This window comes from Monomorium pharaonis, unplaced genomic scaffold, assembly GCF_013373865.1.
Source record: "Monomorium pharaonis isolate MP-MQ-018 unplaced genomic scaffold, ASM1337386v2 scaffold_166, whole genome shotgun sequence".
NCBI classification, from domain to species: Eukaryota; Metazoa; Arthropoda; class Insecta; order Hymenoptera; family Formicidae; genus Monomorium; species Monomorium pharaonis.
This window is the reverse complement of record NW_023415435.1, coordinates 1-56486: the sequence shown is the minus strand read 5'-3', so window position 1 is coordinate 56486 and position 56486 is coordinate 1. Positions and strand designations below refer to the sequence as shown.

The 56486-nt window shown below is 34.5% G+C and overlaps 4 protein-coding genes and 1 pseudogene across 5 annotated transcripts; 3 read left to right on the top strand and 2 right to left on the bottom strand.

Moving 5' to 3' along the window:
• Window positions 1-797: 797 nt before the first annotated feature.
• Window positions 798-6388, top strand: LOC118648088 (annotated as a pseudogene).
• A 10738-nt stretch (window positions 6389-17126) lies between these two features.
• LOC118648087 lies at window positions 17127-18764 on the bottom strand. The gene has a single exon (XM_036294317.1). It carries the CDS (start codon window positions 18727-18729, stop codon window positions 18181-18183), a length of 549 nt encoding a protein of 182 aa, XP_036150210.1. The 5' UTR covers window positions 18730-18764; the 3' UTR covers window positions 17127-18180.
• A 188-nt stretch (window positions 18765-18952) lies between these two features.
• On the bottom strand, window positions 18953-46691 carry LOC118648085 (semaphorin-1A-like; the record flags this gene model as incomplete). The annotated part of the gene is made up of 10 exons (XM_036294313.1): window positions 18953-19295; window positions 20274-20417; window positions 22920-23204; window positions 24233-24331; window positions 24463-24545; window positions 25492-25840; window positions 28491-28632; window positions 35007-35095; window positions 36141-36245; window positions 46491-46691. Coding segments are annotated over 10 exons (1814 nt in total), but the record flags the coding sequence as incomplete, so codon positions are not given.
• On the top strand, window positions 29223-33342 carry LOC105831832. Of its 2 annotated transcripts, XM_036294314.1 has the most exons (3): window positions 29223-29798; window positions 30270-31419; window positions 33233-33342. In XM_036294314.1, exons 1-2 carry the CDS (start codon window positions 29672-29674, stop codon window positions 31412-31414), a joined length of 1272 nt encoding a protein of 423 aa, XP_036150207.1. In that variant the 5' UTR covers window positions 29223-29671; the 3' UTR covers window positions 31415-31419; window positions 33233-33342. The 2 variants fall into 2 exon arrangements, with proteins under 2 accessions (XP_036150207.1, XP_012527713.2); XM_012672259.3 differs by lacking the exon at window positions 33233-33342 and having other exon boundaries at window positions 29496-29798; window positions 30270-32205.
• LOC118648086 lies at window positions 33259-34362 on the top strand. Its single transcript, XM_036294315.1, has one exon. The coding sequence runs from the start codon at window positions 33296-33298 to the stop codon at window positions 34232-34234; it is 939 nt and encodes a 312-aa protein (XP_036150208.1). The 5' UTR covers window positions 33259-33295; the 3' UTR covers window positions 34235-34362.
• Window positions 46692-56486: the final 9795 nt, after the last annotated feature.

The following is a 56486-nucleotide window of genomic DNA, read 5'->3' as shown; positions in this document are numbered from 1 at the left end:
ATATATTCCTTTATTTTCTTCTTTCGTTCGCGAAATTCGATATCCACGTAGTAATGCAGAAGCTTTCTTCAAGTTCAGTTCCATTCGATCTATTAGCTTCTCCAGTTCTATTTTATTGGAATCTTCCCTTCGCCTTTCAAGTTTCACGCGTATTTCGAATTTAATTCGCGTCACCCGTTTTTTCTTTCTCGCCGTTTCTCCTCGGAACGTGACGGGCGGGAATCGAGTTCTCTTCAACTTCTTCCGCGAGACTTCGCGTGCGTGCGCGCGCGCGCCCCGGCCACTTTCATTTCATTGTGGGTTTCGTTTCGTTCGCTCGCTCGCGAATCTCGTGCGCGTCCGACCTAAAGCGCGGCGCCGCCGCGCAATCCGATCGCGCCTTCCGCCAAAGCCGGGCGGGATGTGGGGAGAGCGAGAGGGAAACGAAGAGAGAGAGAGAGAGAGAGAGAGACAGAACGAGAACGAGAGATGCTAATATCGTGGTGCTCGCGTCGCCCTCCTATTATTTCCGTTACTGCGCCCGATGATGCGCGGGGATAGCAGGTCGCCCATCCGTCGTCGCCGCCACCGCCGTCGACACGGTGGCGCGTCCTCCCCTCCCACCTCCTTCCCCTGTTCCCACCCAAAAACCTTGGTATTTAAAATGACACTCGCCGCACGTGTTACGCGCGACGAGGTACGGGCGCGCGCGGCTAGCAGCAGCAGCGGCGGCAGCGGTTAACGGCGGTTAACGGCCGAAAATGCAGAGCGTGCTCGAAGACAGGTCCGTGTTCGTTATCGGCGGGGGTCTCACCTCGCCGCACGGGGGATTAGCTCGCGCGCGTTTCACTTCCACACGTACACTCTCTCTTTCTCGTGGTTTCGTGAGTCGCCCGAATGCTGGCCCGGTCGCGTCAATCTGTTGCACTTGGCGCGGTCGAGGGTGCGTGCCGTGCCGGCGTGTCGGCCCCGCGCTCAAATCTTCCTTAACCCCTAGCCTATACCGTGGACCTTTGTGAATTGTTTAATTGCGCGTGATCGTTTAATTAGGAGGCAATTAGCGTGCGTGATTTGACAGTTGATGGAATGTATGGTTCCAATTGTATATGTGTGTGTGTTTCGGATATCGTTTCAGGCACGACCGTATCGCCAGGATGCCTCGGGTGAGGAGACAAGTGATCCTGGAGGATCCGGCCAGGCCGGTTACCCCGGACATGGTGGAGACGAAGCTGTGTGAGTAGCTCCCGCGGAGATGATAATCCATTGAGTCTCGCATATGCGTTATTTTGTCGCACTTGTCGTTAAGCGCACTCTCGAACTTAACTCACGTGGGTGATGTCTTTCTGCAGTGAAGGCCGAGTTCCTGGATGACGGTTCTCTAGACGAGATCCAACCTCCAAAAGTGGCGGAGGAGACGCCAAGCCCTCATCTGCAGGATCACCAGTATGGGCAGACGCCTTGTTATCAGATGACGAGGAAACCTGCGCAACCACCACCAAGAGCTGAGGTAAGATGACGATGTTAAAAATTGATCTCAAAGTAAAATTTCTATGGATCTTATGGTAATCTCAATGTATATTAGTGATATACACAAAGACATTAACCCTTTTAATGCTACAGACATGCAAACATGTAGCCTTAACAGTAAATCAAAGTAATAAAGGAAAAATTAAGTGTCGGGCAGATAGATTTTGTATATGCAAGATCCATTTGTTACAAGTATTCAAAGAGTTAAATCAACAGTATTGATTAGACACAATACATTTCAAGATTATATGGAAATTGTTTACATATGTGCAAGCACTTAAATTATTATAAATAAAATAACATGATACAGAAAAAGTTATAAGATTGTAAATATGTGGTAACATGATTTTAGTATTAATAAAAGAAAAATGTAAAAAAAGGAATGTAATGTTCATTATTTGCGATAAAATCTGAATCTCTAGTGTTTCATAGATTATTGTATGATTCATTGATAACATGTAAAACATAGTTTACATTAGATTGTTGTTTCTATTTTATACTTAATAGCCAAATGTCTTGATATTGACTAACCGAAGTTGCGACTTGGTTCTCTATCTTGGCAGATATCAGTTCAAGCGGTAAAAAGAAGACTGAACTTGGAGGTGGGGACAACTGGTCCCAGCCAGTCCGCCTTCAAAGCACCCCGGGGTAAACGTAGAAGATCCGGCTCGAATTCTCTAGCTGGTCACACACCTACCAAAAGTAAATGTTTTTTTCACTTTATGACTCTTTTCCCTGTTTTCCCCCCCCGTGTGTCATCCAAGAAGGGAATCGTTTGTTACATTGCAGGTAAAACTGTAGAGAGGACACGGTACGACACGTCTTTGAGCTTACTCACGAAGAAGTTCATTCACTTGGTCGAGAGTAGTCAGGACGGGCGTGGTGGACTTGAATATAGCGTCGGAGAAGCTGGAGGTACAAAAACGTCGTATATACGACATCACTAATGTTTTAGAGGGCATCGGTATCTTAGAGAAGAAAAGCAAAAACAATATCCAGTGGAAGTACGTTATCTGCTAATATATTACATATATCTTACAGTTTATATCGGTATAATTGGGAGATTACACTCGTGACCTTAATTGCTTGTTACAGGGGCGGTCAGTTACCGAACAATCGGAATGACATCGCCAATCTCAAAAGGGAGGTCGCGGATTTGGAGGCTAAAGAGAATACCCTGGATCAGTTGATTCACGGTGCCGCTAAGAACCTCCGTGAATTTACCAACGCAGACAGACAATACGCTTATGTGACGTATCATGATTTACGTTCAGTCTCAATGTACAAAGACCAAGTTATTATGGCTGTGAAAGCCCCGAGGGAATCCTCCCTCCATGTCCCACATCCGATCGATAACAACGGTCAACAAAAGGTAAAATATCAATAAAGTTTGCTATTATTTTATACATATTATTGCATTCAGATTTCTCTCTCATAAGACAAAAAGTATTATCTTGTATTCTCTGACGTTCAAGAAAGATATTTACTATTATATTATAGCGTTTTTATATTTCAATTGTATCGATATTTTTTTAGCTTCAAATGCACATGAAGTCGGAACATGGAGAGATAGATGTATTTCTGTGTCCTGATGAACCTACAGTCCAAACGTTACCCCTATGCCGGGTACGTGACAACGCAATCTGTGCCTCAATCAAAAGAATCCGATATATCTTGTTTGCCCTCCTGAATTGTTGGTTAATCGAGAAAGCGACGTGCGAATCGATCCAGTACCTACCGCTGACGAGAGTTCATAAATACTCGTTTGAGTACTCTATAATAACTGCAGTTACCAGTCTATCGAGCATGAAGGATGCCTTCTTATGCGAATCCGATGAGTATGGACCAATGGGCGGTGGCAAATTCCAACTCCAAACAGAGGACCAAATAGCCCAGGTAAGATTTGGAAGGAAATAATGCTTATTAGTTTAGTTGGCTTTCTGTCTCTTTCTCTCTCTCTCTCTCTCTCCTCTCTTCTCTTTCTCTTTCTCTCTCTTTTTTAAAAAGCTTTCTTCCATCTTATACTAATGCGGAAATAAAAATTAATTTTGAAAAAAAATTAGAAAAAAACATTTAATTTTCAAGTTTTTTATTAGATTTATAGATATCCCAGTTTGCTTTGTCCATATTTTTGCAAAGTAATTTGCAGAGTAATTTGCAGAGTATTATGTATTCTATATTGTTTACACGAGGAAACTGTTTGTTACTTTTTTAATTTTATAAATTATGTATTCTTTTCGTAAATTTATATTTTAAACTTTTCGATTCCTAAGCGGGGCAATCTGTTTACCCTCATAAATGAAGAGTACAAGAACAAGTTTTGATATTATAATTATAGTTTTAAAAATTCTATATTAATATAAAAAATTTTAATATGCTATTATCTCTAAAGAATTTTTTGGGGGTCAGCTGTTTGTCCCATTTTAGAATTTATATCTGGGAATTCAACATGGGAATCGAAAGTTTAAAAAAATGATGAACATTCTCACAGATTATGTAACTTTATGAATCATGTTATTAAACTGTAAATTGAAGTGCATGTTTGAATATGCTAGACTGATTAAATTATAACAAATTAAAATATAAAACAAATGTATTGGAAAAATAGAAAATTAGAAATTGTTTTTTGTAACATTTTTTTGTTATCGAATACATTAATCAATTTTTTTTTGTTAAACCTAATAAGTATTGTGTAAATATAACATTTTATTCTTTTTTATTTAAGATTTTTGTACTTATAAAATTAAATGTTGAAAGAGATATCAGTATTCAATTATGTGATAATACATTCTCTTATAATATCTGTGATATTAAGAATTCTATTTTCTTATTGCAATTACATTAAATTATGATGTCAAAAATAAGTAAAAATTTATTTTTTAATATTTTTCTTTGTACTATGCATACAAATAAATTAATATTATACGTATTATTCTATGTAATTTTAATAATACAAATTGATAAATATCAAAAAACTCTTCTTAATTTATTGATTAAAAAATAGGTGTAGTTTTTAATGAACTGTCATAACTTATCTACAAAAGAAATTTGGAACAAATAGCTTAAATTATATATATTCTTATTACGCACGATAATTGTGTAACAAGGGAATTTCTAATATATTTTATTGCAACATATAGTACAAGGAAAAATGTGATTTCCTCGTTCTTCGTATTTATAATTTCGTATTAAATACTTCTGTTCATATTTTAATGAATATACATCGTTGTACTGTATATTTTGTTGCATATTTTACATTCTCTTTTTATTTAATTCTTGTAGCTTACTTGCGCAAAATTTCTAATGCTTATTTAGTTAATGCTTTATCCTGTGTATATGTATAGTTGTATTCTTTTTTTAAAATAACACATGTTTAAACTTTTTTTTTGTTTTTATATTACTAAAAACAATCCGATTTATTCGACGGATCTTTTCATGTCAAAAGTTTTGCGAAACATGTTACGAAATAATTATCCTGTGCAATTGTTATATTATTGCATCATTTTTTTTTACTTAAAAAGAACGTGTGTTGCATGTTACAATTTAATAATCACTTGTGGACAAGTGGTTATTCAAAAGAAAGGTAGTGGAAGTTATATATTTCCATGTAATTCAGTAATATTTATACCTTTCTTTTGAATACTTCACTGCCTTTTCACCAATGGACGATGGCCGTACCCTGATGGAGCTCTGGCTGTGACTTGTGTGTTAAAATTATCAAAATCACATCACAGGCAGAGTTCTAGTTAGGTAACGGTTTCAAACAGCAAAGCTCGTGTCGTGCGAAGGTACGGTCATTCATTTATACTAACTATTGGCCACGATTATGTTTTACATGATGTTACCACATTAATATTGTTACGTGAAGTATGGAAGCGTGATTTTCTATAAAAAAATCTTTTGTTATAAATGTTTCTTAAAATTCTTGGAGGAAAACGTATACATAATTTGGAAATCAATGTGATCGACCCGAATTTTGCAGCATTTCTTTACTTAGATTCCACAAACAGCAATTTTCTTACGTAACTAAATGATATTATGGAAACAACCGCATTGTTACTTCGAAACTTATTTAATAGAAGCTTACAAGCATATTTGACAAGCTGCCTTTAATATGTAATTCTAGAAACTAACAATATGCATTAATTATCCCTTTAATGCTTTGTAACTGCAAACTTTTTAAACAAAATAAAGTGCTTGTGCGTTACAAGAAAATTTAAAATATATATTCTGCATTAGTTGACATTTATTTTTTAATATAATTAAGAATCCTATGATATATGATTTACTTAAATATTGAAGAATCTTTTGTATATATATTATCTTTATGTATATAAACGATAACAAATGTGTTGCAATATCAAATGCAGCATCATTTACATTACATTACAACTGTCGCAAAACAATTATTTAAGAATGTGTGTGTGTGTGTGTGTGTGTGGTGTGTGTGTGTGTGTGTGTGTGTGTGTGTGTGTGTATTCTTAAATAATTGTTGCGAGCGTTGTAACGTAAATGACGCTACATTTGATATTACAACACATTTGTTATTCATTTACTTTACCACTGTCATTACTATTCGTTATCGTTATTCTTACTTTGTTGCAGATTCTGAGTACTCTCGATTTTGGAGAACTATTAACTTTGGAGCCGCCTCTCTCCGAAAACGACTACTCGTTCTCGTTAGGCACCGAGGAGGGTCTTCGGATCTCTTCGATTTTAAATTCTAGGAATATCGCTTATATTGCACGAGCATTCGTGTCGTTTTGGGCTGCTCCTCAAATGAACGGAATCGTCTCGTCAGTTTTACAATGCGCCTTCGCGTTACGCAGTGGTGGATGGTTAGCAGTTTCGTTCCGCGCGTCGAGCTTCGTGAGAAATCGCGAGCATGCAAAAATCTTTTTCTTTATTTATTGTTTCTCATACATGTTTCCTCAAACACGCAATTTCTATCTGGAGTATTTTCCACACTTTTGTACTTACAAAAGTAAGTACAAAGGGAGTTAAAAGAAATGATAAACGTGAGATAATTGAGGCACGCTTAGGTGCAATTTCATAAATTTTATACTGCAGAAATCAAAGACAGATTATGCAAATTGCAGAATGCCTTATATTTTTTTTGTAGAATAATATTATACTTGTCAATTTATTATTGTTCGTCACAGATAAATTATAAGGAATGTTATTGATATTACCTGCATCAGAAAATTTAACCTTTTTTTTTGCACGCACGTTTTCATCTCGGAATATCTCGGGTTGTATTTTAAATTTTTTATTGTGGATCAGAAACTCTGAATGCGAAATAACTGAGAACCGCGAGACACAGGACAAACATATCACAATATTTTAAAATAGGTGTTTCCGGCTTGATATACGATTTGCGATGATCACGTTTGCGGAATGGATTGCAAAAAACAAAGAGGCAGGAGAGGGTTGAAAAGATAAAAGAATGTACGCGTTGTGTGTATTAGTGTGTTTGTGTATTTGTATGTGTGTGCGCCTGCGTATGTGTGTAAGGAAAGAAAAAGAGAAGGATTGAAAGGCGAAGGCGCTTTTTCGTGCAATCTGTAATAATATTGTAAATTGAACTAAGAGATAGAAGAAAAAGTGTATGTGGGAATTCAGAGAGAGGACAGACTGTACTCGTGTCGGACAACGATCTAATTGCTCTTCGTAGTTGTCCAATTGCAAAATGAATGAATGAGATGGTTGAAGTCATCGAATTCTTTCTGGTACGAAGTTTGTTTGACGGTGAGAGAAAGATGGAAAAAACGAGAATGTGAGGATCACTTTGCGTGCGCGTTGCGAAATGCGACTGTGTGCGTATATTATTGGGACTCGGATGATTTCCCACATTATATGCAACAGTAGAATCCTCCCCCTCGCGGACGATGTTATGTTTTTTAATGGATACATATTGCCTTGTTAATGAATCGTTCGACAGTATGGTAATCTTATTTCGCAGTACTTTTGTAACTCTGACCGGTCGAGAAATGGCAAATCAAGATAAATAAACGTCCGTTTTTCATTTTAAAAACATTATTTTATTCCTCGTTATTTATAGATGGGAAATGTGAAACACGATAAGTAGTCGTTTTACAAATTGTGTTTCTAGCCGATTTATAGGAGAAGTAAAAAACGCTGATTAGCTTTTTATTAGTGTCACGGGGACGCACGTCAGATAAAGTTAAAACATACATATATACAGAGTGGCGAAAAATGAGTGAAAGATCTTAAACTATATTGTCATATTTAAATGCGCGTTTAATCCCAATTCGCAACAATCATATCGTCTAAGATCCTGAGATTTAAGACACTATATTCTGGACTTGATCACGGGATTCTTTTTTAAAGAGATTTTCTTGCCGGTGTGAACATTTGAATATTGTCGAGTAAACGCAGTGCTGGAATTGTTTTATCGAGCGAGGTTTCATATTTAGAGACACTTCTTCTTGTTCCTCGAGATCTCAAGGATATAATGGAAAAATTTGCAAGTCCCTCAAAGGATGTACCCTAATGTACAACTTGGTGTACGTCCAAAGCCATAGTGCCTACACAAAATAATGATCATACCCTTCTGCAATTGTAAATACTTTACAAGAAATAATTATACAAATGTAAGCTCGCATCATAAATATACGTATGTATACATTATATACATCCCACACACATGCACATATATATGTATACTTATATATGAGCGTGTAAAGAATATAACAAATGAATAGACATTGCGAACATTTCGTTATATGTATGTAATTATATCGTAAAAGTACGAATTAGTTTTAATATTATTATTATTATTATTATTATTATTATTATTATTATTATTATCATTAATTATTGAAACGTATTAAAAATAAAACAAAATATTAGTTTATATTTCATTTAAATATGTATGTATATATACACATATATATGCGTACATGTACATGTACGCGTAGTGTGTATTTACATTTATAGCGAAGGGACGTTGTGCAGGATAACGAGATTGCTTGTTGCATTAAATGCATATTAAAACTCGAATTAAAAATTGAATGTTAAATATATTAACAGTAATGAATAATTTAATTTATTGTATGTAATATTTTCATGATCTGTGGTGCGATAATTCCATGGGATTTTATCTTTTTTAAGATTAAGGAGACATTAATTCGGATACAACAGTTTTTTATTGGATTAGATTTTTTCGAAATGTCTCAATAAAATCGGTATATTATTCGCGTTGTTACAAATGTTACGAAAAAAAGTACGTGCATATGGAAATGAGGAGACGGTTAATGATGTGACCTAATCAATATCGCAATTGCAGATTGTTACTTTGCACAATGTTTGCCGCGCTCCCGTTCGCGATGGCCGGGAGGAATTGTATTAATCCTGTTTTCATTTTCCATTTACACTAACCAACATCGAGCGCTTTTTTTATATGGTCACGAAAAGACGACGAGAGGTTGAATAGGAAAGTGGAGTATACGTGTGTTGAATATGAAAGTATGTGAGAGAGAAAGAGAAAAAAAGAGTGTGTGAACGCGTGAAAGGAAGATTTATTAGTTCGCCATCGTGAGTAGTGTAGATTTTGTGACAACGCGTTTTACGTATACGCGCTTCTTTCGATCAGTATATATTTGAGAGACTGTTCGAAATTGATGGCAAACACGATTAAACTGATCGATCGATCAGAGGAGAAATTTGGAAGCTGAAAAAGAAACAGAAGAACAAAAGAAGATATCGATGTATCATTACCACGAACGAACATTTTGTCACGTTTTAATGGGTCCAGCCCACTAAAAGAACACCGCAGAGAAGAAAGTTGCAAAATATAATCTTATGTAACATCGTATTGAGATGTGCATTATTATTCCATGTACAATCCCGTTGACTGGTTCACCCCATGCGGATATAATCGCACTCAATTTGTGATTTCATTTCCTTTACAAATCCATCTGGCCAGATATTCTTTCTCCAAACTTTCTGACTTTATCTTTGGTGAAAGGAATGAGAATGTGGTCAGATGAGTCTTTCCATCGTTCCTGTTCCTGTTAGCCAGTCTGCCCGCCTCCTTATTACTTGATATGCCTTCAAGATATCTCACAAGATGATGTCATTGCCCTTTCTATATTATTTATTTAGTACAACTAAACTATAATTCTAGGATTGGAAAGCAAGATTTAGATAGATCCGAGTATGTCTTAAATACGCGTGTAAGCTTTAAGCGTAACAATAGAATCGACTGTTACAAGATTTATTATATAAAAAAAGTTCTTGATAAATATAAAAGAAATTTTATGGAAAGTGTCCAACTAAGAAAATTTTCTCATTAAGTTTTTGTTTTAACAAAAAATTGATTAGATTTATTAGAAAAATTAAAAGAATGATTGATTGAATTAATTTAATTAATTTAAGTATTATAATGCGTAGTATAAAAAAGTATAGATTAAAAATGTTTAATATTTTTATATTATTTGTAGTGATAAATTATTTCCAGCCAGATTAATTCGTTTTTATTCTTGGGTTTCGCTTTTGATGAAATCTTATTCTCCTTTATTAAGCTGAAAACGTCAATTTATTACAATTATAATTCGTATTCAGTGTACAATTGAATAATTTCCAACTTCAACTCATTTTGATTTTGGACCACAAAGCTTCTATTATTGATTTATTATTGATTATTGATATTGGTACAAGTTTTTTTGTAACTTACAATAAGCGGAGTTTTTAATTCACTCCGATCCGCTAGTAAGTCCGCGCGGCGCGCACGCAATTGGCGCATTAGAAAATACAATCTGTAAAAAAAGGAAGGAAACGTGGGAAGGAAGATTGCATAGACTTTCCTTATTATGCTACGATAGGGAAAATAAGTAATAAAGATCTCATCCATGAAAAATATCGGAGTAATCGTTAAAATAACTTTGATCTCTTTAGTTACGTTGAAACGAAGCTTTCTTTAATCATAATCGTTCTCCCAAAAGACGAGTATTATTGTACAAAGTATACTAGAGTATTAGATATGCATAGTACGCAAGTTACGCCATTAATTTGCATACTACGCACGCATTTTTGGGGATAGGTACAATGTTAAATGTGTCATTATCTTGCGTACAGTGAAAACTTGATATACTATACGTTGTATGGTGGTGCCGTGTAATTATGACGATTTATATATGTAGAAATTACATACAATTATATTAGCGCGTTATTAGCTTTAGGAAGATGTGTGTATGTGTGTGAGGAGGAATTATATGTATATCTACAAAATTTTTTCAATCGGCCATAAAAATTATCCATTGTTGGATGACTCGCTTTTGTGCCTCATCTTTGAGACATTCGCAGACAATATTTTCACATATCATCAATTAACATTTCAGATAAAAATTATTTGATCAGAAGGAGGATTCAGGAAATGGTTCTCGGGGGATAACAACTTCAGAATATTGTCTTATCTAATATCACCATATATTCAAAATCATTATCGTCGTATCTTTCAAATTAAATAATTATTTGCTGTAATTATTGTTTGCTGTGACATTTAAATATCTAAAATATATTTTTACGACAAGGAATTAAAAAACGCTTATAGAATATCGATTTTAAAACAAGATTTCCCTAATTTAAGTAATTCGATAATATAGAATATAGATGAAACTTCTAAAAAAAGTTAAGTGATAATTTAAATTAATAAATTAAACAATTTTTATCAGTGTTTGTTTTGCGAATTTTTATCAAACTGAGAAATCAATTAAAAATTTAAAACACATTTATAAGACAATTTTCACTGATTTCTTTTTAATGTCATGTACAGTAAATTAAACGATATTTTCTTTTTATGACAGAATTTTTATATAAAAGATGTTGCTACCAAAAGTGCTTTATTCAATAATACAAATGAAAAAAATATATTCTCTAGGTAGAAAACCACTTTGCAATAATATTTTCTTTTTTTTGTAAAATTATTTCTCAGAAGAGAAAATGGGATATATAATACTTTTTTACTGTACATTTTCTGTCATTTTTATGATTATAATATTTCTATTTTTACTATTTGATATATATAAAAGTTTCGATTTTTCTCTCAGATAGTACAAATCTTATTGTGCTTTTTTAGTTTCCTTGTCCCACGTAAAAATTGTAAAACGTTAATAGAAATAAAATACAATATGAAATATAAATGTTAATCATAAATAATTATCTCGCTGGGGTATGGATTGCGCAATAATCGTGAGTATTAAACTCTAGTAAATTGTATCTAGTAAAATGTAATTTTATATTCATCCGTAAATTTTTAATACAAGAGACTTTAGTAATAACATATTTAATATTTGGAATTAAAAAATTGTAAAAAGAGAGAATAAGGAAGTTGAATTATATCTATCATATAATTCTCTAGAAATGCTTACACTCGTTGTTTACAAAGATCGAAAAATGACTCGAAAAATTACTATGCTATGCAGTTTTAGATCTTACGTGATTTTTCTTAATTAGATGAGACAGTCGATTTAAAGATAGATGATATTAATGCTGTTAGAATATTATTCGTCAATGCTTTTTATAAAAAAAATAAAGAAAAACAAGAGGGTAACGCATGCATGTTGCCTGAAACTGAATAACGTTTATCCGAAATAGTCTCTTTAAATTGATGATAAATAAATGTTACTTCGATCAGCGACAAAGGTGAATGTTACATGTCACCTTCGCTTAATGTAGCACGCTTTCATCTATTTTACCTAAGAGGATTAATTAGCATACAATATTATATACATAAAGAGACGCGCGTCGCGTTGGCACAACAAAGATGTGTGCCTGGACTGCCATCCAGCGTTCAGTAGCAATCGTTTTATGATTAACATGATCGTATTTGGATTTTTTGAACTTTCTTTCGTTGTGCTCTTTGCAACTGCCGCATGCTAATAAAAAAATGCATTTAATCTTGTTCAAAGAACACTCAACTGCATATTGAGATTTTTTCATGTTAATTTTATTATGTCTGAATTTCTATGTAAAAAAAAAACAGCAAATGTAGCATTACAAAACAAGAATTCAATAAAGTTTTGTAGTTTTAGCAAATAAAAATAAGTAAAAAATTTATGAGTTTTACATGTAAAAAAGTTTTCTTCACCTAAGTAAAATTGAACTTTAAATCAAATTGAAAGTCAAATTTATGGATTTCTAGTGTACGAACTCATTAAAATAGTCCGATAAAAAATTACTTTTCAAAATTTTGATAGTGCGAAATGTACGTTCGATTAATACGCTCTTTGTGTATTGCTCTGAGACGTGACGATTCCCGGTCTGTTAGGAGCAACGGTGATGTAGAATAAAATAATTTAAGTTTTAATCGTTTTTATTTTATTCCAGGTATGAATAAAAAGAGACATTAATTAATTATCTACACGTATCATCGGCTTTCTCCTCGCAGCTCCGCTCACTGCCAGGTCAGTATTTATTAAACGGTTGGCAGTCCCGGCCTTAATGGGATGTTGCGATTATATTATCTAATTAATGCGAGCGATACAGTCTACGGCTAACCGCGTCACGTAATTATATCGTCTTCGTTCGTGTCTCATATCGTTATGTTCGTCGCATTGTTCATCTTCCTCTCTCCTATATATATAATATTGGCAAATATATATATATATATACCAAATAATAGTCTAAAATTTATAGCCCGCCCGATTTTATATCGTATTCACTAACAACAACGTCGCTCTCTCGCATTTGGCGCAAGCTAGATGTATATATTGTGTGTGTGTGTGTGTCGCCTTTTGTTCTAAACTCTTCTAGCTGATGAAAATTCTGTACATTGACTCTCGACTTGGTTTCCGCTGGTCCAAACACGTTGCTTCCGGAAACACGTTTTTTTTTCTTGGCAGTTACATGAAGCAGTTGCTGCAATAATTCCATTCAGTTTTCGCACTGATAACCGTGCACTAACAGAAGCCAATTCCTTAAATTATGATACTTTTGTTAAAGTGAAGTGTCTTCGTATACATGAACAATTCATAGTTTTTTACAAATTATTCAAAATCTATATTTTTTAATCGAAGATAAAGCTTTGAAAATTTTTGCAGTCGTGTTGTATGTGTTGAAAATTTTTCACAACAATTTTAGTTGAATTAATCTTTAATCGTGTGAAGCATTGAGTATTTATGACCTGCTTAACAAATCATAATTAAGAAATGATAGGAGGAGGAACAAAATCGACAATTGAAATACAATCACAGACTATACTGCTCTACTCGAGATTCATACTTCTCTGTGCTGATATAAAAAGAAAAATCCCACATCTTTATTCTTATTCTTATGGTTTAATATTCTGAAATGTGATTAATACGTTCGTTATCGCGTTAAATTCGGAAAATTTTTTCAAAGCACTCAGTCTTACATGACTTCAAAACAATAAATGCTCAAAATAAATCTATTTATATATATTTAATTATATAATCAGTTAAGTTTATTATATAATTAAATCTAATTAAATATAATTTAAATTTCAGATCACGCTACACATTATTTGATAATAACGAGATAAACTTTATTTGTTTCAGTGGGAAGTAAAACTTATAGTTTATTACATAAATTGTAATTTGTCATATCGCACAAAATGTCTAATTTTGTATTGTGTGATGTGTGTAGTAAATATTATATCGGCCTTCAATCAAGAAAAGTGATATAGATTTCAATAAAAAAAAAAATTTTTTAACATAAAAATGACCCAAATTAAAGTAGAGGCAGTCTAGTTTTTAGGTCTAATATAATTAAATCAATATTATTTTTTGAGAATTTTAAAACAAGCACTTTATGATTAGCTCTAAATTAACTTATGTCTATTACTATTATAATTAATTAATTAATTAATGAATAACGCATTTTTTACAAAAATTTTATTTCTAATTTAGGTCACTTTTCTTGCAAAAGCGCGATATAATTAACATCTTAGATTATATGTGTTACTTACGCAGCATAATTTTTTACATCTCATTTAATAATAACGAGGTAAACTTTATTTATTATGATAGAAAATAAAATTATAAATTATCAAGTAAATTATGATTTGTCATATGTGATACTGATACCAAACATGTTAAACAATATGTTAAATTATTAATTACTCGATCATAATATTTTTCTGTTAAGTCATTGATGTATTCAATTCCATTATAAATTATGTCTTGATGATAATATGAGTCTACTTGTAGTTTCTCGCGCTTTATATTATAAAAAGATGGCTAACGCAAGTACGAGAAGCCTTGTTAAATGCTTCTAGTCTATTTTTAATTGAAAATTCATTCTCTCTTCGCTCTTATGACACAGGGCTAGCTTTAAAAGCACGATAAAATCAATTTTAAACATAGCGTTATTTATGTACATTGTTTGTATATGCAAATGTTATTCTAACAGTACATTTGTATACATATGTAAATTTATACGTCCTTCCCTTTTTCAAATTTAGAAATATTAATGTATAACAATTCTTTTCTACTGTCATATATCTTGTGTGTTAAGGTACCTAGTTCGGATGTTTCTATTACACAAACACCGTTACATTTTGTAAAAGGCTTTGCCAGCCGAGATCGGTCGAACGCGCGATGAACGGGGGCATGGCAAAAATTTATTTAAGGAAAGATAGACTTTTACAAAGTCAGCGCATAAATCTAATTAGCTGCCTCTCTTATTTAACACATATCGTTTTTTTCTCCAAATAATAGACTATAACACGTATAGTCTATGCGAATTAAAAACGAATATGTGTGTTTCATAAATGCACATGAATATATGTGCATGTGTGTATGTATGTATGTATGTATGTGTGTGTGTATATTATGTACTTATATGTATATGCAAGATGTTAAAAAGTTAGACCGATAAACCACCGGAATATAAACAATCTCAAAAGAAATTCTTGTTAACAATATTTTTTGTAAAAATTAAATATTATATATAATATAAAAAAATTGTTTTATTTACTTATTAAGTAATTTTGTAAAAAAAATTGACTGATATTTGGTAATAATAAATAGTAAATTAATTTTACTAATAATTAAATAATTTTATAATTTTAATTATAAAGATATATTAAAAATCATAAATTCTTATAGAATTTTACTAATAATTATTAGAAAATGTTCTTAACATCTCTCCGTGTTTCCAACGCTTCTGGTTTAAAATTTTAATATCTTGAGTATATATATGTTTTATATATACACACACATATTTATATATGTCTGTATATATGTACGTATGTATATATATATATATGTATATACGCAGCAATGAAAATGCAATATATAATATCAATGTATCACTGCTGCCCGCGTGACGAGTAGCATAACGAATGAATCCTCGATCTCGTTTAAAATGATCTCAACGATAAAAAACATGTTCTATATATTTACACGACTTCCTCCCCTTCTTGCTTACACAGCACGCAGTTACCGTTCATTACATGCGGCTATCTACATCGAGCCCTATCGTCGAACGCGAAAGCACTTGAACAACGTTTCGTTTTTACCCTGATGTTTTAAAACGCTCCAACGTTCACAATGAGACAATTGGTGAAAATCGATAAGGTGTCTTACTGTACTGTTCGCTCGAGGCGTGTTAGAATTTACGCGGCAGTGTTGGTTAACGAGCGATGAAAAAGTAGCACGTAAAAGGGCGGAAAGTACTTTTCAAACACGCACGAAATTGTATTAATTATTTTTATATTGTAGTATTTTAAATATAATTAAGAAATTAAATAAATGTTATTCAAACTAATACATTACTTTAGATAAATTGTTGCAAGAAAAAAATTAATCAAAATTAATATAAAATTATATTTATATTAAATATATTAAATAATTATTATTCAAGAAAAAAATATGATCGGTATGTAGATGGACCAAATGGTAGTTCACCCACAGACCGTTTTTACAATTTCGTGTGTTGAAAGTACACTTTTGGCCGCCTTTGATATTCTAAAAACTTTTCAAAACGCTCATCGTTAGAGGCACTCTGTCCGCGATTGAGCTGTCAAGTAAATGCGCACGTGTAATCATATCGTAATTGTTATTGTAACGCTAGCAGAACCAGTTTACGCCGTTATCTAATCTTGCATACATTCCGGTTCCTTCCGTCCACAAGTTTCTTCGAGGATCGCGTTGCCGCGTTAACGAGACGTAAAAAAATAAAAAATTTTTAAGTTACACGAATTAAATTTATACACGCCTAATAATACGTTCAGTTAACTAAAAATTAATTGTACACATGGCAGTGTATTGTACACAAGATTGGTGCTACTTTTCTCAAACAATACTCGGACATTCTATATGAATGTCCTCATAGTCAATTAATATTGCATCAACATAAAATATAAAATCGTGATTAATATTTTTATATTAAAAAAAAAAAATAATAATAATAAATTTAAAATTCAAATAATTTAATTAATTTCGCTAAAAATTAAAAACTACATTTAATTCACGATGTTTCATGAAGGGAATCCTTCCTTCGTCAATTCCTCAGCTAGCCCAAGTCTGCTAAGAAAAATGTTGCACGAATCTTCTATTTGTCGGTAAGTTACTGACCTAATCGTAAATAATTATTCTAATTTTCTTTCTTCTATTCTTCTTTCAATATTCTTTTTGTCGCATTTCAATATAACAATAACTTTTGCACTATTATAGATTTTTTTAACATGCATATTCTCCTCGAAGAAACTATATACTGTTGCCGCTATATGCCCGCGAGAGCTAAGTTATTGATAAACACGCTCTCGTCCGTATATCCCTCTCGCCATTACCAGTACTCACAGCACGGCAATAAGTGCACAACGATATTCAAATTAGTCTTACATAGATCTCTCTCTTTCCTGTTTTCTCTTCCTTTTTTTCTATACTTTGCTCCGTTCTACTGGATATCTTAAACAAAACGCATAAATGAGGCACTTGCCCGAATCTATACCGGCCATATTAACACTCCGTTTCCTGTTATAGATCAAGATCTGCCAACAATTAATACACGGAAGGCACGCCTCGTCTCTCGCGCGAATGCTTAAAATGTCTCTACACAAGTGTTTGTTTTTTTTTTTCGTTTAATCTTGCATCAGTCTAAGCACCTAACAGGCCACTGCTACGAACACAGTCCTCATAATGGTATCACATTACATTACTACGGTTTCTCAATCTCTCAGTCGTCATCGTCGTTGTTGCCGGCATACGCTTTCCCTTATATTCGACTTCTCCTATTATTATCATCATCGAAACGAATAAAGAAGAAAAAGAAGATTTTGAATTGAATCCTATACAGAAGTGATTCCACAGTGGTTCGCATGGAATCGCGCGACGGACGATACTTGGCAAAGCTTGAAAGTACCATAAAAAAGTAGATCTCGTTTATCACGAGTCTATTCGCCGTCAATGTAATACATATTATGCTATATGTGATCACGATTGCGTGTTTTTTTTTTTCGTCCTTCAGTTACATGTCCACGTTACGAAGCTACCAGGAAAAGAGGGAGGAGGGGATTTCGCTGTACGTAGTACCATATCCATGACAGTTTCACGTCTTCGTGACGTACGCCGTAAAGGGTGCGTACAGTTTCTCCGGTCACTTCTTTGGAGCACGAAAAAAAAGTCACGTTGCTAGATGTTACTCGTAATCAAGTCATAATCAAGCCGGGGCGAAGGCGCGAAGGCATCGTCACTCCCGCGGCGCCTCATGGGCCGCCAGTCCGCGCCGAAAGCACATCGAGTTCGTGCTGTCGCGTTTACCGTGGCAGTTCCTGTCCCGGAGCAGGAAGTCGTCGTTATCGCGGGCACCGTACTGGGCCACCAAGGACTGAGACCGCGGCGGCGGCGGACTGTGCGCGGCCATGTACGTGACCATGTTGTTGAAGTTGGGCAGGAACTGCGGGTTGAAGAGCGACAGGATCTTCTCGTTGAACTCGCGTGGACTCCGGGTGGGCACCATGTAGTGATCCCGCGCGTGGTTGCTCGCCGCCGACGCCGCGTGCCGCGGTGCATCGTACGGATGGTCGTCCTCGGGACGACGCTCACAGAGACCGTCGAGACTGTTCGCGCTGTCGCTGCCGCCGGAGTCCTCGCACGTCGTCGGCATCTCGGCGTTCATCAGCGTCGTCTCGACGAACTCGGACTGATGGTACCGGTGAGCGGTACCACATCGTTGCTGCTGCTGCGTATCGTAGCCGTCCAAGTAGTCGAGCGTGCAGACCTCGTCGTCATGGTTCATTTCAACGACCCTCTCGTAGTGATCCTCGTAGCGATCGTCATCCGGCTTATGCGTGTTGCTGGTGTGGTCCGTGGCGATACCGGTGGTGAGGCTCGTCGGCGTCGTCCCGTCGTCGTCCTCGTCGTCGTCGCCGTCCTCGTCGTTACGCTCGTCCGATTCCGCGAGGTCGGAGGAAGAGGAGGTGGAAGATGCGCCGGAACCCGTGGGGTCCTGCGGCAAGCCTCAAACGGCCCTGTGCCGCCTTCTGTATCATATGTACGTTTTCTTCACCTTCTGGACCGGCTTATTCTCCGCGGACGAGTTCGCGTTCTTGCCGTTCGGGTTCTTGGGCGGCACGTTCAGCACGAGGTTTATGGACTTATTGTTGAAGCCGGGCGATTCCGAGCTCTCCGTCAGCCGGTTGAGCTGCTGCCGTTGCTCAGACGGCTCCGGATACGACGAGCCGCGTAGCCTCTGGGAGAACCAGAAACCGAAGGCAAAACCGGCCACCAGGGAACAGAAACAGGTTCCTATTAGCGCACCCGTCAACGTTTGGGCCGAGTATACTACCGGTGTTACGGTCACGCCTGCAATCAGAATGCAACAAGTTGAGCAACATCGAATATTAGGATTTGTCCCTTGCGAAAACTGCTCGCGCGTATTGTCTCTGGTGTCTTCGGAATGGGGAGGAAGAAAAAACTAAAGCAATAATAGGAGTAAATAAAAAGTATAAATCATATAGCAGAGAAACAAAGGCACAGAGAGTAAAGATACAATTGATTTTTTTCAGACACCTTACCCGCACAAATATAACAAACGCGACAAAATGGTTCGTTATTGGCAGCAAAATTAAACACCTTGAACAACGTATAATCGGAAAAGATGATTTTATATGAAAAAATGTAGAATAAGATTTCTTTATATGAGAAGCTTCGCTTTTAAGAGAATTATTTTAAGAAATCCAAAAAGGACATTCATATACATAATGTTCATATAAATTAGTAATATCATTTTACATAAAATTATTAATATTGCAACATAAATGTATCCGACGTATCTTTAGAGTTGCTACCAACGGAGAAAATAGTTGAATTTAAAATAATGATGCAAAATAATTGTTGAATGAACATTTAAAGTTATATTAGCACAAATTAATCAATAATATGAAAATTATGCAAAATAGAAAAGGTATTGATAATGATGATATAAAATTACATTGATGTAGAGATATTTATAACATTCCATTTTTGGAAATTTAATCTCCTCTTGAAAACGAAGCTCTGTATAAGAAAAAGAAAAATTAATATTTCTACATTATTATTTTTTTCATATAGAACCATTAATTTCTCAGTTAAGCCATCAATATCGGACCATTCTGTATGTTAGCTGATAAAACAGATTAGTTGCAAACATAAAAATGAATCCGGTTTGGAGAACAAAATATCACAAGAGGAGAATCAGTTAAAGCGGGATTGTATTAAACGTGAAAGGGATTTTCGACCTCGAACGCTGAAGGCAACTATAATATCAGTGATATGACGATGGACAATATCGCAGATGGTTACCTTGAGGCTCATTGGCCCTCGGCTGTGTACGGCCGTACTGATTTTCCCGATCCAATTCGATGATGATTTCATTCTCTCGTTCGTCGGGGTGCTCATCGCGCCCAATTTCGGACGCCACCGCCGGCTGGACGGACTTCGTTACCTCTGGAGTAACATTGACCAATATGATGATAGACGATAGATGATTACGTACAAAATGAGTTCGCATAATTATTGCAGCGTATACTAGATATAATGTATGCCTTCGCATTCGATATTAAATTCGGATTTAGATAGCATACTCTCGTATATCGTGACTTTGAAATAAAACATTCAAGAGAGAATGGATTAATTTTTGGTCCCTGGAGTGACAAATAAAAACAATATTTTTTTTAGTTTTTGATTTGCTGAATTCAATTCTAAACTTCAACAAATTTTAACTTGTTCGGAAAAATACCAAAATCAGCATGAAGTTATTAAATATCTAATACCACAAATTATCAGTTATGTTGATCTTTTACACAAATCAATACAAAATTTTCATCCAAGTGTTAATTTAAATTTAATACAATTTTTGGTGTAAAAATTTTAATAGCGTAAAATAATATTTGATAAAATTTTGTTTTCATAATTGAAATAGTGTTAGTTCAGTTATTTTAACACCTGGTAACTTATTAGATACAAAATACGTAAAAAATACTTAAAAGAATGAAAAGTTCTAAATTTTGTAGGTAAATTTTTACTTAAGTGGTAATTAAAGTTTAATACAGTTTTCGTTATTAAATTTTTGAGCTCAAAATAACATATAGTAAGATCTTTTGTATGCATTAAAATGGTGTTCGTTCAGCTCTTCTAATACCTTGCAACCTATAAAATAGAAAAAAATGTAAAAAAATTCTTAATTTTGTAAGTGAATTTTCACTCAGAGTAGTGCAAAAAATATATGAATAGAGCACTCCAGGTTAATATTACCTTTCGCTAAATAATTTACGCTTTAACTTCTCATATGCGTGATATTTGCAATTTTAAAATTTCAGTTTCGAACAGAGCTGTAAGTCGTGATATACATTAAGCGTCGTTAATATCTGATGCGAATATCCAATGTGTTTAACCCGAAAACGCTGCGAAGATATACATATACGTTTTCAGTATACGCAGGAATACATGTGTATACCATGAAATAGCTGATCGTGAGCTGTGTTAGCCGTGCGAGCAGTATTCTTAGCATAGTTGAACTTGCGAAAAATATTAGCTGTTTCAGACCTGACGCTAAATTTAAACTTCTTCAAGAATTCTTTATATTAAAATTTAGCCATATATTTTAGACATATTAATACATATGCATTACTTTTTTTAATGGTAAGCGTTATTCTCTAAAGAATTTTTTAATTTCATTTCTCTGATTTTTCATAAAACTTCAAGTTTCATGCAAAATCATAAGAGTAAAAAGTCAGATCTGAAGAAGTTTGACGTTCACTGAGAATTATAAAAAAGAACCCCTTGATATTTCATCACCCATTCTTTAGCAGCATATTTGACAAAAAAGCGTCCACAAAAAAACGACCACACGTTTCAATTGTCACATATTAGATTTGTTTATCAGCTGAATTGTCTCTCTTCCATTTTTCGCATTTAAAATAAAAGAGTTTTATATTCAAGTTCATAAGACAAGAGAACAAAGTGGAGGAAGTATAATTAATGTAAATACACTTAATACAGGAGCTTTTGAAAAAGCTGTACGAATCAAAAAGATGACCCCTTTTTCGATTTTCTATTTAAATTTTCAATTTCTCATTTTACAATCTTACGATCTTTCTCTCTTCCTTCGTATAACGGAAGAAGGATTGTACTGGATGATGATGGGGAACAAACTTGATCGTTCCCGTTGAAAGTACAAGTTTGAATAGACGATGGTGCGTCAAGAGCTGCACGGGAAAATTTTGCAACTTTTTCAAATCCGTATGTTGAATTCATACACGACATATGAAATGAACGCGAGCTAGAGTGTAAACACGATCTTGTTCTGAACTAGTAATCAAAAACAAATTTCAGTAAATGATTCCTCGATATTCAAATAGCTCACAAAAGCATATAAAATATATTTTAATTTTTTACTTTATTTTTTTCTTTATATATTTTTTATCTTCCTTCTAAAATAAATATTTTTATATATGCTCAAAATCCAGATACGAAAGCTAAATAATGAAATAGAAACACTTTTACATAATATATAATAAAATAATATATTAAATTTCGAGTTAAAAAGTTATTTATAATGAATAATAACTACATAGAATAATGATAATAAATTATAATAACAATATAATAATAACAATTAATAATTTATAATTTATGAATATGATTTATAATTATAACTCATAATTATTAATTATAAATAATTACAAATAAATGAAAAACGTTCAAATTTCAAGTTCGGAAAATTCATACTGCATGAACTAGTTTACACGACTTTTCTTGCATTCGTCGCAGTAAAAGAAAGTAAAACAAAAAACGAGGAAGAGAGGATAAGATCACAAAATAATTAAATAAAATTATTGAAGCGGTTGGATAGCGGTACACTATATCTACGGGCGTAATATTGTATTTTCCAACCCACACGAGCGTTCTGATAACATATAATATAGTCAATATGTCAAAGGCAAGTACCTGGCTCGCGTCCGCAACTTCTGTGTCTACCGGTCGGGATATCCTGGAACAGCGTTTTGTCGGCGTCGTTGTCGTGAAGTTTTGTTAGCACCGCCACGCACAGGTTCGCGGTCGCGTCCCAGGCGCAATGAGGATCCTGCAGGGCAACACAGGATCTGCAGGTAGCCGCAGCAGGCGAATCGCAATGATGCAAGGGAACCGCACGGATCTCCGAGTCTGCGAACACAACCAGTTTGCTCGCTTCGCCGGCCAAATGAACCACCAGAAGGTCTTTAATCGCTTGGCCTGCAACAAATAATTATCAAGATACAAAATTATCAAGAACGTGACTCGTGTTACGCGCTCTTTGCATGGAAATAAATTTTTATTTCTATTTTATTTCTCTATTTGTTTGCCAAAAAATATATCTACGTACACTTACAATCCAGATGCAATTCTAAAAAGTGAAATAAATAACCTATTTGCGTAATAAAAAATTAAATTTTGAGTTAAAAAGTATTTATAATTATTAATTTTAATTTATTTAATTTTATTTTATTATTTAGTAAAGAAAAATAATTTTATAATGTGTTACGGAGAGAGATAATAAGATGGATCGAGAAAAAAAGAAGATATTCAAAACATACGATAAGGAGTAAAGCATGACACATTAAAAAAAATTACTTTAATGAGAATATTATTATTAAACGTAAAAAAAGACTTTGCGTCTTATACATTAGCTTGTGAAAACGATGTTGTGTCATTTGCCATTTAATATAATTTATAAGCACAACTCTTTAAATTTTTATCGGAAATAACGAAACATATATAACGAGAAGAATACGGCATGTAAAGCTTCTTAAGAACTTTTAAAAGAAGCATTGAATTTCTTATTCAATCCCAACTCGTTCTTTCGTTCGATTATACTCCACATTTTCGTACACGAAAAAGATTGTACGAAAACCAAGCGCACTGAAAATATAAAGAAAAAAAGCAGTTATTGCATTGCAATTGATCTCTTCAAATTGGCTATATCCATCAAATTTTATCTCTCTCTCTCTCTCTCTTTCTTTTCTGTTCTATAAAGGATTTAAATACTAAATGTCTGTCGAAAATTTTGTAAAATGTTGCGCTAATACTTATATTAATAAAAATTCGTTCGTTAATTTCTATCCATTTTTCAATAATATATATAATTGTGTAATTTCATACATGTAGTTATAGCAACATAAAAATACAGTATTTACATTCATTAACTGTAAAACTAAAAGAAATATTGTTTTTCGTTAAACTCGCGACAACGCGACTGCAAAATTCACAGTGAATTTACTTACCGAATCGTAACACTTGGACGTCGCTGACAATAACTTGACCGACATTGTCGTACGACTCTGGGGCGCGTGTATTAAGCGCCTTCAAAACGCGGCCGTCATCTGCGTGCAACAAGTAAATCTCGTTAATCTCGCAGAAATATAAATTATCGCTATTACAAATGTATACACATTATTTATAAATACAATAATTGATTAATTATACATAATTAAATAAATGAATACTTATATACCTGTGCCGATATAGAGTATATCGTAAGCTTTACCATCCAGCGCCTTCACTTGAGGATCTACGGCAACTTTGGTAAATCTATAACTATAAACATTAAAGTTCCACGTATTAATACCAGTTGTACGTTGTAAAGTACGTTGTAAAGTATTAAGCCGTTAATGTTATCTAACAAAAAGTGAAAGTTTGAAATAATAAGAAATAACTTTAGTAGAAAATTCAATAAAATTCGAAACAAAATTTATACTAAAAAAATTTACTAGATTGAAATAAATATTTTTTCAAATAGTACCAAGCAGAAATTTTGTAAAAAATAAATAATATTTATTTCAAATAAGATAAGATTTTCTATAATTTAGAAAGAGATAAAAAATATATAAAGAAAAGTTATTATTTAGAAGAAAAATTATTATTTAAAAAATGTATTATACATTTTCTAAATTATAGAAAATATTATCTTATTTAAAATAAATATTATTTATTTTTTACAAAACTTCTGCTTGGTATTATTTAAAAAAATATTTATTTCAATCTAGTAAATTATTTTTCAGTGTAACGAGAAGAATTCTTGCATATTTTGCATGTATGTAATACATGTTTTTAAGTTTGACATTTGAAAATATACATGAAAATATTGATTAATTTTGTCAACATTTCTCAAAAATATTAACAAAAAAATCCGTATTTAATCCGCCATTCAAATTTAAATCTATATCACCATATTATTTAAGTTATTTTAAGTCAATAAGAGCTAAAAAATATTGAAAAAATAAGAGAATACAGACTGATATATGAAAACACAATTAATTAAAGAATAGCTTTATTCGATCATAGTTGAATTTTTTTTACAAACATTTGTGATTTAAAAATAAAAAAATTTTTACAGAGAAAAAAGATCTCACATCAAAGACAAAATCATCAAATGTAAAAAATAATTAAATACAATGTCACTAAGAAAATAAATATATTTTGGGTTAAATAGTACGAATTAAAGATATATTAATAAAAAATACTAGTCAATTGGATTGCTTACTTGAAACTGGTTTTAGTTATCACAGGTAACGAAAAGTAGGATTGCACCGCGTCGTCCATGAGGGGATGCGCTTTGACGAAATTGACCGTAATGTCCGGAAGTGTTCTGGAGTCGTTGACGCAAGCACCCGGCCTGGGCTCGGGCACCTTTTCCGGAAGTACTCGCAGCCAGTTGCTGTTTATAGTCTCTTGCTCTTTGAAAGCGCCCTGGAAGACCTCGAGAATGCTGTCCATGGAGAATGCGCAGATAGCCGAGCCACCGATGGAGTTCACCGGGGTCGTAAAAACCCCGTACACCAATCGCGCGGATTTGCCCGCGTATCGGCCATCCGTGACGTCGCTCGTCGACTCTAAATAAGACAAAACATTTTTCAAAATAATTTTTGTCTTGTGCCTCTACCTCGCGCTGATAGATGCAAGTGTTCTAACGTGACCTGATCAAAAGAATATTTCACAAATTATATGAGATGTTAAAAAAAAAAAACGGCATGCACAGGGAAATGATTTGCAAGGTTCAGTCAAAGTGAATTTTATAATATTTTTTTACAATGGTTTTCTGGTCGTCCGGAATTGGATCTACGAATATCGGATTGAAGAAATTGTTGACGTACTGAACGATGACGATTCGATTCTGGTATTGTTTAATTTCACATTATTCACTTTTTTCTTTTGTACATTTTTTTTCATAATTATTCTACTAACCTTCCGGAGCTGACGTTAAAACGTCTGTAACACAGTTAATTTGTGTTAAAAGCCACTAATTAATTTCTTTTTCAAGAGATCTTAATAACGTAAAAAAGAATGAGAATACTAAGTTTCTTTAATAACAATAATTCAAGATTTCTAATTAGCCGTAGGTTCTCAATAAATCTGCCGTCAACTCTGGAGAGATAATTAATAGATTTATCTTGGCTACGATATTATTTTTTACAATAAATATACTGTTTTTTTTTTAAAGAGAGGATCTTAAAGATGTTTCTGGATATTGTAGCTAATAACTGTGTTTCAAGACTGACAAAATTGGTGCGCAATTTATAGGAACTAGAAATATTAAATTAATAAAAGAAATATTTTCAGCAGCAGGATTTGCTGCAGATTGAATAAGCAATTTTTATGTTTAAAAGATTTAAGTTGATGAATTATAATAATTTTGTTTCTTATGAACTTTTATTAATAAGCACTTTTAACATGTAATTTGATAAAAAATGAATTTCAAAAACTTTCTTATATATGAAATAGAAAATTTCTTATATAAAATAACAAATAATTGCGTTTGATTCTTAGAGCCCTTTTTATTATTGTTTTGATTTCATAAAGAGAGAGTTCAAGTATGCATCGACATTAATAAACCTATCCCGTCATTAGTCTTATCCGAGTTTCGCGATTAGATACAAAGTTTGAATAATCAGCGGAGCAGTCTGTGATTTCGCGGCGTCTCCCGGACATCTGGAGGCGCGCCAACTTCGCGAAGCCAACATAGGGATTTCAATTCGATATTCGCGACGACAATATTCTACGAGAATAGAGCACTCCTCTCGTTCATTCTCCATTCCTACTGGTCCTAAACGCGATAGTGCACGGCTATTGTGCTTCACACTCGAGATTAGTCCATTTCGCTGTACGATAGATCGCTAGAGTGACTTATCCGATTGCGCTGTACGTGTGGAATGGATGAGAAATCCAAAAACTGATAAATGTAACAAAAAGTATCACGCGAAAATAGAGAAAAACATTTTTTATATATTAAATATGTAAATGTGTGCTTATTATAATGTTATTTATAATACGATTTTATGTTTATTATTGCAAATAGGATTCCTCATGTTTTCTATATAATGCTTCTAAGATATATTTATATATATACTTGCAAACAACGCGTTACAATTCTTTCTCCTATGTTAAAACTCTGCGTGTAAATATTAGAAACGCAACTATTGCTCTGCAGCGTGATATTATTTTTATTGTATTAACGGATAAATAATGTGCAATAACAATAATGTTTGTATTTGCAAGCAATGTTGCAACTCTACTCAATCCACGTAAATGTAAATATTAGAAATATTATATGTAATACGTATGCCAACATTGCAAAAAAGTGGACAACGGCATGCAATTTTAATTTTGCGAACACGGACACCCATGTTGTGTACCATTTTTATATTTGACAAGATAAGAAATGAGAAGCATAACAAAACCAACAGCATATTTTTCAAAATATTGTTTCAAATAAAGATTTTTTTAGGAGAAAAATATGATGTATGCAATAAATCTTCTATAATACGTGTTTTTGTAAGACATTAACGTCATCAATATTTTTACAAATGGGAAAAGATAATATTTTTTTAACGTAATTTTATTCTCTCCCTCTCTTTCCGCATTTGGCATGTAAAAGCAAGGTTATTCTGCATATTAAGAGATAAAGTCATGAAAAAAATCAATAGTTTATGAGATATTTTATATTTTATTCTGAGATATTTTTATATGAAAATATGAAATATATATTTTGTGGAATATTCATTTTTTTGTGACTGTATTTTAATATTTTTACGCGCACGATATAATGAGACATATCGATTTATGTAAAAAAGATATATAATTACATTTAAAGGAATATACAATGTATTTGCAACATGTGATGCAATATATACTGCAAAATTGGACTATGCATTAAAGCAGGAGCATAAAACATTAAATCCAGCGCTGCAGTCATTCTTCCTATCTCTTTTAAAAAGTAACTTTTAAAGTCCTTAAAATTGCATTTTCCTTCTCATAGTATATCGTAGAACGCCAAAGTATATCGGGCGGAAATCGCAGAAAACTTAAAAAGTAGAGAGAGAGGAGCGCGCGCGGTGTATGTACTAAGTGAGAACTAACGCGGCGCAGAATCGAAGAGGCTCTTTTACGAGGACCTTTTAGAAGCGTGGCGAGAGCCCTCGTTTGAAACTACTCGAGCGTACTCACGATCGAAGCCGCGAAAGGACCGCGCATATGCATACTCACGTATTTCGTTGAAATAGAAGGGGTATTCTCCCGGTACCGAACAGTTGAGTCTCGCTTTCAGGAAACTCGTCCATCTGTCGCTAAATGCGTGTGGCCCGCCCTTATCGTGCTGACAGACTCTGCCAACCCGCGAGTAGACCGACTGCAATGTGAATGAAACTCGTAAAGCAACCCGGTCTCCGTGTGTTTTATATTTTTCCACGTCTTTTTTACGAACGGATTCAGATATTTTGAGAGGTCCCTTCTCCATTTAAAGAGCCCGACACGAGACATACAAGTGGAAATTTGTTTAATTCCGATAAATTAAAAATAAAGAGGTACGTGCATATTGCACTGAAAAAAATAAAAATAATATTGCCTTGTATATGCGTGGCATGCACAAATTATTTTTTAGCGAAAATTCCAATATTTCGTTCTAATTGTCCGTTTCTGTTAATTACAGTTTTACTTTAATCGCTATTTAACTTTTTTTTCTAATTCTAAGAACTAAAAAAGACAGAAAGTGAGTTAAACTGAAATTAAAATTAATCCATTTCTATTGACGTCTATTGATATAAATTAACTGTAACTCTCAAATGTCATTCATTTTTTCTCATATTAATACTCATATAATTAAGATTAATATTTTTATAGATTATTTAATAGATTGCAAGGTAGAATAATTAAACTATTTTTATATAAGAAGTCTTATAAAATTATTTTAAACTACATTAAGATTTAATAATAAAAATTGTACTAAATTTTGAATTAGCACGTGGCAAAAATTCATTTATAGTAGGTTTTAATTTTACTTATCTTTTTTATACTAGTTCTCTAAGAATTGGAAAAAAGACAAAGCGTAATGAAAAACGGAGATTAACTTTTGAAACAATACGCACATCTAAAAGACATTTTTATGTCTTGTTTGACATCTTTTAAATGCTAACAATAACTAACATAACATCAATATTATAATTTTTTACTTAATTATATAAATATAGAATTGTATTTCGCGCCTCTTCCTCAAGATATAACACGTAGTACTCTCCGCTCTATGCCGAGGTCGCCACAATTTTTATAGTTAGAAACCAAAAATTCTCCCCTCCTCCTAGGGGATTCCCGCCAGCGCTCGTGTCATTCTTTATCTTTGTGCCGAGATAGTCACATCGCCAGTGCATTTTCAAGGAAAAAATAAGGAAAAAATGGGAAAAAGGAAGCACAAGAGCTCACGTTCAGACGATGAATCCAAGGAAAATAAAGTAAACAAAAAAATGAGGCGTTTATCGAAGGAATTAAGGAAATTAAAAAACATAATACAGAAAGGTACAAGTAAGTATCACATCAAGAGGATCTTTTCCTCTTTCTCATCAACACATATCGCTTGATACACCTCTGTAGCGTCATAGGCTCTAACCTACGACGAACCACAGGCTCTAACCTGGTGGTGAGCTTGAGCTCAAGATGAGAGGTACAACATAACCTAACTTGTTGGCGTAAATAGCCCATCAGACAAGCGAACTATCGCTTATGAAATGACATCCTTGAGACACATTTTACGCGTATATATATATATATATATATATATATATATATATATACATAGGGTACACGGTCGTCACGTCATAGGCTCTAACCTATTGACGAGCCACAGGCTCTAACCTGTTGGCGAGCTTGAGCTCAAAGACGAAAAGGCAAAACGAGGCCTTCAGTGTATACCGCAAAACCAGTCAGTTTTACTGATTCCGGCGTGAATGTGATTTCCTGTCCTTAATCGTAGATTAAGAAATAAAGTTTTTTCAGGAAACAATGAGTCAAAGGCAGAGAACCGGGGTCAACAAGAATCAACTAAAAAAGCAGACTTGAGGAGTTTATCGAGAAGCCCCTCATGTACTCCTCCAAATTCTCTGTTAGAATTTTCGGAGGATTATCAACACTCGCCTTTGACAAATGACGAGATCATGGTTAACCCAACGAAAGTTAATTCAGCGGTTGTAATGCAAAACCATGATCCCAACGGTGTTGCTACAACGCAATCAAACATCTCTAATGAAGGTCAACTGACACCTAAGGCCGGAGAAAATTCAGCTCCTCCAAATAACCAGGAAGCTGACGTTTCCACACAGGGAAACGAGGTCGTCATCGAAGACCTGGACATAGAAATTCTAGAAGCTATCGGCAAACGAGTAGCGGAAGATAGAGTGCTAGCTCCTTCAATTCCAAAAAGCATCGCCGTTCGATTGGAGGACATTTTAAAAAAAGGTCTTCCAAAAGAAGAAAAGGAAAAATTAATAAAGGAACACGCACCACCAAAAAATTGCACATTGATAGATCCTCCCAAATTAAATGACGAAATTAAAGTTTCTGTAATGGAAACAACCACGAAAAGGGATGATCGCATAATAGAAAAGCAAAAAAAAAAAAAAATTACAGCTTGTCTTGCCCTAATGGGAAGTGCCATAGTGGATATCATTAACAGTAATAAAACAGAGAGAGAAAATCCAAAATTACCCCCCACTCAAATTGAATTAATTAAGAAGATCAGCGAGGCTACTCGATTATTAGCAGATCTGCAGAGAGATGAGACCCTGACTCGCAGGAGCCTAATCCTTGCTGTCATTAATAGCTCTCAGAAGGAAGTCTTACAATCATCAACGGCGGATGAATGGCTCTTTGGCCAGAAGTTGGGCGATCGTTTAAAGGCGGCAAAATCAATTGAACGATCGAGTAAGGATCTGAAGGCGAACCCTAAAAACACTAAGAAAACAAAAAACTTCAAGGCCCCGCCTCGACGTCAACCCTTCAAACCCAAGACGTCAGGCGGGTATCGAAACAAAAGTTACAATCGAAACCATCCCAACAAGAAAAATTGGGGAGGTCAGAACGAGGAAAATCGCAGCAGTCCCAAATCACAAACTCCAGCACAACAGAAGAAATCACAAAATTAAGTGACGTAAGTAGACCGGCGGGTAGATTAAAATTTTACCTAGAAGAATGGAAAGCTTTAACTACCGATTCCAGAATTCTGGAGTGGATAGAGGGATATAAAATTCCTTTTGCTCGTTCAGTATTTCAAAATACAAATCCAAAAGAGCCCATGTGGTCCTTAACAGAGAAAAACACAATTAGAGAACACATTGAGCAATTAATTTCAAAAGAAGTAGTAAGTAAAAGCCATTCACAAAAAAATCAATTCCTATCTAGTATTTTTTTGATTCCAAAACCGGATGGCTCAAGTAGATTAATTCTTAACTTGAAAAAATTAAATAAATTTATTGACACGGATCACTTTAAAATGGAGGGTTATAAGATAGCGAGTAAATTAGTAAGTCACAACTGTTATATGTGTAGATTAGATCTCAAAGAGGCTTATTACACGATCCCCATTGACAAAGGTTATAGAAAATACTTGAGTTTTTTATTTGAAGACAAACTTTATGAATTTAATTGCTTACCGTTTGGCCTTAATACGGCTCCATATGTGTTCACAAAAATCATGAAACCGGTGATAAGCTATCTAAGAAGTTTGGGAATTTTATCGGTAATTTATCTTGATGATTTACTTCTATTAGGAAACACATACGCAGAATGCTTAAAGAACGTAAACACATCTGTGGAACTGTTAGAAAGGTTAGGTTTTATCATTAATGAGGAAAAAAGCTGTAAGATTCCCTCTCAGAGCTGTAAATTCCTTGGCTTTGTATTAAATTCACAAAAAATGACATTAGAATTGCCACCAGAAAAAAGATATAAGATTCGAGATCGAATTAGAGAATTCAAAATAATGAAAAAATGTAAAATTAGAGATTTAGCACAGTTAATAGGGTTATTAGTATCAGCTTGTCCAGCCATTAAATATAGTTGGACACATATCAAAAACTTTGAAAGGGAAGAATATTTAGCCCTGCTAAAGACCGATGGCAATTATGATACAGTTATACAATTAAATCAGGAATTACAAGAAGATTTTTCGTGGTGGGAATCAAATGTCTTACATAGAGTTTCAAATATTGCTACTCAAAAATTTAATCTGGTCATTTTTTCAGATGCTTCCCTGACAGGTTGGGGAATTTCATGTGAGAATATTAAAACACATGGACATTGGAATGAAGCCGAAAAGCTGCATCATATAAACTATTTAGAACTTTTATCAGCTTTCTTCGGACTTAAATGTTTTGCCAAAGAACTTAAAAATTGCAGTATCTTATTAAGAATTGATAACACCACTGCGATTTCATATATAAATCGAATGGGCGGTATTAGATTCAAAAAACTTAGTGATCTCGCAAAAGCTATATGGAAGTGGTGTGAAGAACGCGAAATATTTGTCTTCGCATCCTACATTTCTTCGAAAGAAAATGTGGAAGCTGATTTAGAATCTAGAAGATTGAATAACGAAACGGAGTTTGAGTTATCAAATGCAGCTTTTCGGAAAATTACTAATACATTTGGTTATCCCGATATAGACTTGTTTGCAACAAGAATTAACGCGAAATGCAAAAATTATGTCTCATGGACAAGAGATCCGGATGCTATGGCAGTCGACGCTTTTACTATAAGCTGGAACAAATTTTTTTTTTTTACGCATTTCCACCATTTGTGTTAATTATTAAAGTTTTACAAAAGATAAAATCTGAAAGAGCAAGAGGGATAATTGTAGTGCCAGATTGGCCAACACAACCATGGTACCCCTTGTTCGCCTCAATGCTAAAAACGGAACCGTTAATAATTAAACTCAATAATAAAACTTTACTTTCACCTGACAGGAAGCCACATCCTCTGTGGAAATCTCTTACCCTGGTGGCCGGGAAATTATCAGGAGAGCTTTCATGGCAAAGGGCATTCCGGAGAAATCCATAACGATTTCTATAGCTTCCTTAAGCGACTCTTCCTTAAAACAGTATGATTACGCATTAAAAAAATGGTGGTTATATTGTAAGGAAAAAAATTTGCCCATTTATGACGCAAAAATAGTAGATGTAGTAAAATACTTAACCGAAGAATATGATAAGGGAGCGTCTTACGGTTCTCTAAATAGCATGCGATCGGCCATTTCACTGATTATAGACCCGGAGGTAGGACAGAATGAAATTATTAAAAGATTCTTTAAAGGAATATCAAAGTTAAGACCCCCGGAACCAAAATATGAATCCACATGGGATCCAGGAATAGTCCTTGATTATTTTGGAGACTTACGAAATGAGGACTTAACCCTAGATTTGTTAAGTAAAAAATTAATAACATTGCTAGCACTAGTAACAGGTCATAGAATCCAGACCTTATCTTTAATAGATATAAGAAACATAATTGTTAAAGTTAGCTTAATAGAAATTAAAATTCCGGAGAGAATTAAAACTTCTAAACCCGGGAGAAGTCAGCCTGTACTAATTTTACCGTTTTTTAAGAAAAATCCGAACATTTGTCCAGCAAAAACTCTTCAATGTTATCTCAAAAGGACCGAAAATCTTAGAAAAAACATAACAGTCCTATTTATTTCGTTCAAAAAGCCTTTCAAAAAAGCATCGACGCAAACACTTAGTAGATGGGTAAAAGATGTTTTACGTGAAAGCGGTATAGATACAGATATTTTTTCAGCGCATAGTACAAGACACGCTTCTACCTCTGCCGCGAAGCGCAAAGGTATTAATATCGATGTAATAAGGAAATCAGCAGGTTGGACCGAAAACTCATCTACGTTTACTAAATTTTACGATAGACCCTTAGTTCAAGACGTAAGAATGTTTGGTCGTGCGATATTAGACAGATAAAGGAAAACGGAGTCATTACTTTATACTGTCAACATTTGAGTTACAAAAACGATTAGAGTAATTAGATCGTTAAAGCGTTGTTTTTTCCTTTATATTCATTCAAAGAAAAATAAAAATTATAGTATTATAGCCGTAGTCACACCTTTAAACATCTACGTGTTATATCTTGAGGAAGAGGCGCGAAATACAATTAAGTGATTAAACGAACTTACCTGTAAGTGAAGTTCTATCATAATTGTATGTAGCGCCTCTTCCGAAAGATAAGTCCCACCCTGTACCCACATCCGATAGCATCTCGGATTCCACATATCATACTAGACTACGGCGGAACTTTCAAAGAATGACACGAGCGCTGGCGGGAATCCCCTAGGAGGAGGGGAGAATTTTTGGTTTCTAACTATAAAAATTGTGGCGACCTCGGCATAGAGCGGAGAGTACTACGTGTTATATCTTTCGGAAGAGGCGCTACATACAATTATGATAGAACTTCACTTACAGGTAAGTTCGTTTAATCACTTAATTATTTCACCAGCAATCGCTAAATAATCATCAATAAATGACTTTAAAAAAACACTATTAAAGTAATAAGATTTTAAAATTATAAATTGCAAATTAATTGATACTTTTTAGGTTTTATTTTCAGATATAATCAAAATATATTTTTTTTTATTAAAAAATGATATTAAGTTGTTTTTATTTTTTCATTAACTGATGCAGTAATAGTTAATAAAATTCAGGATTAAGAGAAATATTAAAAGCCACAATCTCTCACCTTTCCGCAATTCATATACTCCACAGCTGTTTCGCGATAAAAGAAGAATACGTAATCCTGATAAGCGAATGAGCTGACAAAATTCGGACCTGAAATAGTGAGATTACATCGAATTTATTCTATAGTATGTGATATGTATTTTACAATACAATTTTTCTCTTTTATCATTTATTCAATAATAAAAGTAAAATAATAAAAACAAAATTGTTCCATTTGTTAAGATCGAGCTAAATGTTACAGATAATAATAACTTCATATTTCTTATAAATTTACATAATTTATATGATAATGTACACAAATTTACATAATTTATAATATAATTTCTTATAATTATTATGCATTGTAATTTGTATTATAAATTCATATTTCAATAAATTTAACTGATGTGTATTTCAATATATTTACATAGTGATGCTCAAAATCAAATTGTTGCTTTGGTAGTTTGAACATTCGTGTGACGGAAATTTTTTTTACTTTTGAAAGAATCATAATTTTCACATTATTCTAGTATTTCGACTATTATTGTGCTAGCAACTATTAAAATTTTAGATAACAGAAGAAAAAAATTGAATTAACGAGAATTTTGTAATTATCAAAAAAATTGAATCGATACATTTTATCTCGTGCTTCTATATTAAGATGCAGATTACGCAGAGTTATTTTCCAATTTTACATTTATCCAAAATTAGTCTTTTGCAGTATAAAAAATCTTTACGCAAGTAAATGCATGCACATTGAGAAATTATTTAAATATTAAAAAAAAAAAAAAAAAATAAAGTGAACTTTCTGCGAATTATTAGAATTGAATATTGTGTAAGATCGTTTGCGCGCAAAACGGATAAACTTACACGGAAATAATAATTTTATTAAGGTATTTAAAAATTTAACTACATGTAGGTTTGAAAATAGTTTTATATCAGACTATCAAATAATTACGCACAACGCTCAAACTTGTAAGAACGCCCAAAATTTTTGCAATATCACTTATTATGATTAAGTGTCTTGCATAATTTTTTGATGGTTCAATAAAAAAAAATTATTTTTAGACCTATAGTCAGATAAATTTTTACCGTTCTTTCCGTGTACAAAATTTACGAAACTATCGCGCAGTATTCCCATTTTCAGAATGCTCACCATTCAGCTGATTGAGATCCGAGCGTTCGGTGCGGATTTTCTCTCTGTGAATCAGCGGCTCGCCACCGGAGAAGTCAGCCACCGTCGCGGCATATAACTGTCCCTCTGAAACATGCATAAACGTTTCCACGTCAGTCAGTCGCACCTTCCACATTTGCAAGCTAAACGAGGCGCCATCAGGTCGATGGTAATACAGCGGGCTCTCAGTGTTAATTTATCCTCCTCCTACTAACGCGTCTCTCGGAAATTGCCCGTTGAATTTACGTCGACGGCGTACTATCCGTAGGATGGCTCGAGTGTGTGCACGCACCCGGGGATGACGTTCTACGTCGTGACCGAACTTTCGCTTTACGCTACCAAGCGCCCTCGAAGGACCGGCGCGACGGAGCCTTAGAGCCTCTAAACGATGCCGTATCTTGGGTTCATTAAGGGTGATTATACCGCGCTTAATTCCGTTAATAATATTCTACAGAATTCACGACTCTTTACCGTATTAATTTAGGAAATAAATGCATGCACGTTAGCATGAATTAAAAAAAAAAAAAAAAAAATGTTACGGTAACACCGTCTGCAAATTTCATGCCGATAAGTTTAATTAATACAACATCGAAATGCTCTTCATCGATTTCTGTTCTGCACGTCGAATACTCTTTCTTCCGTAATTTCTCGATAGAAAATAGTGACGTAAGAACCTGGCAGAGCTGAAAAAATTGATCCTTAGAACTGCATTGTACGACTTGCATTGATAAAGTCCAACAGCATTTTGAAATCTTGAATATTAAATGAAAAACTATTTTTTTCTTTTTGTGACAAATTCTTAATACAACATTTTTCGATTAATGTTTATATACAGTAGTCTCTATCATTATTTTGATGCAAAATATATTCGCGGTTTAATTATTAATTTTAAGCAATTTCTATAGATGAACATTCGTTATTTTTTTTACAAATATGTATCACATAATTTTTACAAAAAGTAACAAATAAATAAATGTAAAAAGCTAATAAACCGAGCAAATTTTAAATTATCTTAATAAAAATATTTTATACTACCTTTTACATTTATTTATTATTTTTTATATGCGTCATCTGGTATGTTGTTTGATATATTTTTATTCTGATAATACTTAAAACATTGGTTTTATTGAAATTTTATTAAGTTGACATTTAAATTTAGCCGTTTTATTAGCTTTTTTTACACTCATTTATTTGTTATTTATTTTTTTAATTAGATAAATGGCAAGTATAAAATACAAAAATGCGATAATAAATTGAAGAGGAGACATTTAATAAAAAGGTTTAGCGAGAAAAAGAGAGAGCGCACTGCACTTAATGAGAATGGATACAAAAAGGTATAGAGGATAATGACGAAGAATGATTAAAATCCGAATATCATGCGAGGTGCATTCAATAGAAACAACTATCTTGCATGAGCGTAACGTTTAAGATTAAAGTAATGTATGAAAGTCTGGCGTGTGTAAGTCGCATTAAATCGTATATACCTTTCCGCGAACCTGTAGATTACTTTAATAATTGCTATAATGTAATCGAATAAAAAGGTAAGCATAGTGTATGTTAACAATATTTACGAGAGCGAAGCACAATGTATCGTAACAAGTTTTATCTTATAACAATTTCCGTAATTAGTCAATTTTTATGATTGAAAATAAGAAGCAAGAAAATAAAACTATTAAAATAAAATATTATAATAATGAAAAAAGAATCTGACGCACATTCAAGTTCTATTCCTATTCTCCTTTCGTTTGAATCGAACGAATAAATAAAAATAAATGTCAAATTAAACTCCCTTTAGCTGCATTCATTTTATCGTCATGTAACTCATACTTATACTGTACTTAGTATTTGCTTCTTCCTTGAAATTTGCCTCTTATAACATTCACAACTTAGAGAAAATAACTGTAGGGAAAATAATAGATGTGGTATCGTGCAAACACAAAGTAGGTAAAGGAACTTAAGCGAAAGGGGTTGGTATAGAGGGAAGAAGATAACGTGATAATATTAATGTTAAAACCGGAGAAGAACATACATTTTAGAAGGACATGCATAATCATCAAAGAGTGCTAGAAACCCTTCCAGTACTATTAATATTACGTTCGTGTGAAAGGAGATTTCATCGTAAAATATTTGTTAAATGAAGTTAAAATTACAACTACGAAATAATCTTTTAGCATCTAAATGCGTTGTTTTAATTTTTTAAAATTCTTTAATCTAGAAGAGGACTTTAATTTTTTTCAAGTTTTAGGAAGGCGATTAAATTTTTATATCAAATATCAGTGTTTTCAGATAAAAAGAAAATTTATTTTAAATGGATTAAAAAGTCTGTAAAGGGGAAATAAAATGGAAATAATTAATAATCTGTCTAGAGAGAGGTCGTATAGCTATAGATCCACAATAATATCTGTATGATTTATTTATAACTAAAATTTGAAGAAAAAAATCTTCATAAGAATTACTTTATAATTTAAATTAAATCGGTAAGATTTTCTTATTAAAATAATTCAATTGTAATTGTCGCTTTAAATTTAATAAAACGTGCAAATATAGTAGAACAGGTGTTTGAAATACCCGTTAAAATTGAGTTTCATCAAAGATATATACGTACATTTTCATTAGCATTGTACATACAGAATCAGCCAGAATAAACGCAGTACATGCACACAACGTGAACAAACGTAATAAATATATACATCGAATTATAATTTGTATAAAAGAAATAAAAATAATGGTGTAACAAGTGATTGTTATTTTTATCGGACCAGCTGCTAATGAATCAGTCAAATAGGATAATTCATTACGTAAATTCGCAAACATTTGCCTCCAAATAATTACAGTACAAATATATCTTATTTACTGTTACGCCACGATTACACTAATGTTAAAATAAGCACGTTATGGGCAAGAGAGATAACAACACGCCTGTGAAAAAGAGAAAATAAACAATTGTAAAGTAAAAATTGTTGCCAAATAAAATAACAATCAAGTTCAATCTCATTTCGTATCGCGCATTTCCAAACGGTCCTATGCAAAAGAGGACACGATTCCCAGGACGAGAACGTTACCATATGTAAGCAAATGAGAATTAATTTTTATCAAGCTTGTGAACCCCCGTATTAGCATAAACGAGAAGATCAAGCATTCTAGAACTGACATTCGCATGCAATTTTCAAGCGGTGTTGTAATACCGATTCCGCGCTCCGGGAGGCTTATTTTCTGCAAATGTGGAGTGGTTTGGAATAACTTTGCACATACTTTCTGAACACATTTCTTTCTCTAAAGGTATGGATTTAACTCTCTCCCTCTTTCTCTCTTATTCTGGCTGTCGTTTCCGAAATCATAAATTTCTCCTTGCCGTTCTATGCCGGGAGGAACTTTGAGACGCGATGTTTACGGTCCCTTCACAAACTTACACAGCCGAGCCTCGAGAGTATATCTTGTAAAACTACAAGAGCAACAGCGGAAGCAACAGATTTGATGCAAAATTTTTCACATTGAATAATATCGGTGGAATTTCGGAGATCAAACGGAGTAATTGAACATAATAAAAAAATTGACAGTAGAGAGAAATCGGCAGTAAATTTGCTGAGTGCGGACTAAGGGCAATAGACCGTTGTTCTGCTTTAAATGTTTATACAACAATAAATCTGCTCGACTTCTATCGTCAATCTCCCCGCCATAATATTGCACTCGGTAGATCTGCTCGATTTCCACCACCGATATGCGTTCATGTCTGCAGGCTCGCCGGCAACGTAATGCGGATGCAATTGATGTCAATCTGTTGTAATATATCGCTGCCAAACTGCTAGCATATTGTTATCGTTTTACCTACTAAGTATACCGTAGATAACAAGTAAATAAATATATCCGGAGTATTTGAACTGCTCATCAAAATTGTGCATGGAAAAGAACATTTGTTAATAAAACTCTAATAAACATTCATGCGAAAGTTCATTTGGATGGATTTACTCGTTTAAAAGTTATTTGCCTAAAGCTAGTAAAATATTGATTTTCGTTAAAATATTATTTATTTTGCATGAGCCATTATAAATCAATTTTTCATCGTTTTCTTCTTTGTAGGATCAAAATTCAGATTATGGTAAACATTTTTGTCGTTAATTACAAAAAAAAAGAATAAACTTAAGAAATTTGCAGTTTGCATATTTCGATAACAATGCCTTAGTAATGCTTAAGTGAATTAAACAATATTCTTTTTAGTAATGATAGAATAAAAAATATAGCATATACTTATATGTATAATAGAAATCCAGTTTTTAGTAGTTTTAATTTGATTATAAAAAATAAAGTTCAATAAATGTTACATTTTTATTCCATAGTTAAATAAAATAATTAAATATCAATCTTAAAGATTTCGTTTTCAAAAATAGACACAAATATGTGCACAAACTGTTAAATTCACTAATGTATCATTATTACGTTAAATAATAAGAGATATAATTAAATTTGAGATTCAAATTGATTTATCATTACCAGGCGCATACGTCAATATGGATGCTGCTCTCACTTTGAAAGTGAACAATTCTATCATAGAATGAGGAAATAATTGAGATCGTTTTTCAAATGTTTACATAATAAATTTCCGCATATAAAAGTTCAAAATAAATGATACTTGGCCCCCAAAGGGATCGGTTTAAATTTGTTCCTTTAATATTCAACGACGCGCTTGAAAGTAAACCCTTCAATTTGCTAGAGAATTTGCCTCCCCGTTCGAGGGAAGAGAGCTCGTCATCTTGAAGGTAATCCTGCACGCGGACAATTTTTCTCAGTGTCCCGCGCGCAATCGGTCGCGGCAAACCCCGGAAAAATCCATGGATTTCGATCGCTATGTGTGTTTGCTGCACGGAGTACGTAATGCGCTGCACAGTATACACAGTATACGGGGTATATCCAGCATCCGTTGTGCTACTGCATTTCCTCCCCGTGTACCCGTAAGGGAGATCCTCGAAGGATTCGCCGCCGCCGCTGCGGCTCTCCTCGCACGGCAGGGAGGGGGGGAGGGGGGAGGGGGCCTCCCATATTTCACGTTCAAAAAGCACGATGGGATTTGAGGCCGGCCAACGTATGCGCGCGATAAGTGTATATAGCGGCCGGATGGTCATATATAACGGGGGCGAGGCAGACGTTAGACTTAGGGGGATGAACGTGCCCCGTTGCAGGCTACAAATCTACGGTAGAGCCTGCGGTGGCAACGCCGAGGCTCGCGAATATCGTGCGCCACGCGCGTAATACCTGCGGGAAAGAGGCTTGGGCTATACGTACGCGCGATGCATCCCCCGACCTCTCTCCCTCTCCCCGCCCCTGCGCTCGCATCCCCCTGCGCACGGGCGGGACACGTAACACGTCGTCGAGAGATCTCTGGAGCTGCGTGCGTGCATACGCGCGCTATACTTAAGGGGGGTGATTTAATGCACCGTTGCGTCGCCGGCGCATTACGCCGGCGGTGCCGTGTCGTTTCGCCGCGAAAACTTGACGAAAGTTTCGGCAGGTAGCCTAGCAGGGTCGCTGCTGAAAGCAGGAATTCCGAATGTACGCTAACGCAGGGTAATATGCATTATAACGCGGGAATTAAAAGGGGTTTCGAGCGCCGAGCGATTTGGAACAACGACGCGAGTTTTGATTGAAGAATTGCCCTTTTTTTTTTGTCGAATAAAAGCCACGCGTGAGAAATCCAACTACGCAATACGGCTTTTGTCACGAAAAAAGGCAATATTTTTATTGAAAAACGGTTAAAAAAAAAAAGATATTTAAAACTGACGTGCGTCCGATCTGCCGTTTCTCCGATTTATGTGTGTTACAGTAATTCTTTATGTTTTTAAATATTTATAATACGAAATAGACTATAAATAATTTAAACGTAATAATCAAACCATCCTTTTTAAAAAGACGGATTACATATCTCAAAAATGACCAAATTGAAAGAATAGATTAAACGTACTAAAGAGTACACAATACTATTTATATAATTATAAAGATTGTACGGGCAAAACGTACACCGATTGCCAGCGAATGTTCACGCTGATCTGGTTTTACGAAAATAAATGCTGGAGGTTTCGCCGTCGAGGAATAAAGCGCCTGAAAGGATTTCCCGAGATGACGAAATTCCTCAACAGCGTAAGGAGGGACGGTAGCTTGCGCGAAGTAGAAGCAATATAAGCAGTGTCAGTACAAAGAGTTTACTGGTAAAGCTAAGAGACGAAATTTTCAGTGAAGACCTTCCGAAACGACAAGACTCCGTCAGATCACCTTCCCCCAAAATCAACGGATACGATGATAGAACGTATTCTCTATTTCCCGCGAGAGAATATATATCTTCTGAGAGGAAAACTTCTCGCCAACCGTTTCACGAATCGTATTTTGGATTCTGGAGCAGGTAACCTAAATTCGCGAAAATTGTTGAGGAATGCGGGAAAGATCGTCCGTATGTTCAAATTAAAGTGGAACACATAAGATTCATTCATGTAAGAGTCATTAAAAAAAAAAAAAAACATCCAATCTATTGTTTACTTTTACGTTGCAAGAATGTATTATCATTAAAGTGGAGAGTGAATTTACAAAACTAAGAAATATTAAAATACGTGAAAAAATTAGAAAATTAAAATAACCCTTCAATACAATATTGAAAAATTAATGTGTACATTCAAAATAATATAAAGAAGCACATTTTGAAAAGTATTTTTTGTTGACAAAAAGTTTCAAACAATGAATTTTTAACTTTGTTAAACTTTATTGAAACGTTCCTCGATTCTTTTTGTTGTAGGCAACGAAATAAAACAAGTCATATATACAATTTTTGTAAATTATTTCACTTGTTAAATTCAAAATATAACAAAAGTTTAAAATTTTTTAATTTTAATAAATTTACAGCAACAATTAAAAATAAGCGATACACTTACATTAAAAAGAGTTAAAAATAAAATAAGATAATAAAATAACTTTTGTATCGCATATAAATTCTGAATTTTATACAAGCTCTTTTTAAATATATAAAAATCTAAACTTATGTACTTAAAATTAAAATATACAAAATATATCATATTAATAATTAATAATTTTTATAATTTAAAAAATGTGCAATATTGTTTTAGTTTTAATATTGTTTTAGTTTTAAAAATCTTATTATAATATATTTGAAATAACAGATAATAAATGAGTTACAACATATATGCATACACGTTTACGCTTTAATCATTTATATCGTTCCATTATATTTTACTTCATACTTTGTCTGGCCATTTATTTGTAGATCTCATTAATACAACATGCAATTAAATATGAAAAGCGATCCATATTTAGGAATCGAAAAATATAAATAAGTTACGAAATAATTACGTAATAATTAATAATTAAATATATCTAATAAAGTTAGAGAATTAATCCACAATTAATGGAGTAATTGCAATTGTTATTTCTTATACTGGATATTGTAAATATACTTTTACGAACACAGTCGTTGAATGCATATAAAGATATAAAGAATAATAAGAAAAAAATTATAGAAAAAAATTTTGATAAAACAAAATTTGCAGCGCAGATATCGAAAATTATAATCGATTTTATTACAATTTTCCAAATTACAAGATTATATTGATGTCAAACGTATCGCTACACATTCGATTGAATTATTGGTCTCGATAAGAGACTATACAGATTCGAGATAGAAAAAGAAGTAGAAAATCAGGATTTTTTAAATAATGGAAGATCTTTGTTGTATCAAAAAAATTGTAACAATATATATTGTACATACACATACTCTTTTTCTATTGTGCACTATTAACAACAATATTGCCTTTTAATTTTTATATTATATATTAATTTTAATATTAAAATTTTTCTAATTTTTTTAAGAAAGGTTTTTACACAAATTTTTAAATAGACAATTCGCATATAAACGGAGATTAAAAAAACTTAGGACATTTTCGCACGTTTAATTTCTTTTCGTAATTTCTCAATTATTCCATCAAAACTCACATGTATAGAGAATCTTTTATAGTTTGGATGCTGCGTCCCACAGACATGCCATTTACACGTAGAAATATCAAACATGTTTGTAAAACGACTTCATTGAGCAAGGCATCGTTTGCACTGCCAGAGTATTGATTTACCGTTGCACTTTGGCGAACATACGACGTGCGCACGTGCCTCGTAATCAGCAAATTATAACGTTCTACGTATGAAAGTGCACGTTATACGTCACATAGGTAAAAAGTTTCTCGGGCAAACGCACAGGATATCGTTTTTATATCAAATTATATCGAACTTTTATATCTTCTAACAGCACTATATTAATGTTCTAATATTGATGAACTACGTCATCATTTAACGAGCAAATTACTTATGTATTGTACTTTTCATTTTTAAAAATCAACTTTTTGTTTCATACAAAATTAATATAATTCTATTATAACACAATTTTAAGTAAAGTCCTATAAGAAATATTAAGATGAAATTTTTAAACTTAAAAGTGATTATTATTTTATATCTGAACGACTCAACGTCTTAACAAAATAACATCAATTCAATTAAAAAAGTCTTCTAGATAATTGAATTAAGTATGTCTTATTGTTTACAAGAGAAATTAATTATTATATATGTAACATGTATATTTATACGTTACATTTATGTACAATACAATATGCAAAAAAAAAAAAAAAAAAAAATAATGAAATTCTTTACGTGGTCATAACGTGACGTAGCGTGAAATATTTCTCTCTACTGTTTGCCAATTCAAAATTGTCTAGCTTGAGAATAAATAAATAAAATTGAAATTAATGGACGCAATGGAAATAGAAACAGATTTCGCACTAATCTGAGGTAGAACATCTCTGAATAATTTCAGCTAGTCGTTTCTTTAACACGCGCGAAGTTTATTCATCTTTAACCCTTAACTGGGGCATAATGCGTAACTGGAGCACATGAGGTTTTTACGAAACCAATCTCCCTTCTCATGCTAAAAATAGCAAACATATTAAAAGTAAGTTTAACAGCAAGATAAAAGAATTTCTAGAGAAACTTTTTGAGAGAAACAAATAGAAATATTTCGAGCAAGCAAACGGCTAAATCCATTAAATATAAAGAAATTAGTGCTTCGATCTCGAGATATTTTTTCCTTTGAAAAAGGACGATTCGGATCTTTGCATCGGCATCACTGATTAAAGATTAATTATGGGAAAAGTCAACTGTTAATAATAACTTTTTTCTTAGCACAATTTTCGAAAAATTCAAATAAAAATAAAATTACTAAGAGAGAACGTTAAACATAATGTAAATTTAAAAGTATGCTTTACAGTACGAAATAATATTGAGTTATAAAAACGACAGAAAACAACGTAAAGTATTGACGTAGAGAAATAAAATCAACTCTGCAAATTATATATTACAAAAAGCATACGAAATCGCGCGGTTGATGAAGGAGAGGGAATAATTTTTAAGAGTAGTCTCTGTCATAATGGTTCACGCATATTTATCTCCAGCATACGCTCCGGATAAGAGACGCAAATCATGCCTGTATCTCAATCGGCCCTGTGCGGAATGCACGAGGACTCGTGATATTCGCGTCGAGCTTCTCGTTCTCACAAGCTACTTCACTCGTTGTAGAGCGGTCGAATCTCTCAAGTGGCACTCACCGTCGTCAAAGCCACGCGTCGCCCGTCAAATCTGTGTGCGCGCGCGCGCGCGTGTGTGTCCGGTGCGCGGCATATGTTTCAAAATGTAATAAAAATGTTCTCGATAAATATTTTCCGCAGCCGGGATGGGGCAGGCGGACGTTTTCACGTTACAAATATTTCGATAACACTGCTACCCGTCGCGTCTCGATGGGCGGGAAAAACCATTCTTTGTGGAATATCATCTAAAATTCCTCCGAGAGCAAAATAAATATTTTAGAGAAAATCACTGCTCGTCGAGATTTACCACGTCGGAAATTCATTTTCCCGGAGTCCGTCCGATGTTTCAGGAAAATAAAATTCTTCAAAGTTAAGATTTGAGAAAATATTGATCCACGCGGTTTCTCGATTCAATCAATCCATTCAATTGGACCTCATAGAGGTCTATGCGATAAGTTGAACATAAAGCCTCGGCCGTAAGTGTAAAGCACCCTTGATTTATTGCATTTTCTTGGCGAAAAGACGATAATAAAAGTCCAAAGAAGGCTAACAGAATACTAAAGTTGTCGCGAAAGTAAATATTATTTGTCGATAGAACCGTTTTAAAAAAAATTTATTTTCCGTTAAATAAAGAGAGGCGCGTTTACATCAATTTGCGGGGGGTGCTTCATACCTATGACTATTATTCTGAATTGCTGCGAAAGATACTCACCGGCGAAAACCGCTGTGCTATTGTGTGTCGGATCGTAAGGACAAAGCCCGAGACCATCCATATCGCTCTTCTTCACGTACGCTCCATCCTGGAATATAAACGAGAAGTTCTGAATTACGACGTGTTTGCATATCGTGGCGGGTGTGCAATATATAAAAGCAAACGTTTTTTTCGAAACGAGTTTTTCTCGTTTCCCTCCCCCTCCCCCCCCCACACAAAAAGTAGTTCAAACGTAATTTGAGGTCGTCAAGATAAATGAATCACTCTGCACATGAAGAGTATCGCAACGAGCGAAAAAAAAAAGGGGGGAAATTTAATGTCAGCCACGCTATTTCCCGGAAACGTGACGGAGACGCGAGGAACAGCTCGAAACTTCCTATCAGGAAATTGATTTTTCTTATGCAACATAGCCTCCCATGGAAAAATGTTCATTTGCATTTATACGTCCGTGGGCGCGCGTTACGCGTATGCGCGCGCGCGCGCGCCTATAAGCGCGGGAAGCAGAGAGCGCGGCTTGATAATATTATAATAATATTTCAGAAGATATTAGCAATTTAATAACTAATTCCAATCGTAATTACCGTGCGCGCGCGTGTCTTTTTAACCATGTTAATGGCTAATCGAAATACTGCAGTGTAATTCGTTCGGCTCGCACCGGTCAAACTTTCGAAACCGGTTTGCCGTCGAAACGACAGTTGATACGATAATAAAATAATTATGCCGATTCAATTACGAGCGTGACCTGGGCGCTTTATGTCAAACAACGGCCGCGCGATCGCATCGACTCGCCCGTTTTTAATACTTTCCGGCCGGTGCTCCTTAATTGTCACCGTAAAGCGGGGGAGATTCGACCTCGATCGCGCGCGCGGACTCGCGAAGAAATCAATTCGGTACGAAATGCGCCGCGGGTTTAAAGAACAACGAATTTTTAGTTGATAAAATTAAACAAACGTAACGAACCGGTCGGAATACTCGTAATACACGCCCTAAACTACCGCGTAGCCGGATTGACACTCGTCCTCTCGTTCGTTGGTTTCTGGCTGGATAGGACAATATATCACTCTCGGTTAACATTATTTTCACGCGTGTTTAATATTGATTTTTTGCCGCGCGCGCGCGCGCCGCCGCGGCATTCATTCGCGTGCGAGAATATCGACGAGCGAGGTATCCCGTGATTTACCGCGACTGTAATAATATTTCTCTCCCCCTTTGATTGATGTACCAATTTGCGTTTTACTATACGCGCACTCTCGTCTCGCGCGCCCCTATACATATTTCGGATATCATCCCCCCCCGCCCGTGACAAACGTGTCGAAGTGACGTTACGATATATGCGTCACGTTCTTACACGACCCCGCAAATAAATCCGAGTTTACGTAACGAATTCGTGGGAAACTACTATTGTACTCCGAGGAGAGATGGAGTAATAGCGGCGGGCGGAGTAATAGAATTATTAACGTATCGATACCAAAAAAAAAAAAAAAAAAAATCCCGAAATCCCGTATTCGTCGTTCGTTCGTACTTGTCTCTCGCCGCGCCGCGCGGCCGTGATTGAGTTTGCCTCGCGACCCACGGGTTTTTACCAAACGGCTCGTATCTAGAGCGAATTTGGTCGTACGATAAACTGACTCAATAGAAGATTGGAAAGCGAGTAGGACAAGCGGGAGATCTGCTCGTCGTTGCTCTTTTTTATAAATTCCTTTATTTTTGTCCCCCTCCCCGTTCATCTCTTCTTTTACGGAGTCTGGAATAGGTAGAATAAACAAAGTGTCGCGTTTCTAATCGTCGGAAGAAGTTAAAAAAAAAAAATTAATTAACTAACTACGGATTATATTTATCTAATAGGAAAAGTATAGCCCGACATTTGCGAGATATTTTGCTCTTGGTGGGATAATAAAATAACTTCGAAGATAAATTTAGTACGTCAAGAGACAAATCAGGAAATCTAATGATTCTTGTGAGAGTTTCGTGTATAATTAATTCTGTTAGTTTCTTCGTTTAGTAAGAATTAATAATAAATTCTACGCGGAGAAAATTTTAGAGTAAAAATTACTGTGGCAACAATAAGAGTAAACTAAGGAAGGAATTATAAAAATTTTGTATATTTCATCAAATTGCCATAGTATATATATATTTATACTACTTGTGGTATAATTCTTTGAAATTTCTTCTCATGGTCCGTGACAACTATCGTAATTTTTGATATAAAATTTTCTCCGTGTATAAAAACAAACAATGCTTTACGTCTCGAGTAATTCTATTGCATTGCAGCCAACAAAATAGATATAGTTGATTAACATTAGAGTCCATTGTCATTTGCGTTAGATAAAAAAAAAACATAAGAATTAGTTCTACAAATTTTTTCAATCTATGAAAATCACTCAAGAGATTCTATTGTTATTTTGCATCTTTAAATAATTGTTCATTTCCCTCAAAAAGCTAAGATAGAAATAATTCTAGTGCATTGCATTTGCAGAATTATATCGTTCACTTAAAAAGGCACATTAGTTGAGAAAATTTTGCAATTGTCCGATAGAGAGAAAGAGAGAGCAGTTTCTGTTTCGCGACACGAATGCTCGTCATTGAACCGTAATGACAATCGTTTCGAGTTGTTGTTCATTGTAAGTCGCATTCACGAACGTGTTACGCGCGTCGGATGTCGAAAGGGGGGAAAAAAAATATATATATCGGAAAATCCGCTTGGCGCAGCGTAAGACAATTAAAAAAGTTGCGCGAGCGAGACCCGCCGCGGCCGGCCGCAGTAATATCCCGAATAACAGTGTCACGGCAACTCGTGCATGCACTCGACAATGCATGTAAAGAAATTGAAACGCAGCGGGGGCCATTCGACGCAAACGGCTATTCGATGCACCGCGCTGGCCCCGCAGCTGGGATATTTCGAGACGTCGGTCGAGTCTCACGTACTTTCCAGGATCCTTTATATTTCTTCCGTTCATTTTCTTCTTAAATCTTTTCTTCTCTCTGGCTTTCCCTCTCTCCTCTCTCTCTCCTCTCTCTCTCTCTCTCTCTCTCTCTCTCTTCTCTCTCTCTCTCTCTCTCTGGTCTCCTTCACCACGTATCTCCGCTCCATCTATTCTCATCTGGCGAGCAATTTCGTAACAAGACGCGAGAGATGAACAGAGAGAATCGTGCAATAACAATTATTCTGAATCCATATGAATTTTTTCGTTTATTAAATGTCATTACTAATCTTTATGTCGATTTTTTGGAGTCTATGATAGAAAGATTTAGTTCTGAAAATACTGACATTTGTTCGTATCTTTTATTAAAGCGCTTGGCAATTCGTTATCCAAAAGTGCCATCTACTTTATCAGCTAAATATTGTAGTTTTTTTTAGAAATATATAAAAAAAGAGCAAATCAATTTTTTATAAATATATCTTGTATATATTTATTTAGATGTATTTTTTAAAATTGTTTAAAGAATTTCTTAATTTACTTTTGATTTCTTAGAATAGAATTATATACATATATGTATAAATATTTGATTCAATGTAATCTCGCAAACGTATTATCGAAATCTTTTACACTCACATTACAGTGCTTTGTATACGCGAACAATGTATTTGTTTTTGGTGTTTTAATATTAAACTTTACGGGCGGAATAATTTGAGACATTGCCGTAAATTTTGCGGCAAGACAATTGCGAGGCGCCGCAGGAGACAATAACGAAGACGTAGGCGTGTTCACACCTTAAAATATGATAACAGCCTGATTTGTAGCAAGTACGAAAACTTTATTATGAGATGTCCATCACCATCCTTCTCCACGTATTTGATATACGACGATTAAGACGTTAATGTAAATGTACACGTCTAATATAAATACATTAGTAACTTAAGAAAAGGGCATGGAATATTAAGACAATTTGCTTTAATTGTTTTTAAAAAAGTCGTTTGCCTACACTGAAAAAAAGTAATATATTCAATAAGATATGTTATTGCGGGCTGCCAATTACAGATATACTCGATACAATAATATATATGCTATTGCAGTATCAACATTGTACTTATTTGCATTAATAGCAAATATTATTGTATTGAGTATTTTATGTAGTTGGCAGCCCGCAATCACATATGTTATTGGCTATATTACTTTTCTTTCTGTGTAAGAGTCCCCCCGAAAAGTAATGGATCCATTTACCGTTAATCCCAATTCAATTTTAGATTCTTATTACAAAGTACAAAATTACTAAATATATGATAAACTCTTTTATTATATAATTTAATAATAATAAGCCGTTTTAATATTATTCACTAACAATTGATTACAATACACCGATATCTAGATTAAATTACAGGGTGGCTCTGGTGATACAGAGTACAAATACTACCGAAGGTAGGAATACTGAATGTAACAGGATTATTCTGCACATATGGACATGCACATAATGCTCTAATCTCGCTCGATGGAGCTATAATACAGCCTGTAAGTAGATGCAGTCATAACGTTCAAATGAAATGTAATTACAGCTTAATCTCCGCGCCCTTAAAAATCTGCGTTCCTTGAATCATGGTTTTGTTCACTATCAACTAACTACAACGTAACGTATAGTATGACACCTGATCGTAACATATAATCTTTTCTCTCTGCGACACCTTCGATGAACATACTCAATATATAACGTAGAAAAGAATTTCACAATAAGTAATACAATTAATTATTCGATACGTTTTATAATTTCCTCTTTCAAGTTTTATACAGCGCGCCGACTGTTTAATTAACATCCCGTTTCACGCTAAACAATATCAGCTCCTGGCCGCCTGGTGACCATTGCGAAACCGAACAAATTAAAGGTGTACCCCTTAGATCGCGATAACGCGAGAGAGATATACACTTTCGCGGGGCGCGCGCGTATATAATCTCGCGATATAATCATACTCATTAATTACTCGCTTGGTTTACACGGTGAGATTTTCCGTTGTAAATTTCGTGAGATATTGCTGTAATTGCGAACACACCGCGGGGAACGACCGCGAGTTTCATCTTCGTACATTCGGCCTGTCGCGATATAATTTGCCGCAAAGTTCGAAAACTTTCTGCGAGTGTAAACTGCACGGTCCCTCGCCTCCTCCCCCTTTCAATCCTCCTTCCTCTCCGTCACTCTCCCCTGCCATCCTCCCCGTCGACACATTGTTTCCCAACGATCGCGACACAATGCGGCGCGTTCCTGCGTGACAATGTACCGTTCACCGTTCCATCCGCTCGGATTATCGCAATCGCAGTGGAAGTTATGTGCCGTACATTTAATACATCGATACAGGTGTAAATAGACGAGCGAATAGGTAAACAAAGGGATATCTAGCTTTGTGGCGTTTCGCTATTTTTGTTTCGGTTTATTTTACAAATGTTGATACAAATGGCACAATTTATTGACTATTCTGGCAATTTTTCTTTAAAAATTGTTGGAAAGTTACACGACAAACTACTTTAAGAAAAAGAAGGTACAGTTATGACCCATTTTGGGAACCACGATTAAATAACCAATTATTTGAACTGCAATGCTTGTAATTTTAGTTTTACGTTTATTTTTTCAAATTAACCCCGTGTAACTAAAAATAGCAATTAACTATTTATTTCAAAGATTTTTAGGTTATACTAGTAAAATTTCTCAATTAGTTCCGTTGATATCTATAATTAATTTAAATAGAAAAAAAAACACGAAATTTCTATTATATTTTCAAGAGGATTGCGTTAGAAAAAAACTCTGAAAACCAATTTCTTTGTCTTTTTTAAACTAGAGTAATAGCATTCTAATTTGCAATCTGCAATGTATTTACGGACATGTTGCGCTTCATGAAAATAGATTTTGTACAGAGCAGAAATTCTGTTGTTGAAAAAAAGAATCAGAATTTAATCTTATCAAAGAGAGTTTGTCAAATATGATTATGGAAAAATCTTGGTTTTTATGCATATTTTACACGAGTCACTTTTCTCTCTCTCTCTCTTTCTCTCTTTCTCTTTCCACGCGACTAAATAAATTGTGTATATTTTATTTTACCTACACATAAATCCCTATGTCCATCCATACCTTCGTAGTTTGCAAAATATTTTCTGTACAAAGACGTTTTCTATCTGTAGAATACCACCATTTTACTCTCCAATAATTTCCATTCGCAGTTCCGTCTTCAGTTTCTAAAAAGACTTTCAGTCTCGTGTCGTAGGTACGCAATTGTTGAATCGCGTTATTAAAATACATCTCCCGCGGATGTTTATAAAGGTCGTTCTTAATTGAACAATTTGTAAGTCAATGAGATCAGCGGAGGATGAGTCGATGTGCCGTTGAGACAGCTGGCAAACAACTGCATCCCGCGTCTGCTGACGGATACGGGGCTTGCTTTTGTACAAGTACAGCGAAATTCCGACGTGAAACGAGATTGCGGAGTGCTGGCCTGAGTAATTTTGCGCTTCACCCTCCGTACGTGTATACACCTTGCGGCATAATTCGCATCAAGTGGGAAAATTCGCGTACATCGTACCGCTCGCTCGCGCTTTCTGCTTCCGGCAGTCGTTCCCGTGACGATCAAAGTAACGACACTTCGGAGTAACGTTATTTGTTCCCGATTAATAACGCACCGAAACGTCGTCGGCCGCGCGTGCTAAAATGCGGTCGGCTTCCCAAGAGGCGCGCGCGTACAATCTCCTGTAGACGAACGCGAGATGAAGGGAGACAAAAAAAAAAATCTCGTAAGAAAGAGAATTAAGGGCTAAACAACGAGTACATAACGACGTTACGTGACCGTATTCACTCACAGGAGGAGAACAGTGGTAGCGGAATACATAAAAAGAAAAGTATAAAAGCTCGTATTATTGCTTTCTTTTATAAAGATACATTACGTTGGTAACTTTATATCCTTATACGCTCGTTATTTATTAGTCGCTTCCTTTCTTCTGCATTGCAAGGGCTTGAGCTTATCGAGAAAAGATCATTTCCGTATGAAATTTTAACGAACGTACGGTGGAGGATTTTTAACATCTCATTGTTATATCAGATATCGAAGGACCATACATGTATATATTGTTTCGTTTCAGTATTCTTTCGTAATAATTAGGTACACAACAGTTCTAAGTACAAACAATAATAATACTTTAATCTTATAAAAATTTCACGCCACATGCTACGAGGATACCGCGCCAATGCATGGGAGGAGATTAATTTTATTTGCGTCTTTATTTAATCTCGACGAAGTTTTAGTTCGCCATTTATCACGCGCTGGTATCACGATGAAATTTTAATTATTTTTTTTCTCCACGTTGGGGGCCAATTCGGCTGAGGGATTACGGGGTTTCCTGGGGAGAGAGGAAGAGGATATAGTCGCTATAATTCTCCGTAATTCGTAGTGACGAGGGAAAAGCCGGTTTTACAGCACGATCTCCGACAGCGTTTCGGCATTGTCTCGAGGATGATCAAAGTGACAATGTCACCGTATAAAGCATACAGTCAGATTGCAGCTTGTTAATAATGGTGGAATCAAGTACCGTCGGTATTGAGACGTTGCAGTCACGCGATTGCCAATTATACGCCGGGAAAGAACGATGACAATGCAGCATGGATCTAAACAGGTAAAGTGACAACGTACTGAGTCCTTTGGTGCTCCCGCTGTGACCGAGTAAGCATTATTAATCTGTTTGTATCTACAATGATGTTTCACGTTGTATTGTGGCATGAAGCTATGATGGATTTCACTGTAACTACGCTTGTGCGGAAATTTTATTCGTAAGTCATCTAACCCTGCTGTTCTGTTCGCGTTCTGTTTGACCCAAAACATATATATTTCATTTTCTTACCAGTTTAATATTTTAATAATTTAGGTAAAACGTTTTTTTCTGAATTTAGATGATTTCGTGCGTTAATTTAAAATCTCTTTTTTCGTGGAACTTTTTTATCTTTTAGAGCTTTTCGATCATATTGACTCAAACAATACGATAGCAGAAGTGGATATTCAAATAGAACAGAATAGACTTGTTAATCTCTTTTGATGTTTCTTCTTCATATTTATCATTGTTATTTTCTCTTTTTTTCTACAATATATATGAATCGAACAAGAGCGACCTTAAAAAATTATTGAAAATAAAATAGTTCTTATTAATATATGTATAATTATAAAGATTGCTACAATGGACCACAATCGTAATTTTTATTATGTATTTAGAATCCGAGTACAATTAATATAGAAATATTGTAATCATACATTTATTTGTAAAGATAAAATACTGCAGTATAAATAAGCAGTAAGACAAATTGAAATAAAATCTATGCCAAATAAAATTAAAAACAAAATTAAAACACAGTTTCAGAATAATTTTAACAAATGAAATGTGGTTACTCAGTGTAGTCATTGGCTTCGGTAACGTTTCTCTATCTAAAAAAAATTTTTTTTATTTGCTTAGTAAAAAAGTCATAATGTCAACTTCGTATAAAGTAAAATTTTATAAAATCGCAAATCTCTTTTGTCATTCCATTTGTCAATAATACGAAAGAACACGACACATCTGCATATACACGTTTACAAACATCTCGTAAAAAGATTTCGTATTTTCTGATTCGTGTAACAATCGAGATTTAATATAAAAAAAAAAAAGCTTGCATTCGATATTTCGCTAACTCTGTCTCTCGGGTCGCTGAAAAACTCGGGCAAACATTACAAAGCGCATCTATAAGGCGGTCGCGGAGTGAGAGTTTTCCCAGCGCTTCATACAGCAAGTCGAATTTCACAAATACCCATCATGTAGCGACAATGCCGCCGCGAAATCGATATTTCATACGCTTCCGTGATGTTTACACGTGGTACTCGGTTACAAATTTCCCCGCAATGTTCTGTATTTATTCGCGGACTCTCTTGGCCAGCTCAAAATGGATTTTTGTTTGATGACGCTGAGGGATGAGCGATGAAGCTCTCGTATTTTTAAGCAATAAAATGTTCAAGCTTCGAAGATACGAACGAACGACAAAAATCTTCCCTCCTCCCTTTTTTTACTTGACAAAACTTTTGTCCGGAAGTTATTCACAAACTTGAAATATAAAAGAAATACTTTTAGTGTTTAATAATGTGTTAATATACGAGTCGATTGTTTCATCCGGGCTGGAAAGAAAGGACTCTTTCTCTAAAATGCAGCAAGAAAGAGAACTCGGATTGAAAGAGACTTTGGGAACACAAGAAAAATAAATTCGTGAAGAGGGAAAAGGAATCAGCAGAAATGCGCAAGAAAATAGAAGGGAATCGTGGATGGTGTCGCGAAGCTGGAAAAAGGAGAGAGACGGCAAGAAGGGGCTGAGATATCTACACCGAGAAAGAGAGAGGGAGAGAGGCGGGAAAGGAGGTGTTATTAGAAGTTGAAGTATCTAAGTAAAAGTATCCAAGGGAAATAAATAATTCAACAGATTAAGAAAAAAACTATTTGCAGACATAATATAGGGAGGGGATGTTCCCCCCCGCTAAGTGTACTTTCTATAAATTGCAGATTCTTTGGTGGATTCTCGACAAGGAGTCAATACTTCTTTGCGGAGAGGAAGGAAAAGGGGGGGATAGAAATACCAAAAGGGAAGATTATTTTTTCAGAAATTGCCTGCTTTATCGCACGTAATTCTTCATATTCGCAGTAATTGAAATATCGAGTACATCATACGTCGGTACCCCCGACGTTACGGATGTTCCAATCGGCCCCAAATAGTTGAGAATAATTATTGTGACGGCAAAGAAGAAATTCGCTTCTAGATCCCCGTAGGTCTTGACTCCTTAGAGAGCTAAAGAAAAGGGAAAAGGACCCCGACGGTAACGAGCGGTACGCAACCGTCGGCCGATCGCGGCTCTTTTCGTACACCGGTACACTGAGAGAACCACCACTGAAATGGCTGACTAAAAGCTAAAAGCCGGACAGACGAAGCGAGAAAAGAGAGCATAGAATCGCGAGAGTGTGTTCTCGTGGGAGGTGGGATAGATAGGTGGATATGGACCGCGATATAGAACGAGTCGAA

Coding starts and splice junctions, on each gene's coding strand:
- LOC118648087 (XM_036294317.1), bottom strand. CDS start 18,729: ATGAACCATGACGACGAGGTCTGCACGCTCGACTACTTGGACGGCTAC.
- LOC105831832 (XM_036294314.1), top strand. CDS start 29,672: ATGGGAAAAAGGAAGCACAAGAGCTCACGTTCAGACGATGAATCCAAG. Junction 29,799..30,269: donor CATAATACAGAAAGGTACAA/GTAAGTATCACA, acceptor AAGTTTTTTCAG/GAAACAATGAGTCAAAGGCA.
- LOC118648086 (XM_036294315.1), top strand. CDS start 33,296: ATGGCAAAGGGCATTCCGGAGAAATCCATAACGATTTCTATAGCTTCC.